The 72,089-nt window shown below is 36.0% G+C and overlaps 7 protein-coding genes, 1 non-coding gene and 1 pseudogene across 8 annotated transcripts; 3 read left to right on the top strand and 6 right to left on the bottom strand.

Annotated features, from left to right (window-relative positions):
* Positions 1–5,940: 5,940 nt before the first annotated feature.
* On the bottom strand, positions 5,941–7,116 carry LOC113689372 (F-box protein CPR1-like). The gene has a single exon (XM_027207153.2). It carries the CDS (start codon positions 7,063–7,065, stop codon positions 5,962–5,964), a length of 1,104 nt encoding a protein of 367 aa, XP_027062954.1. The 5' UTR covers positions 7,066–7,116; the 3' UTR covers positions 5,941–5,961.
* A 2,997-nt stretch (positions 7,117–10,113) lies between these two features.
* Positions 10,114–12,370, top strand: LOC113689371 (subtilisin-like protease; annotated as a pseudogene).
* Positions 12,371–14,434: 2,064 nt separating this feature from the next.
* Positions 14,435–15,256, top strand: LOC140007301 (uncharacterized). The gene has a single exon (XM_072050027.1). The coding sequence runs from the start codon at positions 14,435–14,437 to the stop codon at positions 15,254–15,256; it is 822 nt and encodes a 273-aa protein (XP_071906128.1).
* A 17,021-nt stretch (positions 15,257–32,277) lies between these two features.
* LOC113690040 (uncharacterized) lies at positions 32,278–33,217 on the bottom strand. Its single transcript, XR_011814834.1, has 2 exons — positions 32,944–33,217; positions 32,278–32,875 (listed from the first exon to the last, which is right to left on the bottom strand). It is a non-coding gene; the product is annotated as an uncharacterized protein (transcript).
* Positions 33,218–33,798: 581 nt separating this feature from the next.
* LOC113689368 (F-box protein CPR1-like) lies at positions 33,799–34,902 on the bottom strand. Its single transcript, XM_027207151.2, has one exon. The coding sequence runs from the start codon at positions 34,900–34,902 to the stop codon at positions 33,799–33,801; it is 1,104 nt and encodes a 367-aa protein (XP_027062952.2).
* A 2,239-nt stretch (positions 34,903–37,141) lies between these two features.
* LOC113689367 (subtilisin-like protease) lies at positions 37,142–38,378 on the top strand. The gene is made up of 3 exons (XM_072050026.1): positions 37,142–37,189; positions 37,291–37,405; positions 37,540–38,378. Exons 1-3 carry the CDS (start codon positions 37,142–37,144, stop codon positions 38,376–38,378), a joined length of 1,002 nt encoding a protein of 333 aa, XP_071906127.1.
* Positions 38,379–54,988: 16,610 nt separating this feature from the next.
* On the bottom strand, positions 54,989–55,435 carry LOC140007300 (uncharacterized). The gene has a single exon (XM_072050025.1). It carries the CDS (start codon positions 55,433–55,435, stop codon positions 54,989–54,991), a length of 447 nt encoding a protein of 148 aa, XP_071906126.1.
* Positions 55,436–56,891: 1,456 nt separating this feature from the next.
* On the bottom strand, positions 56,892–65,178 carry LOC113690082 (ribonuclease S-2-like). The gene is made up of 3 exons (XM_027207898.2): positions 64,945–65,178; positions 64,609–64,860; positions 56,892–56,942 (listed from the first exon to the last, which is right to left on the bottom strand). Exons 1-3 carry the CDS (start codon positions 65,176–65,178, stop codon positions 56,892–56,894), a joined length of 537 nt encoding a protein of 178 aa, XP_027063699.2.
* A 473-nt stretch (positions 65,179–65,651) lies between these two features.
* Positions 65,652–66,979, bottom strand: LOC113689366 (F-box protein CPR1-like). The gene has a single exon (XM_027207150.2). The coding sequence runs from the start codon at positions 66,926–66,928 to the stop codon at positions 65,825–65,827; it is 1,104 nt and encodes a 367-aa protein (XP_027062951.1). The 5' UTR covers positions 66,929–66,979; the 3' UTR covers positions 65,652–65,824.
* Between the last annotated feature and the right edge of the window lie 5,110 nt (positions 66,980–72,089).

Below are 72,089 nucleotides of genomic sequence, written 5' to 3'. Positions count from 1 at the left end.
AAAACTTGGTACCTTTGGAAACCTCTTTGAAATTACTAAAAGTTCTTAGAAGACACTTTTTCATGAATCTAAATGGAAGGTATTCAAAAATGGGCTTAAAGTTGCTATTCCAGAACACTCAGAATTGAGCCGGGGTTGATTTTTCGCTAACTTTGAAAATTCGGCAGAATTCACACGTTGTGAGTTAGCTTCTGAAATTTGTAACTCAATTAGAGTTGCAAGTAAGATTTATAACAGAAAAAGTGGATCAAGGATTGGAGTTTCGAGCACCAAGATATGGTAGCTCAAAGTTGGGGAAAATTCAAGACTGTTGAACAATTTCCAGATGTGGGTTTCCGACTTTGGACCTTTAGTTAAGTATCGAAACGGACTTGGATTGGTACCAAATTTTGCAGTATAGTACTCCTATATGAAGGGTATCTCTCTATAAAATTTCATGGAAAAATACCTTCGGGAAGGTAGTTAACCAATCAACCAAAGTTTCAAAAATCACAAGGCAAAACTGCCTTGACCCTTTTGTTTTCCAGTCCAAACATTTGGTCAAGGAAAAATTCCTCAAACATGGCTCATCAATGTAGGCAAAGCCTAAGGAACATTCATGGTACATTTGGTAAGTGTTTAGCACCAAAATATTCAGTTAACAAGTCTATACCAAGTCTTGTATCAAATCTGTCCAAGAATCAGGGTTTTCAAGAGCAAGGCAGTCACCGTATTTCGATCACAAATCACTCGATTTAACTCGGAATTGTACATGCTTTATGGCGTTGGAAAACACATTCATAGGGCTATAATTTCACAGAAGAAATCATTTTAAGATTCAGCATGCAACTGGCTCGAAATTAAGCCTAAAGTTACAGCATCATCAAATTGTTCCAGCAGAACAGAGAAATAGGGCAGCCTTATTAAAATGATTGGTTTGGCTCACACACTTGGAACCAAAATGTGTATTTTATACCGTTGGAAAGGTGTGGATGTCTAGTTTCAAATGCCATTGAAAGCACTCAATTTCAACATCGGAGTACAGAGTTATGGACGAAATACAAACACTGGTCTGAGCATTACAGGAACAGTTTCCAGATTGCTAGCTTTGGGAAATAAATTCATTTGACCAACCAAAACTTAGTATTTTTCAATGAAAATTTTTATACAACTACTACAACATGTAAACAACACAATCAAACCATTAAATCCTCAAATTTTTGCATTAAAGTGGCCGAACAAAGCAGGGGCAAAATGGTCTGATTTGGCCTTTGCACCCATCATGAGTTTCCATCAATTTTCCACCAATAAACCACTAATTTAAACACTAATCCAACATTAAATCCATCATCAAACATTATATCAGCCATCAACACAGAGGTGGGAGTTCATAGAGCCCACCTTCCAATTTTTCCAACAACAACAACAACCCATATGAAATTAAGAGCTTAAAGGTATAATAGAACTTCCAAAAACTGAAATTAGAAAGCTTGATCATGACTTACTCTAGTTAATGTCCAAGCCAGAAATTTCGGCCCCTTTTTGCTCCAGAAAATCCGTGAGTTTCAGCTCCCTTTTGCAGCTCAAAGTAGTGTCCAAGTGTAGAGCTAAGTGTATGTAAAGTTGGGTGTGAATCTAGGAAGGTTTGGTGCAAGTATTTGGAGATGGAAAAATTTGAGAAGCCTTGGTTGTTTTTGCTGCTTGGGTGCCGGCTGCTCTAGTGAGGAAGAAAGAAATGTTTGGTCTAACTCTTTGGCGTACAAAGAAAGCTTAACAACTAAGAGTTTAGGTGCACAAAAGTCAACCGCAAATAGTGCGCATACGCGCGCGTTTTGTGCTCGATTTCTCTTAAGTTTGTTGCACTAGTGCACTAAACCTCTAAGGCACTTACATTCATATAAATATTATTCACTCTTAATTGTCCCAAAATAATGGTCTAAAATCCCTCAATTGATCGCACGTGTGAAAACGCGTATTTCCAATTTAGGCGCGATAAAGTGAAACTTTCGAGAAATTCTTATAACGATCGTACCATTAACTATCACTTGAGTACTTAAACCTAAATTTACCTATTTTAAGACCATTGTACATGTCTCCAAATTTTCGAACTTATTGTACTCTCAATCGGTTAAAATTTCCAAACACGTTTTCGCTATTTTCACTAAACGAGCTTCCAAAAAATTAATTTTTGAAACAAGTCACTTTAAAAATATAATGAAACTATAATTCCATATATTTAGGTCTAATAAGGATAGAAAATAATATTCGGGGCAAAAATCCAAATAGATAATTAATTGAGCCAAAATTAGGGGTTTAAAAATAATAATTTTACGAGTCCTCACGTGAATTGAGTATTAATTTCTCAATTAACCTTTCTTAATCTATTATTGATCATTCTTAATTCTACAATATTAATACACTTCCGATTCAAGTATAGCCTAGAAAAACGTGCACCCGTCGTTCCAGACTAAACAAATTTTCGAAAAGCGAATTTTCCAAAAAAACGCTTTAAAAATATAAAGAGGCGTCGTTCCATATAAATGGATTTAAAATGGTCGAAATAAATAATTTGGAGAAAATGAGTGAATAATCATTTAAATATTCCAGTAATAAAAATAAGAAAATGTTCGGGTCCTCACACAATTCAATTGTTTTCCTGGTCAAAAAGTCAAAATACAGAAACACATGTGCATGGTCGAGTGCTGGAACTGAGCTCTAACCAGGTGATGGTATTTTGATCATATCTTGGTCCATAGAGCTCCAAGTTGGATAATTCTTGAATCATTAGAAATCTAACTCAAAGGGCTACAACTTGCATGTTTTGCCCAAGAGTTAGTTCGGTCTCTATCATTGAGAGAATAGCAGTTGAAATGGAGTCAAATGCACATAATTGAATATGCTACTTGGCAATACGCGGGTTGTAGTCATGTATTCTCAAGTCGCGTATTGTAACCTGATTTTAGCAACTTGCTCAGCCACTTGCCTTGTTTTCACACTACTTTCCAGCTATAGTTGGAGAGAGAATTTCAGCTGCACATGCTTCTGATGCAAAAAGGAAGAGGAAAAGAGTTTAAAAGCCCATCTTTTTTACTCTCTTAACAATTAGATGTTAGAATCATTAGAAGAAGGGAGTAGAATATATTAGAAGGAGTTCATATCAGATTTTACCAGAAGTTTGTCTTGTCTTGTTCTCTCTACCTAGCAACTTTTGTGAGAACAATTGGAGATTTCATTGTACACCATTTTGTTGAAGAAATTGAAGATCATTGGGAGCTTCTTCATTAACCATGGCTAAGCTTTCTTTAATCTATCTTTCACCTGTAATTCATGATGTGTTTATGCAATGAAACTATGAGCTTACTTGTTATATCTTACATGAATAGCTAAATTTCTAGATTTAGGGAGTAGATGAAACTTACGACTACTTGATATGAAGTGGATATGATTTACACTTGTTACATCTTGAATTAACTTGTCTATTTGTGCATGCTTACCATTTGTTGTTGCTCGATCACCAATAGCAAGTTTTTAGTTGTTATTATTCAATGAAAGTTGGTAATAATGATGGAACAACATGAGTAGAGCTTGATATGCAGATTCATGAGAATAGAGGTACACTTAAGTGGATTAACTTGCATTTCATGAAGGAAACAAGAGTAGATCTAGTTATTCATCATGAGAATAGGGAAAACTAGACTACATCTAGGCCATTTCATCATCAGAATGAGATTTGGTAATATTAGAAATGAATCCCTAGTTAAACAAGGGTTGTATCAAGAGGTAAATCTATTCATTTGTGTTGTTTGTGTCATAAGTGGAATCTACATCCCTAGACTCAAGTATTTAGTGAATTTTCTCCATTTGTTATCTTGCAATTGTCTAGTTAAGATTTATAGGTAGTAGTAATTATAGATTCTTTTGCTTAAATTGATTGTAATATAAATAATGGCTCCGTTTGGATTAACTGTTTTTTAGGGTGTTTTTGAAATATTTTATTGTAGCAGTGTATATGAAAAATTTTTACTATAAATTTTTTTGAAATATTTGATATACTAATATGGATGGGATGTTTTTTGTGTTATTGTATATTACTGTAACATTGTATTTGAAAAACTTGTTTTTTGAAAAAATAGCCAATCCAAACGGAATCAGAGTAAGTAAGGATATAGTACTTGAAACATCGCTCTCCGTGGGATAGACCTGATATTTGCCCTAACCTACTAAATTGACATGTATACTTGCAGTCCAAACGGGTAAATTTCAAAATTAAACTTGTACTTATATCAAAAACCCATCAGTATAGTTAGTGTAATTTATTATTTTTGTACTTATAGTTAGATTTGGATGAAGAATTAAGGAGTAAAGATAGAGAGTTAGAGCTCATATGACAAGGGTGACCCCTCTCTTATCACTTTCTCTTTTGTATTTAATTTCATTCATGAGCACGGAGTATGCATATAACGATTATGCTCAATCTACAGTTAAGTTTTAAATTTATAAATTGCTAAATACCTCATACGCGATTTTCTGCAAGTATACAGGTCGTGATTGAGTATAGGGTATTAAGAGTTGAACCCACAGGAAAGATTGTTAATTACCGATGGTTTTCGCATTTCTTTACTATTTAGACTATCACAAGCGCAAGAAATTAAATTTACACTACAAATATGAGATAAAAGTAATACAAATAATAATAGAAAACTCCTAGAGATATGGAATTCTTTACTACTCTTGCAAATGAAATTACTGGTTAAGTGAATGCTCTTATCTTGGCTAGTTATGACATAATTTCCTAATGTATGTGAAATCTACTCTCGTAGTGAATCAACTATACTTGTAATTAAACCATACCTACTCTAGCGGTTATGAAATTAGTTACAAGCTTATTTTTTCTATGAAATTACATTAAACAAGTCATAAAGCCACAAAGGTGTATCTCCACTCTTGTGAGTGTACTCCATAGATTTAGCACTTCCTTAAACAAGTGTTACATTTCAATTTTAGCACCTTAAAATTATCATAATTATTAGTAGTTGGTTAAACATGATTAGAGAAGCAAAATTGATAAATAATATGCTCAAAATAATATCATCAAATAATCAAATAAATATCACTAATAAGATATAGAAAGTTAATTTATAACTCTAGGTATAAACTTTAGCAATAGATTTTGAAACACAAACAGGGTTCAGAGTTTAAACATTTCAGTCAGCATGGCCACTTTGTTAATTTGAATAATGCGTATTGTGAGTGAGCAATTAGAGGTGGAAGGGATGGATTTCAGTAAAGATATGCTAGACTATTTATAGAGTCTCTCAAAGTCCTGCTACACGGTAGATTTTTAGTGGCAGCGTTACACGGTTAGGCAGGCCACATGCGTGGGACATGTCACATTCATCATATGCATTTGTCACACAAAAAAGCAATTATTTTTTTTAAATCAAATTTGAAATTTATTCATAGGAAAAGATTCAACACTCCAACAGAGATGATATCCGATTTGTGGCATATAACTTGAATATATATAACTTTAGGTAAAGTTTCAGCAGGAACTTTTAGCAATTTGAGGTTGTTATGCAAAAACAAGTTAAATGTGTAACTAAACTAATATTATTTACTTGAGAATACTGCAGTTTAATTCTTGTTCAACAATTAAGTCTCAGTTCTCTTTTCATCTAATGATCTACATTCAAGAATGGGTGCCACCTTGCACCATTCGCAATCACAACAATTTTCGTTAAGAATCTCTAATGGATAAAAAAAAAAATTCGACTTAAAGTGCACACGAGTAAACTTTCTTCTCTAATGCACTTATACCGTATCATAGGAACAAAAGAAGACATGAATTGCATAAAACCAAAACTACTTGCATTATTGCAAAGCCGGGACATCGAGATGTACAAATGAGAAAAAACTAAAAAATGTAAGCTAATCAAGTCCTAAAATAGACTATAACTATCATAGACATTTGTGCCACTACATTCAATAGAGAGAAACCAAACTTTCCTTTAGAATTACGAGTTGTAGGTAAAATCCTTTAATATCATATTTCTTCAACTTGGAATCATTTTGGATACCAAATGAACCCAACTGCCTGCAACAATCTGCAAGGAGTTTGTCATTGCTCCAAAAAGATAATACGCACTGGATTCCTGAAAAAGGTCCCAAGAAAAACTTCTTTACCCAAGACTCCTCAACACCGTATTCCATCATTGCCCATATCTCAATGTACTGTTCTGATTTGTCATACAATTCACTATCTAACAATCTGCCTCTTGAAAATAAAATCAACGCCATGGAATCATCTAAAACAACAAGACTGTGCTCCACCGATCCCGGTTCTGCTTGTTCTCCTAGCCAGCCATTAGGATACTTGATCTCTTTGAATACCTCAGCTCCCATCTCAAACGAAAGAATATGCGGGCTAGATTCCGGGCCTGCGCTCCAATGGAAAAATCCGTTGAAAAGTAGGTCGAAACAATCGCGAAGTATAACTGGTGGCAGAATGGCATCCACTTGTCTCCAAGAATCAGTACTCAAGTTGTATATCTCAGCTCGAAAATCATAAAGGGAGGATTCAAAAATTCTGACGACCTTGTAGTCGTCAATAGTGCTGTCAAACCCCAACCCCACAACATGTGTCTGTCGGAGGAATCCTCCTGGGCTGCCAAAGGAACTCTGAGGAAGTGTTCGAAATTTTCGCGTCATTGGATTACACAAATGTATTCCTTCATGAAAATCCCTGAGGCAAACTATCCCATTGCAGGGGCCAATTAGCTGCAGAGGCCAATTAGCTTCATCAAGTTCAGGCAGCTCCAATTCAGGGGCTGCAGCTAGAAGAGATTCATCAGCTGGAGAATGGAATGACAGCACATTTTTGTTATCCTCGTCTCTTAAACGCTTGACGATTATGTACTCCGTGCTTTGCGCAAGGCAGAGATGCATATTGATGAAGTGACGACTATTGATCAAATCACGCCAACCTCTACAAACACAGTTGAATTTGATCAATGATTTGACGGGCAACCTCAGTAGGATCTCCATAACGATTTCTTCATTTAGATTTATCTCACTTGCGCCCTCCATTTTTATTCGCTTGGTGAATGGCACAAGTGATAAGACTAATAATCTGCTACCTTCCCGGTTTCTTTCTTCTAGTCACGTTGGTTTTTGCTTTTAGTAAGTGGTGGGTCTTATGGAAAGCTTTTCAAAAAGTCATGAGGGGCCTAGAATGGTTGTAGATTGTGCATTTATGATGAGTGTAGTAGATTTTGGCTCGGAGAGTTTGTTGATGTGATAAATGCTTGTTGCCGGATTAGCCTCTTCTCCGCTACATTCCCCCCTCCATATTTTTCAACCACATTTTTATTCTCTTATCTACCTTTTCTATGTCATATAGGTTTCATGTCAAAAAAAAAAAAAATTCTACAGAATTACTTTTTTATTTATAAAAATGTACATTGCAAAGCCACCGGAGAGAGGTGTGCGACCATGCTACTATCTGGACATAACAAGTGCTATTATACATCTAATAACAAAATTAAGCTATGTGGGTAATATCAAGTCAAAGAAATGTTGGTTGGAAACCTATTATTAAAAAGATTGAAGATTAGGGGCTTTCCCCTCAAAAAATATGTGAAGAAATAAAACCATCGTGGTCAATTGATTTATAATAAAATTCTTGATCCCAATCTATGGTTATCACAAACAAGTCCACACTTGGGAAGAAAATTAAAGACTAATTTCATTATGCACCCACAAATTTCCAATTCTCACTTTCCACCGGTAATTGTAGTGTTGCACCTAGGGCTGCAAACGAGCCGAATCGAGTCGAGTTCGACGAGTCGGCAATTTTCGAGCTCGAAAAAAATTTAAAAAATAATTATTTTATTTTTTAAAAAATAAATAAAATAATATATTTTTTAATAAATAATAAAAATATTAAGGATATATATGTAATTTTACTATTAAAATAAAAAATAAAAAATATACATATACTTAAAATAAAAAATATATATATACATATACTTAAAATAAAAAAAAATAAAAAATATTATATATATACTCGAGCACACGAGTCGGCTTGCGAGCTAACGAGTTTAATATTTTGAGCTCGAGTTCGAGCTCGATTTCGACTCGAGCCAGTTCGAGCTTGACTCAAGCTGCTCGCGAGGGGCTCTATTCGTTTGCAACCCTAGTTGCACCCAAGGCTTGGGAATTCGTCCGACTTTGAACCTTTAGTGAACCATTTGGATAATGCAGACTGCACATCATGATCTTTAGCAAGGAAATCAAATTCACCATCAACCCTTAAATTCTTCCTATATTATCTTTAAACCCCAAACTTTATATTTTTTGCCCTAATTCTGTTTTAATTTCCTTATATATTTCTTAAATGTGTAATAGGCATGCATAAATGTTTTCTTGGTATTTGACACAATTCAAGGCCTTCAAATTTATAATATTGATTTTCTAATAGTTGTATCTCTATAATGGCATGAATACTAAATTATAAAACGCTAATGCACATATATGTAAGTGAGCGATGGGCATGGGTTAGTATAGGTTTTATTAGAAAGCAGAAATTTGTCTACAAGCAAGCTATTTACCACAAGTATATACATTCAATTCATATTTCATAGTTCAATATTAAATGAAAACATACTAGTACTATTTTAACCAACATATTTTTTAAAATTTTCTTTAGAATTAAAGATGCGGGATTTTAAGAAGTTGAAAAGGTGAAGGACAATTAAACTCAAATCCTCTAATTCTTGAAATATCAACTTTAAATAAATACTGCGCCTAGGCCTCCTCGGCTCAACTAATATATATAATCCATTATGGCTCGCATAAGTTATATGTTGGTTAAAAGCACAATGACTATAATGGTCAAAGCCAAATCATGATTATATACAAGTTGTTTATTATTTATGCATTCTTTTCAATCTTGATCTAATCTAGGAGATATTTCTCCCTCATTTTATGATTTCGTTTAAAACCATATTCTTTTTTTTTTTCAAAGTAAAACCCTGTAAATAGGGGAGGGATGCTAGCCCTCCTTGTGTGAGAAATTTATTTCAGCAAGCTTCTATTTTGAACGAAGAATACCAAACTCAATATTATGGAAATATATTTAAAAATCGAAGATTAGGCATAAGGTTTCAATGTTGAACAAAGTTTTTAAATTTTTTAATGTTTTTTTTAAACCCTTCCACCCCTTTTCATTACCTATTCCTAGTATTTCATGGGTTGATCTTTTTATGGACTTTGTATTTGGGTTATCTAGGACTAGGTATGGACATGATTCTGTTTATGTGGTTATTGACCATTTCATTAAGATGACACATTTCATTTCATGTCATAAAATTGACGATACTAAACATGTAGTTGATTTGTTCCTTAGGAAAATTGTTAGATTGCATGGAATGCCACGCACCATTATTAGTGATAGAGATGTCAAGTTCCTCAGTTATTTTTGGAAATCTTTATGGAGTAAGTTAGGAACTAAACTCTTGTTCTCTACGTCTAGTCACCCTCAAATTGATGGTCAAATTAAAGTGGTTAATAAGACACTCTCTACTCTGTTGCATGCTATCATTCAAAGGAATCTTAAATCATGGGAAGATTGTTTGCCACATTTTGAATTTGCTTATAGTCGCACTGTCCATAGCACCACACAATACTTACCATTTGAAGTTGTTTATAGTTTTAACCCTTTCACACCTCTGGACTTATCTCCTTTACCTGTGTTTGAGAGAATTAATATGGATGGTTTGAAACGAGCTGAACAAGTGCATGCTTTGCACCAAAAGGTAAGAGATAATATTAAGAAAAGGAATTTCAATTTATTCACAATGCTAACAAGGGTCGTCGCAAGATGATTTTTGAGCCAGGTGATTGGGTGTGAATTCAAATGCGCAAAGAAAGATTCCCGGTACAACGATGCAATAAACTCTTGCCTAAAGGTGATGGACCTTTCTAAGTGGTGGAGCACATCAATGATAATACTTACAAGTTGGACCTACCAGGTGAGTATGGTGTACACGCTACCTTCAATGTGGTTGACTTAAGTCCTTATCTTGCAGATGATGAGCTTGATTTGAGACCAAGTTGAGCTAGGTGGTCCGATGACTACATTTTTTGGCAATCTCTGCCAATTTAGAGACTTACATTGTTCATGTTGAGACACCTGACTCTTTTACTCAGCTGCCCACAGAAAGTTTTTCAAGCCCAAATGAAGATTTATATAGCTGGTACAATTCCTTTCTGCCAACAACAATCGCAAGTACCAATGAAGCACCACGAATGGTGTGTAGGTACCACAATGTTTTCAAAGGATTTTCTGCCAAATTATCCGGTGAAGATGTCAAAGAAATGGAGAAGAGGTCTGGTTTTCTTTCTGCTCGGCCCCAAAGGATGCTGTCTTTGCATACAACACGCACTCTTAATTTGCTTGGATTGCATCAAAATTCGGGATTTTGGAGAGAGTCCATTTATGGAAAGGGCGTCATCATTGGAGTCCTGGACACAGGAATTAAGCTGGACCACCCTTCATTTAGTGATGAAGGAATGCCTCCACCACCTGCTAAATGGAAGGGAAAGTGCGAATTCAGCACCCCAGTATGCAATAACAAATTGATTGGAGCAAGATTCTTCAGCGATGGGAATGGATCTCCAGCTGATGACAGTGGCCATGGTACTCATACAGCAGGCACAGCTGCAGGAAAATTTGTCAAGGGCGCCAACGTGTTTGGAAATGCTAATGGCACTGCTGTCGGTGTTGCACCTCTTGCTCACTTGGCAATCTACAAACTATGCGGTACAGATGATTGTTCCGAAAGCAATATATTGGCTGCAATGGATGTTGTTATTGACGATGATGATATTCTCTCCATCTCCCTTGGTGGAAGTTGGGTACCATTTCATGAAGACAACATTGCTCTTGGTGCATATAGTGCAATGGAAAAAGGCATCTTCCCGAGTTACTCAGCAGGAAATAATGGTCCTTATCTGTTCCCTCTGTCCAACGACGTGCCATGGATTCTCACCATTGGTGCAAGCACTATTGACAGAGAAATAAAGGGCAACTGCTGTGCTTCGAAACAAAGAGGAGCTAAATGGCCAGTCGCTGTATCAGCCCAATGATTTTCCTCCAACACCATATCCTCTGTTTTACCCTGGCCTAAACCAGAGTGATATTGATGCTGATCGGTACTGCACTGAAGCACTCCAGAACATCACAGAAGTTAAAGGAAAAATAGTAGTATGTGAACTTGGTGCCATACCACCAATAAGTAAGGGAACAAACGTCAAGGCTGCTAGTGGTGTAAGCATGATCATCATCAATTCGGAGGCCGAAGGTTACACCACGCAGGCCGATGCTCATGTTCTTCCAGCAACAAACACAAATTACGTTGATCAAGTTAAACTCATTGCATACATAAATTCAACTACTTCATCTGTGGCTACAATCTCATTCAAAGGAACTATCATTGGAGACAGTCAGGCTCCAGCAGTTGCTTACTTTTCTTCCAGAGGTCCAAGCTTTGGAAGTCCTGGAATCTTGAAACCTGACATAATTGGCCCTGGTGTAAACGTTCTCGCAGCCTATCATCAATCTGTTGAGAACAAAACCAACACGAAATCCATCTTCAATGTAGTCTCGGGCACTTCAATGTCTTGCCCTCATCTCAGCGGTGTCGCGGCATTACTCAAAAGTGCACATCCCAATTGGTCTCCAGCTGCAATCAACTCTGCGATGATGACCACTACTGATCTCGTCAACCTTGCCAAGATCCCATTCTAGATTATAAGCACATTCCAGCCGACCTTTTAGCCACGGGTTCAGGCCATGTTAATCCAGCGAGAGCCAACAATCCGGGACTCATTTATGACATTGAGCCAAAAGATTACACAACTTTTCTATGTGGCTTGAATTATACAGACAGGCAACTTGGCAGAATTCTACAGCGCAAGGCAAATTGCTCGGCTGAATCAAGAATACGCGACACACAATTGAACTCCTTCATTCTCAATTATAGTTGGATCCGAAGTTCAGAGTATACAAGGAATGTCACTAACGTTGGTGATGCTAATTCAGTCTACACAGTTAAGATTGTTCAGCCAGGAGGCGTCAATGTGACAGTTCAACCGAGTAAACTGAGTTTCTCAGAGGTGAACCAGAAGACCTATGAAATCACATTTACCCCATTAGCACCTGATGTACCCCTGTCTCATGGATCTCTTACTGCATGGACATCAGCAAAGTTCTCTGTCAGAAGCCAATTGCAGTCCAACCGGAGGTTATGACATCAGCATAGAATTCTATATTGATTTTTTTTTCTTTTTCGTTTTTCAGCAATAAACATTCTTTATGTTGAAAGTTTAATTCATGCATGTTCGCTATAAGTCATTCATGGAAGTGTATTCTTTTTGTACCTTATGATGAGTGTGTATCATCATAACATTGGGTGGTAGCAATAATGGTACAAAATCAACTGCAGCACTTCGGCAATAAATTAAGAAGAAATTAGATTAGACAGATTATGATTTGGAGATTTTCTGGTAATCAACAGATGACACAGTGATATTGCATAGCAAATCTGAGTAGACCAACTCAGCTGACACTGCATAATATGTAACAATCATCTAACGTGAAAAACTGATTACTAGTCAACAGAAAAAGGTACTTAATTTCTAGTGACATCTTCAAGAATTCAAAGATACAAATTTATTGGGAAAAAAAATAAGAAAAAGAGAAACTATTCCCACATCAAATTAATCCTAGAGTAAAGAACTGAATCTGCTTTGCTCAAGTTTCCAACTTTTGAGCATCTGTAGAAGTTGTTGGACCCAAAATTGTACTCAAATATAAACCTACAGGAACAATAACGAGAATTTGATATATGAGGCAAAGCAAATTTTCTTCAATTAATCAAACAAGGCTGCAGCTACAATTCTTACAATGTTCAAACAAAAAAAAAAAAGAACCACCGGAGGCTACTGACTTTTATATCCAAGAGACACGAGACAAACTACTTCAGACTCCAACTACTGCTAATACTAACATAGGAATTAATCATCCGCTTCACACTACGAAACACAATCATCCACCTATATAGTCAATCAATTAAAATAAATTAACAAATACACGTGGCCACTAATTAATGATGCTTGGCTTAAAATTTCTACAGAAGTTTATGGCACAAAACTTTTCCTTCAATTAAGCTCAAGCTCACATTTTCTGGTGCACCTTGAGAAATTGATCAACTTTTCGGTGACCGAATAAGGCCATCCTTCTGCCATTCCATCTGGCGCAGCAGTCAGAGACACCGACTTTAGCATAGCACTCTGCTGTAATATACGTCGTACAAACTCTAGATCAGATTCACTGCCGCTAAATTGATGTACTTTAATTTCCCTAATCTGTGCAGAATAAACGAAACTTCCCCCGCCGACCCGATGAAAGTCACACTCAAGATAACGAAGATTTGGGGCGTCAAATCCAACAACGTCGGCCAGACCTGTGGCTTTGATATTAGTCAATGTCAATTTTATCAGTGCAGTAAGTCTAATACTAAAGTATACAAGCTGATCAATAAACGTTGTAGTAATCTGTAAATCCTCAAGCAATGGGTAGCCATTTTCAGAGATTTCCAACCTTCATCATTGCCAGCCAATACGTTCATGTTATCCAGATGAAAGACCTTGAGATTTGGCTAGAAATTCAGCTCACGTAGTTTGATTCTTTGTCCAGATAATTTCAAGACCACAAAAGTTTTCTTATGAATATTTGATTGGGCAAAATTTGACTACCGACGAACTGCTGGCACCTTATGTCAAGAACTTTAACATCCCAAGAAAGCATGGCAATCATCCAGGAATTAAGCATTTGATCGGGGTTAAAGAACTAATCCGAAATTTACTCACTGAATTCGCTCTGGATTGCAGTAAAATTGTGTTGACAAAATCCATGAAATTATCATTGTAAATAAATCCATTTTAATTTGCTTTGAAAGGCATCGGATCGTCGAAATCAAAGCTGTTAAAATCGTGGTAGATATGCCCCCACCTGGTGGACAGAATTGAGGTGGCGACTGCAAATTTTGTGGGAAGAAAAGAGAGAATGTGACTGATGTTAGGATCTGGTAATCTGCTCAGTCTGTCTCCATATACATCATCTGGGCGCCTTCCTCCTCCGGAGGCCTTGACTCCTTTCGCCATGAAGGAGAGAAAGGGCGGGAAGATTTGGTGGCAGGATTTATAAACTTGATGTAGATGACAAGGATTCTTTTCTCTACTGGAAATCGATACTCCCAGAGCCTTTTCAGTTTTTATAAAGCAAAGGAAAAGAACCGCACTGCGTTTGGATTTGGATAGTCACGTTTTTGGAAAAAAATTTTGAGTATTACCTAAATAGGTTTTTCAACTACTTTCTTGTTTCTTCTGCAAAATGGCGGAACCTATATGGAAGTTGGCCCCAATACAGTGGGACGGCTTATTACAATGGCGGGCAAATTTCTGGAGGTGGTGGGAAGGGTTACTACAGGCAAGGAAAAGAACAAGAGGAGAAGATCACATTACACTCACAGCAAACATCATCTGGCAATTGTGGAAAGCACGAAATGCTCGACAGTATGAAGGGAAGTATAGAGATCATCTGTCTGTAATAGAAACAGCAAACAATGAATGTCTGGAATTTCAAGAGGAGCAGATGGAACAGGAGGCAAAGCACAGAACAGGAACAAGACACCAACTGCTCAACCACCAATGGAGGCCACCAGATACAGGTATAATGAGAATCAACACTGATGCTGCCGTTCCTATTAAGTTAGCAGGAGCGGGGCTAGGAATGGTAGCGAGGGACAGTCATGGGAACCTTGTAGAAGCTAGAGGTATCAGGAAGTATAGCAGAGGTGGTGCTGAACTAGAAGAGGCAGATGCAATCCGACAGGGGCTGGTGATGGCTAAGGAAGCTGGATGGCGAGAAATAGAGGTGCAATCTGATTGCAAAGCTGTCATTGAGAGAATCCATGCGAATGGTAGGGAGGAAGCCCCAATTGGTACAATAATGGAAGATATCAAACAACTATGTGGTGTGTTCCAATACTGTACCTTTTTGTTTATTAATAGAGATGGAAATAGATGTGCTCATCAAATGGCACAATTTGCAACCAAGCTTGTTTCCAATGTGGTATGGAAGCAAAGCTTCCCCCTGTGGCTCAAAGAGAGCATACAGGAGGACAATAGGATGAATATCCACTTTTGTACTTAACAACTTGTTTTATCAAGTTCACTAAATATATAAAGAGACTATCGTTTGACAAAAAAAAAAAAAACTACTTTCTTGTTTCTAATTTACCTTTTCTTTCTCTTGAGTTGTCACATATCCATTGAACTTTATTTATTTATTTTATATCAGTTTGCCCATTAAACTTCTGAAGGTAAATTATTTTGGGGTAAGGGATAAAAAAGGTTTTCATAACAACTGTCATGAATGGTGTAATGCTATTTCAACAAACTGTAAAATATGTTTAACTACTTGTACAATTTTACAATAATTGTGTGATACTCCATCACTATTCATATGGACTCTATATATAATAACTGCATTTCTGTTATGAAGTTTTATAAATAGTTAGACATATCTTACAACCTGTTATTAAGTTATTACAATGTTTAAGAATGGAAGTAGAGGCATATGATGTGCAAACCTTACCCTCGTGGGCAGGGGTGGAGCTAAGACCCCACAGTAAGTAGGGTCAAATTTTAGTATAGTAAAATTTATTTAAAAAAAAAACTACTAACATTATATAGAGGTTATAATTATACTCTATGAGTACTCTTTTGTTAAAATGTTGCAAAATCAATTTATTATCAATTTTGTTAAATATGTCTTTTTCAATGTAAGCAACTGAACCTCTTGAATTTTTTTTAAAACAATCTGTGAATCACCATCAACTTGATCTTCTACAGGTTTCTTTTATAAAATTTATCTTTACTCTATTATAAATAAAAATCATAATAACTTAATTTCTTATTATAAATAAAAAGTTCACCATCCACTTGAATAATTCTTGTTTTTGAAGACTTTGAAGCTTGAAAAAATAATAATTTGAAAAATTGGTTTTCTTACTCCACTCAAGAAAGTTCACCCTTTGTGTTTGAAAATTTTAGATAAATTTATTCTTGAACTAAGTTCCATAGATAATTTGAAATAAATTCAAAATTATTGTGATGGTAAGAATTATGAATTTTCAATTTTTTGTGGTCAATGTTAATAGGAAAGAGAATTTGATAAAATATAGTGGAGTCAAATAAGATGCAGCTTTGAAATTTTCTAAATTTCCTAAATCTAAGAACTAATTTTTCAAATTGACCCCACTTGCTTGTATGTGGCTCTGCCACTGCTCATGGGGCATTTTTGTCTTGACAATAATAGCGCATCTTTACAAGTTTAATGAGAGAATTGATATTAACAAAGTTCAGTGGGCAAATTGAAACTTTAAGTCCTCATACTAGTATTATGGTTGTAATTATTCGATGCTGGTTATATTAGTCTAGCTAACGTTAGTGTGGCAAGAAAGCTTGAAAGTTTGAACAGAAATTAATAGATAGTAGTAGCATGGAATCAGTGGTATGTTTATAGGCAACTAATTGAACGGTGTCTTGGCTTTTATGAGCCCTTGTGATTTTCAACGAGCTGTCATTGAAAGGACAGCGCAGAAGTTGGCTCAGAAGAGGAGACAAACATGAGTGCCTTAGAAATCAAGAGGGCGATGTTTAGTTTAGTTCAGTCCAATTCAACATTATTAATTCCCCGAATATCCCAAAAGAAAATTGTAAGCACGCTAAACATAGCCATAAATAATCAGCCAAGAAAATTGATATGAACTGCCCTGTCTACTTGTCATCATTATACAGTACTGATCAATATAATATAAAACTAGAAGGGAATGCCCGCGCATCGCGCGGATGTTTAGTGCCTGTAATTAAAGAAGATTTTACGGTAGTTCAAGCGAATATCAAAAAACTCACGCACATTGAATAACAATATGAAATAACAAAATATCTAATGTATACTGGGAGATGGAGAAGGAAATTATGCATGCTAGCTTGCTTGGTTCATATATTTTGAAACAAACACTTGTATATGAGCTTTTCATTAACAAGACTGAATGAACTTTAAATAGATACCCAAATGATTCAGAGAATGTCAATAAACAAAGTGATTATTCACTTAAAGATGCATCTACACAACATTCTTGTTTATGAAGGTAGCCAACTTTTTTAGCAACGACAAAACCTAGCTTCGAAAGGTTTGGTTCCATCAGAGAATTCAACAATGGATCATCAACCCCCGTAGATTTTGGGTGAACATAATGCCAAATGCCCTTAACATAGGCCTTCGCCTGTAATTTTGTTAACTCAATACTGATTAGATTTTTTCCCCGAAAATAAGGACAATTGAGAAAAATCACATCAAGATCGAAGTCGTCTAGCATCTCTAGCCAAACCCTTGATGCCATGTTATGTGCTAAATTGCCACCAACACGATCCCCACCAAAAAACACCCTATCAAAACCTGCATAATCCCTAATCCATACCTCGGGACCCTCGCCATTTGAATGAGGGGCAACCCATTTGACTGCAATCTAAGAATCTTCATAAGCAATAGGCAAAGGATGCTCAGGGACGAGCCGATAGTTAATTGAAACTACTACAACACTAGCTTCTGCAACTACTACATTAAGGTATGCGTGATATGTAGGAGAGAAGGCAGGTTTGATCAAAAAGACTCCACCATGTAAGTAGACCAAAAGAGGAAGTTTTGTATCTGCAAACCTATTCCAACAAAACCACACCATTTAAATTGTATAGAACAACCAACTTTGTGGAGAAACAATAATATCAACATTAAACTGTTCTAACAAAGTATCCAATTTTGGAATGAAAGCATTTAGCTAACAATAGAAATTACGATTTTACAAAGCCAATCATACCATTAAAAAAAAAAAGAATGAAACCTCACCTCAAGTTGAACCACCAAGAATAGCTTCACCAGAGAACCATATTGAAATCCAGAGTACAATGATAATACAAATACGTATTTACCAGAAGACGGAAGGAACATAACAGAAGAATGTGAAGGGGCAGACATTTGAAGAATTGAAGTTGAAACTAATGCTCAATCATAAATTCCTTAATAAACCACATTGTCCTTGCTTTAATTGAGATGAAAATGACGTTTGAAGTTCTTCAAGTTATAATAGCAAAGTAACAGTAATAATTGGTACAAACCAAAATGAATGTCTCTGCAAGGACATTTAAGTAATTACACCAATAAAAAAGCTATTATGGGTTGTACCCATTGTAGAAAAGATGACCAAATAATCTCACATTCCCAAACTACTCAAACCTTTGAACAAATTATCACTACATCTTTTAGAATACAAGGACATTTCAGTTAACACAATAATACACATGTTATTTAAAGTAGTACCCAATACTATAACTACACTCAAAACAATCTCACAATCTCAAAATACCCCTACTCTTGCGGTTGAAATTCAAAACCATTCTTTGACCCAAACTCATTCTTATATAGTATAAGGATATTTCAATTTGTTTAATAAAACGTATAAGTAAATGTACTTAAACAAGTTTTGAAGTGGGACGTGCTTTGGTGGGCCGTTTATTTATTTATTTATGTATGAATTGTTGATAAGAAAGATATTTCATACTGTCTAAAATTATGTAAACTATAATTAACTTTAAAATCTCAAACATATTTTAAAAAAAGTAGCTACACTTATCTATCCAATATGCTTTAACAAAAAAAAAAAAAGAAAGAAAACTCTATCAATGCAATTAGACTAATATATATATCTGTGTTGTGTGTCTGCATGCATGCATGCATGTATGAAAGTAGCAAATGCAATTGGGTTGTTTTTCATTCCTAAGTGGCGTCCTTAAGTAAAAAGAATTAACGAATCATGGGCCTCATTCAACCCGCTTAATTTTTATTGGTATTTGATTATTAGAAAACACATGTTCTAACCAATAAACAAGCTATAAGGTTTATTTAAACTAGATAGTATGCCTCACATACACAAATCCAATCGCGTCAGTTACCATAATTTAACGTAATTAAACAATTAACAAATTTAATTGTCTTACTTGGTCTAATTTAAGGTAATTAAATAATTACAAATTTAATTATCTTAATTGGTATTAGATTGTTAGATTAATTCAAATACCAGATCTTCCATTATCCTTTGACTAGAAAAAGGAAATGAGTTACTCCTCGTGGAGGAAATCCCATGCAAGAAGACAAAAGAAATGCAAAAGTCGACACAAGAATTGCAAAAGTCGTCTTCTCTAGAAAAGGAAAAGAAACAGTAGTGTTTTTGTCGCTAGGAAGAAAAGAAAAGGCGAAGAGGAAAACGTTCTTCCCTTTTCGTTCGATGTCTCTCCCTTCTTGTTTTGGTTCTTCCCAATAACAAAACTAATTCTCGCTTAACGGAGGAGCCCAAAAAAAAAATACTAAATACTAGTAAAAGTAATTGTTTCCTAATTCAATAAAAGGAACTGATAAAAGTAACTAGTAGTCTCCTATCTTGAGATGGAAACATGCTCTAGAGACAAGTGTCGGAGAAAATCAGTAGCGAATTAGGAAGTATCTATGTGCAGGAAAATCCCAAACTTTTCGGACTTGACAGTAGGACTTTGGCACATCCACGCCAAACTGCATCGAAGTCTTCTGAATATTTTTTACATTCCTACAGTTAATACTAACTACTCCCTCCGTCCCGAAATAATTGTCGCACTTCGGATGTTGTGCTTATTTTCAACAGTGTCAAGATTTCAAATGATCTTGGCGTAACTTCCAGCAATACCCCTATTCGGTTTCTATGGAGTATAACTTATTGACTAGTGGAAAGATATTGGAGTGGTGACAAGACTTGTGGGACCTAAAGAGAACAGAGATATTGGGATCAAAGAAACCTTGATCTTCTCATTGACCTCAAAGGTGTATTTATATACAGAGATAAGGAACCTACCTATATAATTTCTATATTTGTACAAAGAAAGATTTCCTATACAATTAGTAAACTACAGAGATAAGGAACCTACTACCAAAAAATTACATACCGTAAATTGCTGCACTAATTTTTTGCAATTTCCTAAAGCATTATTCCATAAATTGCTGCACTAATTTCTGCAATTTCCTCAATACTCCCCCTCAAGTTGAAGCATGAAGAGTGGAGATGCCAAACTTGCTAAGAAGAAATTGAAACTGATCAGTACCCAAAGCTTTAGTGAAAATATCAGCAAGTTGTAGAGTCGTACGTACATGAGCAGTTTCAATGTTCCCATTTTGTATCTCATCTCGAATGAAATGACAATCAACCTCGATGTGTTTCGTACGCTCATGATATACAGGATTTGCCGCAATATGTAAAGCTGATTGACTATTACAGTACAAGCGCATGGAACTAGAATGATCAACACCAAGAAATAGTAGCAAACCCTTTAACCACTTAAGTTCACAAGCTGCTGTAGTCATTGACCGATATTCTGCCTCAGCAGAGGAGCGTGAAACAGTCTGTTGTTTCTTAGTTTTCCATGAGACAGGTGATCTGCCCAAGCAAATAAAATAACCTGTCAAGGAGCGTCTTGTCAAGGGACAACTTGCCCAATCGGAGTCACAGTATGAATACAATTTAAGATCAGAGTTGGCCCGCAAAAGGATTGCCTGTCCAGGATTACCCTTCAAATATTGGACTACTCGTAATGCAGCTTCCCAATGGGCCTTCTTTGGTTGCTACATAAATTGACTGCCATTATCACTCCTAATAGTCTTCACATCCTTCTCAAATTGTTGTTTAACCATAGCAATAAAATTCTTAAGAACACAAGCAGCTTCATGTTTTCCTTTCAGCAAATAAATCCACACAGCACGAGAACAGTCATCAACAATAGTCAAGAAATAAGCAGCTCCACAAGAAGCCAAAGCTTTATAAGGCCCCCATAAGTCACAATGCATTAAATCAAAACAATTCTTAGCCTTATTGTCACTAGAATTAAACATCTCCCTAGTCTGTTTTGCTCTAAAACAAACATCGCAACTTAAATTATCACTGTCTTTACTAAATTGATTTGCTGCAGAAATCAACTCTAGCGCCTTACTCGATGGATGATCCATTCTCCTATGCCAAAGATTGAAGTCTGAAAGTCCAGAAGTTTTACAAGCATTTGCCAAACCCACTGCCTTCAAAAAATACAGCCCCTCGTGTTGTTCACCCGCTCCAATCAGCCTCCTCGTATTTTGGTCCTGTATAGCACAAATTTTGTTAGTGATTTGCAGTACCAGATTTGAGTCACTGAGAAGTTGTGAAATAGAGATCAAGTTATATTTTAAATTAGGCACAAAAAGAACATGTTGCAATTTCAATCCTCCTCCAAGATGCACCGTTCCTTCTTTCAGTGCCACAGTTGCTTCACCATTTGGCATTCCGACTAAACGTGGAACAATGTCAGACATATCTCTCTGGCTGACCCTTGTCCCAGTCATATGATGGGAAGCCTCTGAATCTATTATCCAAGACTAAATTTCTTTCTTACCAATCAATCTTTCATTGGATACAGTCTTTTGCGAACTCAAAAGTCCCAGCAAAGTGCTCCATTGTTCATCATTCAACCCACTAAGCCCCTTTCGGTCAGTTTCTGTGACTCCTCCGTGATCACCTTCTGTTGCAAATGTTTGAGTGACATTTGCTCGTGGTACACCATCCCTGTCACGGCCTCCACCACCATTGCGCTTACGCCCACTTCCTCATCTTGGAGTACTGGAGCGAGGTCTATTTCCCCACCAATCTGGATACCCTATCAGCTAAAAGCAGGTACCTGAATCGTGTCCCTCATGATTGCAATATGAGCATACTGCAGTTTTGTCCTCCCTTGAATTTCGTCCACCAACCTGAACTGCAAAGCTCATGGGGTTGCCTTTCTCTTCCATTGTTCATGACATTGTCCTTACTCGTTCTTGCTGAACGACCATTGCATATACCCTATTCAGATTGGGTAATGGCTTTGTGCTCAAAATATTAGCACGCACAGTACCATAGCGTTCTTCATCCAAACCCATCAAAAATTGATGAACTGTTTCTTCTTCCCTATTCTTTTCCAATTCAGTTGTGAGATTGCACTTGCATCCACCACAACTGCACAATGGTGTTTTGTTGTAATTATTCAGTTCATCCCATATGGTTTTAAGCTGTCCATAGTAATTGACTATGGTTTGTCCCTCCAGCTTGCAGTTCGTCAAGTCCCATCGCAATTGCTGGACTCTTGGTCCATTCCCAATTGAGAAGCGCTGCCTTATGTCCTCCCATAAATCTCCAATATTGTCCACAAGAGAAATAGTTGAACGTAAAGAAGGTTCAATGGTGTTAAATACCCATGAAACCAGCATGGAATTAACTGTCCACCAATCTTCAATTTCCGGCGAATCATCTGCCAGTTGTTCCATAGTTCCATCAATGAAACCATACTTCTTTTTGGCCCTCAATGCAGTCCGCACTGCCTGTGCCCACTCTTCATAATTTTCTCCCTTCAACTGCACCTGGGTAATTATGTTGCCTGGATTGTCGTTGGGGCTTAGAGCGTAAGGGCTGGAAGTTTTCTTATCTAAACCAGAATTTCCTTCGTCTTTGGGAGGCATTGCTCTGATACCATGAAGAGAACAGAGATACTGGGATCAAAGAAACTTTGATCTTCTCATTGACCTCAAAGGTGTATTTATATACAGAGATAAGGAACCTACCTATATAATTTCTATATCTGTACAAAGAAAGATTTCCTATACAATTAGTAAACTACAGAGATAAGAAACCTACGGTCTACCTATATAATTTCTATATCTGTACAAAGAAAGATTTCCTATACAATTAGTAAACTACAGAGATAAGGAACCTACTACCAAAAAATTACATACCGTAAATTGCTGCACTAATTTCTGCAATTTCCTAAAGCATCATTCCATAAATTGCTGCAATAATTTTTGCAATTTCCTCAATAGGACCCGTGAATCAAGAATGTCTCAGCCATTTTTTGGGAAAGTTCCTTGCACGACCATTGTTTGCATTTGCTGTGGAACTCACGAGTATCAAGTGCAATTCTTGTAATTTTTTGGGGCCCATCAAAAGTTTAAAAGAATCTGGTATATTTAAGGGCATGAGATGGAAATGGGGGAAGGTTTTTATTGCCAGTTGTGATAAGTGATATTAATTTTGGGACAGATCAAAAAGGAAAGTATGACACTTTCAATGAGATGAGGTGAGTATAAAATATAAGTAGAATCTATCAAATAACTCATTTTTTGGATCAAAATAAAAGGAAAAAATATTTACTAATTTACAAATAAAAATACACCCTATCAAGGGTTGTGAATAGATAAAAAATACTGGTCAAAAAAAGGGGTTCAATTGTCACTAGGAGAAAATGGGATGAACCTGTTATGGTCTCAGATCCGATTGATCGGAATTTTGGTCAATGGAAGGAAGATTTTGTAGATTCTGTTTTTTGGAGTGATGAAGCTGAGATTATAAAGTCTTCGAGTCGGGATAAGTTTGTCTGGCATTATACTAAGTCGGGACACTTTAATGTACGGAGTGCTTACCATTTGGCCATGAATCAGAATCTTATTGATGATTCAAGTATCCCGATGTTGGTGGAATCTAGCTCTAATCACAATTCAGTTTGGCTGAAATTTGGAACCTGAAATTACCAAATAAAATTAAAGTCTTTCTTTGGAGGGCTTGCAAAGATTTTCTGCCTTCCTGTTACTCGCCTTCATCAGAGGCAAATTCAACTTGAAGATATTTGCCCTCTTATGTAGAGCTCAATAGGGGTGGGCGTGGGTCGGATACCCGCCCCATTCACCATTTGATTGACCCGACCCGCATTTTGCGGGCCAACCATTATCTGACCTTTATCCGCCCCGCATATCAGCGGGTACCCTATAACGGGTACCCACTGAGATAGGGTCAGATCAGCGGGTACCCGCCCCGCCCCGCCCCGCTTATCATTTAATTTTAAAAAAAAAATGATTTATACAAATTTAATTTTATATTTTACACATTCATCTAAGATTTAATAATTTTTTTTTCTAAAAAAAGGTTTACCACCAAGAAACAAGCATATGAAGAGAATATAAGATAAAGGAAAAAAATTAAAAGAATTCAAAATCAATAAAAGTTTGAAATAAGTAGCACAATTTTTAATATATATATTCCACATTAATTAAACTTTTTTCTATAAAATATAAGATCATGGCCTTTACAAATGAATCTTGTAAATGAATTATAGTCTCTCATATTTGTAATACAATTTATTCAATAAAATTACTTATTTAGTTCTAACTTATTATTTTATAGTGTGTGTATAAAAATAAATAAATAATAAAATATATATATGCGGGACGGATTGGGTACCCGCGGGTTTTTAATTATGTGATCCTAACCCACCTCCCATCTTAGCGGATACCTGACATTCTTTTGACCCGATCAAATAATAAAAATCAGATATTCTAATTTTTGGATCGAATCGGATATGACGGATTTTCGGGTTAGCAGATAATTTTGCCCACCCCTAGAGCTCAAGGGGAAGACCTTATGCACATTTTTACGTAATCAATCAAAGCAAGCTAGAGTGTTAGGAAAATTTACGTGGAATTTCCCTCCTCACATTTTGTATCCTGCCATAATAGTAGATTCCTTCAATTAATGAAATCTTTGTCTTGTTTTATGTAAAAAAAGAGAGAAAAAGAAGAAGAATAAGAACTCTCTAGTTTCTTAGATGACGCTAAAAATCTCATAGCCCATGAGTAATGGCAAAAAATATTTTTCTATTTCATATTACACCTTATGCCATACCACCAGGATCAGGTGGCAGCAATAATGGATATAGAACCACCTGCAATTAATTAAAAAGAAATTAAATAAAATAAATTATGATTCGGAGGTTTTCTGGGGTAATCAACAGATGACATAGTGATGTTGCATGCTAAATTTGAATGGACCAACTCAGCTAACACTATATTATATATAAAAGTCATCTAACGTAAAACACCTGGTACTATTTCAACATATAAAGGTACTCAGTTTCTAGTGACATCTCCAAGAAATGAAAGATGCACATTTATCTGAGAGTCAGGAACTGAACCTGTTTCAATCGAGTTTCTGAAAAAACAAAGAAAATAGAGTTTCCAACTTTTGAACATCTGTAGAGGTTTATGACCTAAACTTTTTCCCTTCAATTGAGCACAAGCTCACATTTTTTGGAGCACCTTGAGAACTGGATCAACTTTTTGGTGATTGAAAAAGTGTTAGAACTTACAAGATCCCAATATCAGATATTTGAATACAACTGTAATATAAACGCAGAAATTTTCTTTCCTTGTTCAAACGCCGCGCTTGTCCGATCGTCCAATGGTTACATGAAACGTTCACCAAAGCCATAGAAGCATAACATCTCAAATAAATACACTTAATAGACAAGGTTAAACACGTATACATATATTTACATCGGAGTCTTGAACCAATTAACTAAAGTACAAGCCAAAGTATTCATACTATTCAAAATACAATTAGGATTTCGGTTGCAAAAGAGCTTAACAAAATAACATATACACTAGCTCGACCCTTTCTTCCAAAACCATGATTTCAAAGTTTGTCCCCTATAAGGAAAACAAAGATAACGGAAAGGGGGTGAGCTTACATTCAATGAGGTACCAAAATAATAGCAGTCAAGAATCATGGAACTTCATATTCAATTAGTCACATATACATATCAAATAAGGAAATGAACAAACGCCTTAGAGAGAAAGGATACCGGTGGCTTTCAGGAGCCCAAAATTCCTATTGTAGTACTTGATCCAAACCCATTAACTCTCCGTCAACGTATGAAGAACAATCATGTCCATAGACCCCACTTTACACCAAATTCCGTCTACCAAACATACCCCTTACCGGGCCCGAACACCTCAACAAAAATAGAAGTGGTAATACTCGAGTATACCAAAAATCCACAATCTCCAATACCCAAAAATTTTCTAGAACAGACTACTGTGGTTCGTTATCTAATCGACCAGGCTCTTGCTGGCTCGACTCGAGTAACTAGCCATAGGTTTTGAGCTCAGAGGTCATAGAAAGGTCGTTGGATGCAACGTCCAAACAACATCAGATTAAGCACAGATAACAGATTCAAATTTTCACAATAAATGGGCATACAGACAAGAGAACGAGTGTGATAAAGTACACCCTCATCTCAAACAGAATAAACAGATAGTACAGTCATTCAAATCACAGATTGCATGTACAGAAATCAAGTTAAGCAACAAATGAGGAGAGTGGTACACTCACCAGCTCACGCAAAGATAACTTCAAAAGTTTTTCACCCAAAGTAGAGCTTTGATCACCATGAAACCCTAAGAATAACCAAGGTAAAACAATTGAGGTTTCCACATCCAAAATCAAGCAAACAGAACGCACAAGTGAGGCTCGACTATGAGTCGTATGCCTATTCAAATGAACTACAAATGCAAAGAGATAAAAATGTAACTTTTGAGTAAAAAGGTGGTAGTTGGACCTAGGGACATGAACGACCTCAAAGCCCTTCACCTCTCCCCAAAACCCTACCTACAATGGTTTACCATTTCCAAATTTGAAGTGGGAAATGAAAGTAAGACCAGTTCTAGGAAAATCGAATTTTCTAGTTTTGTGCAACACTATTTGAAAAATCATATCTCAAGCTTCTTAAGTCCAAAATTGATAAAATTTATACCATTGGAAAATAGATTCAAAGAGTTACAACTTTCCAGAAGACACTATGGTAAGATTCAGAACACAAGTCAGTCAAATTCAAGCCTCAAGTTGTCGCTTCATCCAGCAAAAGACAGAACAGGTATGCAATTTCAGTTAACTTTGAAAAATCATAGATATTCCTAGGAATTAAGAAAAATCATGAAATTTGGACGGTAGAAACTAATCTGAATCTAGTTTCCAACACAATAAACAGAACTTGATTCTGACTTTTCTACCTCAAGATATAGCAGTTTTTCCAAGACTGCTCAAGGGTTCCTGCAGAAAATTCAACAGCACCTCCCTCTAAATTCTCTATTTTTCCTTCCTACAAACAACCACCAATTCATCTCAATTGCACATGCAAATTACAAGTCATTAAAGATACTCTTTTAGGGCCATAACACCCTTAATATAAAGCCAATTAATAGCTCCAATATCAACCATCTTCAAGGCCAAATTCGAAACCCTAAATCTGAAATTTAAGTACATAAGCTGGAAATTTCTTTTGGCACAGTTAACTAGCACCTAAACATAAGGTTTTCCATACATCAAAGCTAATAAATCATGGCCAACCCTTAAGCTTCACATGAGAGCAGAAATTTCACCACAAAACTGGAATTTTACATAACTCTACCTCAAACTATGAAATATTCTCACAAAACTACATATTTAACAACTCTAAACCACTATGATGCAATTATTAAGAGCAAAAAGGAATTTTCTAGGAAATTTACCTTGGAAGCATAGGAAAGATGATAGCTTAGAGTTTCTTCTACAATAATCACTCCACCAAGACCTTTATTCCTCCTTAGATAACACTTTTATGGAAGGGTTTGCAATTTCATCGGTTGAAACTCCAAATTTGGACAAGAAATTGAAGAACAAAGTGAAGTCTCTCTCTTGTTTTTTTCTCTCAATGGCCGACCAAGCAAGAAGGGAAATGAAAGGAATTTTGGTCAAAATTCTTGATTTAGTAAAGGTGAAGGAAGTTGGTCAAAGTCCAACTCCAATCAGGTCGCGACACTTGACACCTTTTAGGGTTTAAGCTTATCTTCTTTCTCCCAATGGTTAATCTATCTAGCTAACCTCTAATTATCTCCTAACACCTTATAAAATAATATCCCTTAGTACAAAACTTCAACTAGTGGTCAAAATTTTATCGCACTAACTGCACTTGCGGGTCCCACGTCCTTAATACAATTCAAAATTAATATAAGCTAACTTATACCAGAAAAATGATTTTATAAACTATATTCACTCATAAAAATCTCTGAAAAATGAATATAATAGGGTATAGTGAAGAAAAATGCATGCGAGAAAATAATATAAAATACGGGAAATTTACGGGTTCTCACAAGATGAGTGTCTGTATATAAATTGAATATTCACTTTAGAATCATAAACTTGTTTCAGGGGGCAGCAGTGAGCCAGAAAGCAACTCCGAGGATCAAGAATAACTTGTTTTGATTAGGGTGAGTGTTCTTAAGTTGCTTGTGCATGATTATTTGATGGTATTGCTTACTTTTGAAATTTTATTGATAAAAGGATTAAAGCGTACATAATCACTTCTGCCTTAATGATTTGAAATGGATATCATGGTGAATGAACATTGCATTGTGCATGAATGATTGTAGACCGTAGTGTACTTTATCACTTCGGCCGAATTGGGCCCTAAGCCTTGGCAAGCTATCTAGTCGAGCCAGTAAAGGACTTGGTCGATTAGGTTGGCTACCTTGAGCAATTGAATGGTATACTCGAGTATTACTGGGAAAAGTGGAGATTATTGAACTGCTAATTGATTGACGGGGATTGTTTATTGTTTTAGAGGTTATAAGGGGAAAGAATGATGGAGTGAGAAGAAGTTGTATCCTTTTAAATGAATGTCTACTCTACTGAATTGCTCTCCTGGTCAGTTATGCTCAAGAAATGTTTTGTAATGTTATTGATCGTATACTTTTGAACCTCACTGAGTTTTAGCTCAATCATGTAGCTTTGTTTTCCTTATAGGGGTTGAAGTTTGGAGAATGGACAAGTGTCATTATAAAGATTATGAAAGATCCAACTTAGAGTATATATTGTTATTAAGAATTGTTTTGTATCTTGTAATGACTGAAACTTTTGTTTGGAGTTGATAATGTAGTATTAAGTATGGATATTTGGATGATTAGTGTGAAATGTTATCTCTAAAGTTAATGTTAAAAAATTAGCCTTGGCGAGAGCCAAGCATGCGGTCCGCTAATTTCTAGGATACGCCCTAGGAGAAGGTGGGGTCATCACACTCAAATGACTTATAGGGGAAGTAAGTGATATTTCCAAAACTTTAGGAGAGGGAAGTGAAATTATTAGAAATGTCAAGGGAGGATTTTGAAATTATCCCTTAGAGATTTATTAAAACAGAGTAGTTTGAAACTTTAGAATTATAAAGTAAATAAAAGGTTTTGATATATAAAAATTTGCATTTACTTAAACTTAGCCCATTCAAACACTTAAAAATAAATTTTGACCAAGTTTTTGAACCAAAATTTGAAATTCAATTAAAAATAGGCCGAGTTTTGGCTAAATTAAAGTTAAATTGATTAAAACCTAACCCATTTAAGAGATTTATATGAACCGAACTCAAGCTAATATAGAAGATTTTTCTTCAAACTGAGCTTGAGCTTATTGAAGCTCTCATTTACAAAGCCCAATTGATAAGGTTATGTATATATATAGAATTTGGTTTAGACAATAAGCTTAGTAAGGGTAATATAGTTCAAGGGCAATATAGTCCTTCTATTATGATATTAGTATGGCAAATTAGTCAACATATTTAAATTAATTAATAGGGGTAAATTAGTCAAAATTTTAAAATAATGAATAGGGACAAATTAGTCAAAAATTTTAATATAATTAGTAGGGGCTCATTAGTCCATTTATTATCATATTATTGTGTGAGAGTATGGTTATATAATAGTCAGTTGAATTTGAATTATTTATAAGGGCAAATTAGTCCAAATATTATTATGCTTGTAGTAGGGGCAAATTAGTCAAAAACTTTAAAATTAATTAGGAGGGGCAAATTAGTCCATTCATATTATATTGTGTGGGAGTAGGGTTATATAATTATAAGAGTATAATTTTTTTTATAAGGATAAATTAGTTTAAAATTGTATTATCCTATCTATTAGTCATCCTAAGATAACTAATATTGCCTCCCCCATGGGATTATTTTATCCCATGAATAGAGTATTAATTTGGTTGGGTAGAATGTGTCATCCTATCTATAAAATGCAATCAAACATGAGATGACACAATATGACTAATCCAATCATGTGTCATCCCATCAACCAAACGGACCCTTATTGAATTATGTATCCAAACAATATACTGAAAAGCACTTAACCACTTAATAAGTACTTTTATCAAATACTCAATTGGTGAAGTACATTTTAATAAGTTACTACAACCCCAAACATGCCCTTAGACACATAGACATTAAGGAATGAGAAAGCCAACAGGAGCTATCTATTCGTCGGCTTCCTTTTTCCTTTTTGGTCATTAGTTAGAAATAAATTTTCCATTAATCCTTTGCTTCATTTTCTCTAAAATAATAAATCCTAATCATATTTTTGGCTGCGAATCAATCATGAGGAGTGGCTAAATTTTTTTTCTAGTCAGAGGATAATCGAAACTTTGGTTCATCGAAAACTATGAGATCTAATTGTTTTTATTGTTTCATTTATTTATAAGTATTTGCATATTTCCTGTTCGTTCATGAGAATGATTATTTTGTGCGATCAAATAATTAATCACTATTTAATTGTTGAAATAGTCTATTGTGATCTAAAATACCAAATCCGTAATCATTTGGTAGTTTTAGTATTTGTGGTGAGTGGTATGATTTGATTGTAGTAGAAACTTTCGAATTTATGTCACGGGAGTATATAATCTAACCTAAACTGAGTTTGTATGTTTTTGGTTAGAATTGATAGCCATTCTAATAATTAACATTGTCAATAAATTAAATCCTAAGTGCTTGTTTAAGGTTGTTTAATTAATTGGCAAGGAAAATAATCACACAGATTATTGTCGTTATCAAGACAGTAAAGAGACATAGATTGTCAGAGTTTATTGACAATCATAACCAATCTATTTATTAATAAATCATTTTTATTATTGCATCAATGATAAGTTAAGATAAACCAAAAGTGAAGATTAGCCTTCTAACTAGATAATTGTCTTTTATTGATCTAGCTCTATTTAATTTTGCATTAGTATCTTTATTTGATTGAGTTATTTAGCTATATTTCACCAATCTGTCATTTTTATTCATTGTTACTTTGCAAGAAAATAAATCATCTAGTCCTTAAGGATACGATCTTATTCACTGCTATATTCGAATTTATATTTTTAAAGTAGAAATTTTATTTTTGCTGGTATGACAATCCAACAAGCTTGATTGAAATTGAGGTTCTTAAAGGTTAAACGAAAAAAAAAGGAAGAAATTAAAAATTCTGATCTTGCATGTTCCCATCTCTTTTATAACTTTCATCACTTAAGAGAGTTGTAAAGACTGTAGTGACTTCTCTCTCCCTTCATTTTTTTAGTGGCAAGACTTTTTTGCTTCGTATAAGTTCAATCAAGGGTGAAAGCAAGGTGGGGCTCGGGAGGGTCAGCTGTCCCCAAAGACCTTCCAAAATCTCATATGTCTCCTTATACTTTTAATTATCTTATATTTATGAGTAAATTTTATATACACTAACAGTATGTATACTATCGTGGTTGGATGTATGATATATATACAAAGTTTGGATTTCAAATTCAAATTTAGATTATATATCATACATTTAATAGTGAAAGTGTATACATTATCAGTGTATAGAAGATTAATCCTATATTTATTATGAATATTCACATTATAACACTATTCCAATATTAGATACTTGCCCCTCCAAACTTGAGAATATTTTATAAAGTAGACATTATTTTCATGACTCTCTTTTGCTCTAAAAGAAATGTCAAAATTAATATTTGCACAAAAAAATTTATGATATTATGTCCTTGCTCTCCAAATTTTAAAACTTAAGTATTTAAAGACTGTATTGTCAAAAATTTCATTTTTTACTTCTGGAAGTCGAAATCTTGGCTTCACCGCTGACTCAAACTATGATTTTGATGACAATTCATAGGACACCAACAATTTAAGTCTCATAAGCATAGTGTATAACCTGTTAGAAATTGTGTTTGAAATTTGCCCGACCTAAGTGATCATCGAATCCCAGTAGTTACTAGTAAAAGTTTTTTAATTTGTTTTTTCACCATAAGATGGAGAATATACTGCTTGCTTAGCTTAGTGTATCCAACTATCAATTAAATCCCCCCAAGTACCTAAAAAAGTAAAATATACGAGCCAATCTTCCCCACTATGAAACATAATCATCAAGTGTACTTTAACCAAACATGCTTCAAGCATATATATAAGTAACTTTCCACAACATTTCTTGACAGTCTCTTATCAGACTAGGATCAGTTGAAAAAAAAAATGCAGTGGAACAAGCGTATTATGGAAATACAATCTTGCCGTTTCCTAGCCCTCGATAACACGTCCTGGTACGGCTATGAGGGCAGTTAATGACGGAAAAAGAAACTTGCCCACTTCGGTTTTTGCTAGGTCGGTAGCAGATTCCTATCTCTTGCAGTACTGGCACATTGCGGTGAACTCGAGCGTCGTTCAGGCATTTTAGATCCGGAGTCCCATGAGTTGTACGCCAAATCGTAGAGTTAACGTCACTTAATTCATGACTGTGGCCCCGGGATAATCCGCCCTGTTCTAAAATGCTTAAAAGATTATATCGATTCTTCAGTTTAATAGCAAGATCGAAGTACTGAGTCTGGTTGTACATGTTCTCGGAACACGTCCCATGCTTCTTCCATTCATGTCCCCAAAATGATTGGGCTAGGACACGACTTCCTAATCTGTCATATTCTGGTCTTGGTTGGTCAAGGTTAGGCCAGATTGAGTCCAGTTGTTTAAATTTGTTTTCATCCTGGAAATAATCCTTTGAAGTTAAGAGTAAACAAGACCTGTATTGGAGCAATAAGTAGTAAAAGTTACCTGTATTGGAGCAAATTCGGTTTTTTTGCAATTTTCCACTGTGCCAGTGTGGTTTGCTGGCCACAGGCCATGGATAGTGAAATCATTTGGCCAAGGAACTCTTCGGCATCTGTGGAACTGGCAATAACCACCCGGCCACTGTTCAACCATATTGAAGTATTGAAAAGAAGAATCAATAGCTGAAGGACAAAGTGCAAGTATCAGGATTAAGAGTTTAAACATTTCAGCCAGCATGGCCACTTTGTTAATGTGAACAATGCGTATTGCAAGTGAGCAATTGGAGGTGGAAGGGATGGATTTCGGTAAAGATATGTGAAACTAATTTATAGAGTCTCTCAAAGTCATGCTACACGGTTAGGCAGGCCACATGCATGGGACATGTCACATTCATCAAATGCATTTGTCACACAAAAAAGCAATTACTTGAATAGTTATAACTTTTGATAAAGTTTCAGCAAGAATTTTTAACAATTTGAGGTTGTTATGCAAAAATAAGTTAAATTTGTAACTAAACTAGTACTATTATTTACTTGAGAATACTGCAGTTTAATCCTTGTTCAACAATTAAGCCTCAGTTCTCTTTTCATCTAATGATCTATGCTCAAGAATGAGTGCCACCTTGTTAAAGAGCACACGAGTAAACTTTCTTCTCCAATGTCATAGGAACAAAAGAAGACACGAATTGCATAAAACCAAAACCCTGTATTAATGATGCTAGAGAACGTATGAACCAGAGCTACTTGCATTATTGCAAAGCCGGGACATCGAGACATACAGATGAGAAAAACTAAAAAATGTAATCTAATCAAGGCCTAAAATAGACTATAACTATCATAGGCATTTGTGCCACTACATTCAATAGAGAGAAACCAAACTTTCCTTTAGAATTACGAGTTGTAGGTAAAATCCTTTAATATCATATTTCTTCAACTTGGAATCATTTTGGATACCAAATGAAACCAACTGCTTGCAACAATCTGCAAGGAGTTTGTCATTGCTCCAAAAAGATAATACGCACTGGATTCCTGAAAAAGGTCCCAAGAAAAACTTCTTTACCCAAGACTCCTCAACACCGTATTCCATCATTGCCCATATCTCAATGTACTGTTCTGATTTGTCATACAATTCACTATCTAACAATCTGCCTCTTGAAAATAAAATCAACGCCATGGAATCATCTAAAACAACAAGACTGTGCTCCACCGATCGCGGTTCTGCTTGTTCTCCTAGCCAGCCATTAGGATACTTGATCTCTTTGAATACCTCAGCTCCCATCTCAAACGAAAGAATATGCGGGCTAGATTCCGGGCCTGCGCTCCAATGGAAAAATCCGTTGAAAAGTAGGTCGAAACAATCGCGAAGTATAACTGGTGGCAGAATGGCATCCACTTGTCTCCAAGAATCAGTACTCAAGTTGTATATCTCAGCTCGAAAATCATAAAGGGAGGATTCAAAAATTCTGACGACCTTGTAGTCGTCAATAGTGCTGTCAAACCCCAACCCCACAACATGTGTCTGTCGGAGGAATCCTCCTGGGCTGCCAAAGGAACTCTGAGGAAGTGTTCGAAATTTTCGCGTCATTGGATTACACAAATGTATTCCTTCATGAAAATCCCTGAGGCAAACTATCCCATTGCAGGGGCCAATTAGCTGCAGGGGCCAATTAGCTTCATCAAGTTCAGGCAGCTCCAATTCAGGGGCTGCCGCTATAAGAGATTCATCAGCTGGAGAATGGAATGACAACACATTTTTGTTATCTTCGTCTCTTAAACGCTTGACGATTATGTACTCCGTGCTTTGCGCAAGGCAGAGATGCATATTGATGAAGTGACGACTATTGATCAAATCACGCCAACCTCTACAAACACAGTTGAATTTGATCAATGATTTGACGGGCAACCTCAGTAGGATCTCCATAACGATTTCTTCATTTACATTTATCTCACTTGCGCCCTCCATTTTTATTCGCTTGGTGAACGGCACAAGTGATAAGACTAATAATCTGCTACCTTCCCGGTTTCTTTCTTCTAGTCACGTTGGTTTTTGCTTTTAGTAAGTGGTGGGTCTTATGGAAAGCCATTCAAAAAGTCATGAGGGGCCTAGAATGGTTGTAGATTGTGCATTTATGATGAGTGTAGTAGATTTTGGCTCGGAGAGTTTGTTGATGTGATAAATGCTTGTTGCCGGATTAGCCTCTTCTCCGCTACATTCCCCCCTCCATATTTTTCAACCACATTTTTATTCTCTTAACTACTTTTTCTATGTCATATAGGTCTCATGTCAAAAACAAAACCAAAAAAAAAAAAAAAATTCTACAGAAATACTTTTTTATTTATAAAAATGTACATTGCAAAGCCACCGGAGAGAGGTGTGCGACCATGCTACGATCTGGACATAACAAGTACATCTAATAACAAAATTAAGCTATGTGGGTAATATCAAGTCAAAGAAATGTTGGTTGGAAACCTATTATTAAAAAGATTGAAGATTAGGGGCTTTCCCCTCAAAAAAATATGTGAAGAAATAAAACCATCTATGGTTATCACAAACAAGTCCACACTTGGGAAGAAAATTAAAGACTAATTTCATTATGCACCCACAAATTTCCAACTCTCACTTTCCACCGGTAATTGTAGTGTTGCACCCAAGGCTTGGGAATTCGTCCGACTTTGAACCTTCAGTGAACCATTTTGATAATGCAGACTGCACATCATGATCTTTAGCAAGGAAATCAAATTCACCTTCAACCCTTAAATTCTTCCTATTTTATCTTTAAACCCCAAACTCTATATTTTTTTACCCTAATTCTGTTTTAATTTCCTTATATATTTCTTAAATGTGTAATAGGCATGCATAAATGTTTACTTGGTATTTGACACAATTCAAGGCCTTCAAATTTATAATATTGATTTTCTAATAGTTGTATCTCTATAATGGCATGAATACTAAATTATAAAACGCTAATGCAGATATATGTAAGTGAGCGATGGGCATGGGTTAGCATAGTTTTTATTAGAAAGCAGAAATTTGTCTACAAGCAAGCTATTTACCACAAGTATATACATTCAATTCATATTTCATAGTTCAATATTAAATGAAAACATACTAGTACTATTTTAACCAACATATTTTTTAAAATTTTCTTTAGAAGTAAAGGTGCGGGATTTTAAGAAGTTGAAAAGGTGAAGGACAATAAACTCAAATCCTCTAATTCTTGAAATATCAACTTTAAATAAATACTGCGCCTAGGCCTCCTCGGCTCAACTAATATATATAATCCATTATGGCTCGCATAAGTTATATGTTGGTTAAAAGTACAATGACTATAAAGCCAAATCATGATTATATACAAGTTGTTTATTATTTATGCATTCTTTTCAATCTTGATCTAATCTAGGAGATATTCCTCCCTCATTTTATGATTTCATTCAAAACCATATTCTTTTTTTTTTTCAAAGTAAAACCCTGTAAATAGGGGAGGGATGCTAGCCCTCGTGTGAGAAATTTATTTCGGCAAGCTTCTATTTTGAACGAAGAATACCAAACTCAATATTATGGAAATATATTTAAAAATCGAAGATTAGGCGTAAGGTTTCAATGTTGAACAAAGTTTTTAAATTTTTTAATGCTTTTTTTTAAACCCTTCCACCCCTTTCCATTACCTATTCCTAGTATTCCATGGGTTGATCTTTCTATGGACTTTGTACTTGGGTTACCTAGGACTAGGTATGGACATGATTCTGTTTATGTGGTTATTGACCATTTCATTAAGATGGCACATTTCATTTCATGTCATAAAACTGACGATACTAAACATGTAGTTGATTTGTTCTTTAGGAAAATTGTTAAATTGCATGGAATGCCACGTACCATTATTAGTGATAGAGATGTCAAGTTCCTTAGTTATTTTTGGAAATATTTATCGAGTAAGTTAGGAACTAAACTTTTGTTTTCTACGTCTAGTCACCCTCAAACTGATGGTCAAATTAAAGTGGTTAATAGGACACTCTCTACTTTGTTGCATGCTATCATTCAAAGGAATCTTAAATCATGGGAAGATTGTTTGCCACATGTTGAATTTGCTTAAAGTTGCACAGTCCATAGCACCACACAATACTTATCATTTGAAGTTGTTTATGATTTTAATCCTTTCACACCTCTAGACTTATCTCCTTTACCTATGTTTGAGAGAGTTAATATGGATGGTTTGAAACGAGCTGAACAAGTGCATGCTTTGCACCAAAAGGTAAGAGATAATATTAAGAAAAGGAATTTCGATTTATTCACAATGCTAACAAGGGTCGTCGCAAGATGATTTTTAAGCCAAGTGATTGGGTATGGATTCAGATGCGCAAAGAAAGATTCCCAGTACAACGATGCAATAAACTCTTGCCTAAAGGTGATGGACCTTTCCAAGTGGTGGAGCACATCAATGATAATGCTTACAAGTTGGACCTACCAGGTGAGTACGGTGTACACGCTACCTTCAATGTGGTTGACTTAAGTCCTTATCTTGCAAATGATGAGCTTGATTTGAGACCAAGTTGAGCTAGGTGGTCCGATGACTACATTTTCTGGCAATCTCTGCCAATTTAGAGACTTACATTGTTCATGTTGAGACACCTGAATCTTTTACTCAGCTGTCCACAGAAAGTTTTTCAAGCCCAAATGAAGATTTATATAGCTGGTACAATTCCTTTCTGCCAACAACAATCGCAAGTACCAATGAAGCACCACGAATGGTGTGTAGGTACCACAATGTTTTCAAAGGATTTTCTGCCAAATTATCCGGTGAAGATGTCAAAGAAATGGAGAAGAGGTCTGGTTTTCTTTCTGCTCGGCCCCAAAGGATGCTGTCTTTGCATACAACACGCATTCTTAATTTGCTTGGATTGCATCAAAATTCGGGATTTTGGAGAGAGTCCATTTATGGAAAGGGCGTCATCATTGGAGTCCTGGACACAGGAATTAAGCCGGACCACCCTTCATTTAGTGATGAAGGAATGCCTCCACCACCTGCTAAATGGAAGGGAAAGTGCGAATTCAGCACCCCAGTATGCAATAACAAATTGATTGGAGCAAGATTCTTCAGCGATGGGAATGGATCTCCAGCTGATGAGAGTGGCCATGGTACTCATACAGCAGGCACAGCTGCAGGAAAATTTGTCAAGGGCGCCAACGTGTTTGGAAATGCTAATGGCACCGCTGTCGGTGTTGCACCTCTGGCTCACTTGGCAATCTACAAACTATGTGGTACAGATGATTGTTCCGAAAGCAATATATGGGCTGCAATGGATGTTGTTATTGACGATGATGATATTCTCTCCATCTCCCTTGGTGGAAGTTGGGTACTATTTCATGAAGACAACATTGCTCTTGGTGCATATAGTGCAAATGGAAAAAGGCATCTTCCTGAGTTACTCAGCAGGAAATAATGGTCCTTATCTGTTCCCTCTGTCCAACGACTTGCCATGGATTCTCACCGTTGGTGCAAGCACTATTGACAGAGAAATAAAGGGCAACTGCTGTGCTTCGAAACAACTGCTGTTCATGTTGAGACACCTGAATCTTTTCCTCAACTGTCCACAGAAAGTTTTGTTAGGACCGGGCCAGGTAATAGACAAACTCAAGTTAGAACAAAGTAGGCGGTATAACCGACCATATAATAGATAGGCGGTAGATACCGGCCATATAATAATTAGGCGGTAAAACCGACCATATAAAGACGGATAACAAAGCAAATAAAAGACACAGAAGATTTACGTGGTTCGGTCAAATTGACCTACGTCCACGGGCGAGGGAGGAACAATATTTCTATTATGAAGAAGAAATACAAAAGCCATAGGAAAGTGGTTCCTAGGCCAATAGGCACTTACAAAATAGTTTAGAAAATATTCCTAAACTCAAAACAAGAGAGCCTAAAATATTTGACTGAATGGGCTAGATGACTCAAGAAGCTAATAGCCCATATAACTCTCTTGAGTGGTGCGATTGAAACCTTCATATGAGCCCCCTATTTATAGTTGTATTTGGGAGGCTTTCCTTCTGCTTCAGGCGATGTGGGATGAGGAAATTCTGCCACAGTCAAGGATTGCGGCTGAAGAATTGCGGTTCAACAAATCTCCACCTTGGCATAATTTTGAGTCCCACCATCGTCAATAGTAAAATCGCTCCACCTTCTCCACATAAGACCCAATGGGTCTAAATCACAAATAACGAACACCAACCAAGTCCAAGCACTGCTTGAACTTGTAATTTGGAAGAGGCTTCGTAAACATATCGGCTGGATTGTCCTTAGTATTCATTTTCTGAATAAGGACTTTTCCCTCAGCAATGATATCCCGAATGAAGTGATACTTCACATCAATATGCTTCGTTCTCTCGTGATACATCTGATCTTTAGTCAAGTGTATGGCACTTTGACTATCACAGTGAATATCAGTAACACCTTGATATAGACTTAACTCGCTAAATAAACTCTTCAACCACAAGGCTTCTTTGATTGCCTCGGTCACAGCCATATATTCTGCTTCAGTAGTAGACAAAGCTACGACAGGTTGTAGAGTAGCTTTCCAACTAACAGCACAACTGCCAATGCAAAATACATAGCCTGAAAGTGATCTTCTCCTGTCAAGATCCCCAGCGTAGTCTGAGTCTACAAAACCAACCAAAGTGTTATTATTTCTTCCAAACTCCAAACATACATTTGAAGTACCTCGCAAGTATCTGAGAATCCACTTCACAGCCTGCCAATGTGTTTTACCAGGGCAAGACATATATCTGCTAACAACACTGACTGCTTGTGCAATATCTGGACGAGTACAAACCATTGCATACATAATACTGCCGACTGCACTGGAATAAGGAACCCGTGCCATATAATCTTCCTCTTCATCTGATTTTGGTGATTGAGCAGCAGATAGCCGAAAATGGCTAGCAAGAGGAGTAGATACTGGTTTAGCATCTTTCATGCCAAAACGCTCCAAGACTTTCTCAAGGTAATTTTTCTGGGTCAAAAATAACTTTCCTACTCCTCGATCTCGATTGATATCCATGCCAAGAATTTTCTTAGCTGCTCCTAAATCTTTCATTTCAAATTCACTATTTAACTGCAGTTTCAAGGTGTGAATTTCTGACAAATTCTTGGCAGCAATGAGCATGTCATCAACATATAACAATAAGTAAATGAAAGAACCATCATTTAACTTCCGGAAGTAAACACAGCTATCATACATGCTCCTCAAATAACCATGACCCAACATAAAGGAATCAAACCTTTTATACCATTGTCTTGGAGACTGCTTCAATCCATATAAGGATTTCTTCAACAAGCAAACATGGTCTTCCTTACCTTCAATTTCAAAACCCTGGAGTTGTTTCATATAAATTTGTTCTTCAAGTTCGCCATGTAAGAAAGCTGTCTTAACGTCGAGCTGTTCTAACTCCAAATTATACATGGCAACTAAAGCAAGCAAAACACGAATAGAGCTATGTTTAACAACAGGTGAGAATATATCATTAAAATCAATACCTTGTACCTGACTATAGCCCTTTGCAACTAATCGTGCTTTATACCTTGCATCTTCAACCCCTGGAATACCTTCCTTTTTCTTGAAAACCCACTTGCAACCAACAATTTTCTTAGCTGACGGCGGCTTTACAAGAACCCAAGTTTCATTCTGATGAAGAGATTCAATTTCTTCATTCATTGCAATCAACCACTTTGCAGAATCATCACAAGAAACTGCTTCTGAATAGGTGGAAGGCTCACCAACTGCATCAGTTTCTTCTGCAACAGATAAAGCATATGCAACTAAATTTGCATATCTTTGTGGTGGTCGAATATCTCTCCTTTGTCTATCTCTGGCTATGGAATACTCCTCTTCTTCTGAACTATCTTCAATAGTAGATTCAAGTGCATCTACTGGCACTTGCTGAATAGAAGATTTGGATTGAGAAGGACCAGAACTGCCAATATCAAGCTCCACCTGCTTCTGTGTACTATCAGTAGTACAAGGACTAGAAGACTCCTTCTTGAAAGATAACATAGATAATTCATCAAAAGTAACATCTCTACTGATTACAAATTTTGGGGATTTGGGATCAGGATACCATAATCTGTATCCTTTCACCCCAGAAGCATACCCAAGAAAAATGCACTTTTTAGCCCTAGGCTCCAATTTTCCATCATTCACGTGCATGTATGCTGGACACCCAAAAACTTTTAAATTGGAGTAATCAGCAGGAGTACCTGACCAAACTTCCTCAGGAGTTTTGAAATCAAGAGATGCAGAAGGAGAACGGTTGACAATATAACAGGCCATATTGATCGCCTCTGCCCAAAAGTCGTTTGTCAACCCTGCATTGGAGATCATACATCTTGCTCTCTCCAAAAGCGTTCTGTTCATACGTTCGGCCACACCATTTTGTTGAGGCGTCATTCTGACGGTGTGATGTCGAACAATTCCTTCATTTTTGCAAAATTCATTAAATTCACCTCCACAAAATTCCATGCCATTATCTGTTCTCAACCGCTTAACATGTTTTCCTGCTTGTTTCTCAATCAAAACTTTCCATTGCTTGAAAGTTAGGAAAACATCATTTTTATGCTTAAGAAAATAGACCCAAACTTTCCTTGAGTAATCATCAATGAAAGTCAACATGTACCTGGCACCACCTTTAGAAGGAGCACGAGAAGGACCCCATAGATCTGAATGAATGTAATCAAGAGTACCTTTTGTCTTGTGAATTGCTGGTGAACTGAAGCTGACTCTTTTCTGCTTCCCAAAAATACAATGTTCACAGAATTCCAATGGACCGGTACTTTGTCCACACAGAAGTCCTCTTTTGCTTAGTATGCCCAAGCCTTTTTCGCTCATGTGCCCCAAACGCATATGCCATAATTTGGTGATGTCTGTATCTGACAACGATGATGTTGAAACAGCAGCAGCACCTGTCACAGTAGATCCCTGCAAAATATACAACGTACCAGATCTGTGTGCCTTCATAACAACAAGAGCTCCTCGAGTGATTTTGAGAACTCCATCTCCACCTGAATACCTGCACCCGATAGACTCAAGAGTGCCCAAAGAGATGAGATTTTTCTTCAAATCTGGAACATGTCTAACATTTGTGAGCGTCCTCACAATACCATCGTACATTTTAATCCGGATTGTGCCTTTGCCAACAACTTTACAAACAGCGTTGTTGCCCATTAAGACAACTCCACCTTCAGTTGATTCATATGTTGAAAACCAGTCCTTATTGGGACACATATGATATGAACAACCCGAATCTAAAATCCACTCATTGTTAGACCTAAAATTATTTTCCGTTGCACAGAAAATGGTTCCATCATTCTCATCAGCTGCTATACTAGCTTCAGCGGATTCAGTATTTCTCTCAACAAATTTCCCCTTTTGCTTTTCTTTATTTTTCAATTTAAAGCAATCAGAAATAACATGACCCTTCTTTTTACAATAATTGCACACCACATTTTTATGTCTGGACTTAGATCTACTTCTATTTTCTGTGTTTCTCCTTTCAGATCTACCCCGAACAAACAAGCCATCGGCTTGACTCCCACTAGTTTCCCCAGTAATATCCCTATCTATCTGCTCTTTAGATTTTAACGCAGATTTAATTTCCCGATACGAAATTGTTTCCTTTCCATATATCATAGTATCACGGAAATGCTTAAAGGATTGGGGAAGGGAACATAAAAGTAATAGGCCCTGATCTTCATCATCAATTTTCGAATCTATATTCTCCAAATCCATAATAATGGAATCAAATTTATCAAGATGGGAGAGTATAGATGTACCTTCAGACATCCGAAGCATATACAAACTCTGCTTCAAATATAGCCGATTCTCGACTGTGTTCTTCATATACAAGGCTTTCAATTTATCCCACATAGCCTTGGCCGAAGTCTCCGTTGCTACCTCACGCAATACCTCATCGGAGAGATTCAAAATTATGCTGGATCTAGCCTTCTTATCCATATCAGCGAAATCCGCATCCTTTACATCTTCTGGTTTATTCTCGATTCCATGAATCGCTAGATCAACTCCGTCTTGAACAAGAATGGCCTCCATCTTGAGCTGCCACATGCCGAAGTTGACATTTCTGTCGAATTTCTCGACAACCGTCTTTGTTATTGTCATTGTTGCCACAATTTCTGTAACTTGAAGTTTGTCTCAAAAAACTGGCCAAACAAATATGCAAGTCTCGTGAGCGGGCCCCACAGGGTGAGAGGACCCCACGAGATAAGCGGGCCCCACGGGGATGAACGGACCCCACAAGGTGAGTGGGCCCCACGGATAAACGGACCCCACAGGATGAGTGGGCCCCACAGGATGGACGGACCCCACCAGATGAACGGGCCCCACCAGATGAACCTGTCTTGCAAAATATAACAACCAGCTCTGATACCAGTTTGTTAGGACCGGGCCAGGTAATAGACAAACTCAAGTTAGAACAAAGTAGGCGGTATAACCGACCATATAATAGATAGGCGGTAGATACCGGCCATATAATAATTAGGCGGTAAAACCGACCATATAAAGACGGATAACAAAGCAAATAAAAGACACAGAAGATTTACGTGGTTCGGTCAAATTGACCTACGTCCACGGGCGATGGAGGAGCAATATTTCTACTATGAAGAAGAAATACAAAAGCCATAGGAAAGTGGTTCCTAGGCCAATAGGCACTTACAAAAGAGTTTAGAAAATATTCCTAAACTCAAAACAAGAGAGCCTAAAATATTTGAGTGAATGGGCTAGATGACTCAAGAAGCTAATAGCCCATATAACTCTCTTGAGTGGTGCGATTGAAACCTTCATATGAGCCCCCTATTTATAGTTGTATTTGGGAGGCTTTCCTTCTGCTTCAGGCGATGTGGGATGAGGAAATTCTGCCACAGTCAAGGATTGCGGCTGAAGAATTGCGGCTCAAAAAAGTTTTTCAAGCCAAAAAATTGAATTTCAAAGTCAAATTTTGCATAGTTGTCATTTATCCAACGCTAATAGTGTATACACTGAAGTGTAGGAAATATTGGTTATCAGGATATCTTCACAAAATAAGTCAATAATGTGTTTTTTTTTGTATAGATTTGTTTAGATCGAGTACAACTAAAACATTGGTTAGCAGGATATCTTCACAAAATCACTGAATGGTAAAAAAGTAACAAGAGAGCCTACAAGAAGTTTATTATGGAATACTTAGCTCTAATACCTTACATCCTAGAATTCCAATCATGGAAACAACTAGAATTCTTTAGTCTCTTCAATGAAGCTAAAAATCTCATTGTCTACAAGCAATGGCAGAAAATCTTTTTTGCTTTTTGATATGTAGCTTATGCCACACCCCCAATATCAGGTGGCAGCAATAATGGTACAAAATCAACTGCAGCACTTCGGCAATAAATTAAGAAGAAATTAGATTAGAAAGATTATGATTTGGAGATTTTCTGGTAATCAACAGATGACACAGTGATATTGCATAGCAAATCTGAGTGGACCAACTCAGCTGACACTGCATAATATGTAACAATCATCTAACGTGAAAAACTGATAACTAATCAACGGAAAAAGGTACTTAATTTCTAGTGACATCTTCAAGAATTCAAAGATACAAATTTATTGGGAAAAAAAAAAGAAAAAGAGAAACTATTCCCACATCAAATTAACCCTAGAGTGAAGAACCGAATCTGCTTTGCTCAAGTTTGCAACTTTTGAGCATCTGTAGAAGTTGTTGGACCCAAACTTATACTCAAATATAAACCTACAGGAACAATAACGAGAATTTGATATATGTGGCAAAGCAAATTTTCTTCAATTAATCAAACAAGGCTGCAGCTACAATTCTTACAATGTACCAAAAAAAAAAACAGAACCACCGGAGGCTACTGACTTTTATATCCAAGAGACACGAGACAAACTACTTCAGACTCCAACTACTGCTAATACTAGCATAGGAATTAATCATCCGCTTCACACTACCAAACACAATCATCCACCTATATAGTCAATCAATTAAACAAAATTAACAAATACACGAGGCCACTAATTAATGATGCTTGGCTTAAAATTTCTACAGAAGTTTATGGCACAAAACTTTTCCTTCAATTAAGCTCAACCTCACATTTTCTGGTGCACCTTGAGAAATTGATCAACTTTTTGGTGACCGAATAAGGCCATCCTTCTGCCATTCCATCTGGCGCAGCAGTCAGAGACACCGACTTTAGCATAGCACTCTGCTGTAATATATGTCGTACAAACTCTAGATCAGATTCACTGCCGCTAAATTGATGTACTTTAATTTCCCTAATCTGTGCAGAATAAACGAAACTTCCCCCGCCGACCCGATGAAAGTCACACTCAAGATAACGAAGATTTGGGGCGTCAAATCCAACAACGTCGGCCAGACCTGTGGCTTTGATATTAGTCAATGTCAATTTTATCAGTGCAGTAAGTCTAATACTAAAGTATACAAGCTGATCAATAAACGTTGTAGTAATCTGTAAATCCTCAAGCAATGGGTAGCCATTTTCAGAGATTTCCCAACCTTCATCATTGCCAGCCAATACGTTCATGTTATCCAGATGAAAGACCTTGAGATTTGGCTAGAAATTCAGCTCACGTAGTTTGATTCTTTGTCCAGATTATTTCAAGACCACAAAAGTTTTCTTATGAATATTTGATTGGGCAAAATTTGACTACCGACGAACTGCTGGCACCTTATGTCAAGAACTTTAACATCCCGAGAAAGCATGGCAATCATCCAGGAATTAAGCATTTGATCGGGGTTAAAGAACTAATCCGAAATTTACTCACTGAATTCGCTCTGGATTGCAGTAAAATTGTGTTGACAAAATCCATGAAATTATCATTGTAAATAAATCCATTTTAATTTGCTATGAAAGGCGTCGGATCGTCGAAATCAAAGCTGTTAAAATCGTGGTAGATATGCCCCCACCTGGTGGACAGAATTGAGGTGGCGACTGCAAATCTTGTGGGAAGAAAAGAGAGAATGTGACTGATGTTAGAATCTGGTAATCTGCTCAGTCTGTCTCCATATACATCATCTGGGCGCCTTCCTCCTCCGGAAGCCTTGACTCCTTTCGCCATGAAGGAGAGAAAGGGCGGGAAGATTTGAGGTGGCAGGATTTATAAACTTGATGTAGATGACAAGGATTCTTTTCTCTACTGAAAATTGATACTCCCAGAGCCTTTTCAGTTTTTATAAAGCAAGGGAAAAGAACTGCACTGCGTTTGGATTTGGATAGTCACGTTTTTGGAAAAATTTTTTGAGTATTACCTAAATAGGTTTTTCAACTACTTTCTTGTTTCTAATTTACCTTTTTTCTTTCTCTTGAGTGGGTCACATATCCATTGAACTTTATTTATTTATTTTATATCAGTTAGCCCATTAAACTTCTGAAGGTAAATTATTTTGGGGTAAGGGATAAGAAAGGTTTTCATAACAACTGTCATGAATGGTGTAATGCTATTTCAACAAACTGTAAAATATGCTTAACTACTTGTACAATTTTACAATAATTGTGTGATACTCCATCACTATTCATATGGACTCTATATATAATAACTGCATTTCTGTTATGAAGTTTTATAAATAGTTAGACATATCTTACAACCTGTTATTAAGTTATTACAATGTTTAAGAATGGAAGTAGAGGCATATGATGTGCAAACCTTACCCTCATGGGCAGGGGTGGAGCTAAGACGCCACAGTAAGTAGGGTCAAATTTTAGTATAGTAAAATTTATTTAAAAAAAATAAAAACTACTAACATTATATACAGGTTATAATTATACTCTATGAGTACTCTTTTTTTAAAATGTTGCAAAATCAATTCATTATCAATTTTGTTAAATGTGTCTTTTTCAATGTAAGCAACTGAACCTCTTGAATTTTTTTAAAACAATCTGTGAATCACCATCAACTTGATCTTCTACAGGTTTCTTTTATAAAATTTATCTTTACCCTATTATAAATAAAAATCATAATAACTTAATTTCTTATTATAAATAAAAAGTTCACCATCCACTTGAATAATTCTTGTTTTTGAAGACTTTGAAGCTTGAAAAAATAATAATTTGAAAAATTGGTTTTCTCACTCCACTCAAGAAAGTTCACCCTTTGTGTTTGAAAATTTTAGATAAATTTATTCGTGAACTAAGTTCCATAGACAATTTGAAATAAATTCAAAATTATTGTGATGGTAAGAATTATGAATTTTTAACTTTTTGTGGTCAATGTTAATAGGAAAGAGAATTTGATAAAATATAGTGGAGTCAAATAAGATGCAACTTTGAAATTTTCTAAATTTCCTAAATCTAAGAACTAATTTTTCAAATTGACCCCACTTGCTTGTATGTGGCTCTGCCACTGCTCATGGGGCATTTTTGTCTTGACAATAATAGCGCATCTTTACAAGTTTAATGAGAGAATTGATACTAACAAAGTTCAGTGGGCAAATTGAAACTTTAAGTCCTCATACTAGTATTATGGTTGTAATTATTCGATGCTGGTTAGATTAGTTTAGCTAACGTTAGTGTGGCAAAAAAGCTTGAAAGTTTGAACAGAAATTAATAGATAGTACTAGCATGGAATCAGTGCTATGTTTATAGGCAACTAATTGAACGGTGTCTTGGAGCCCTTGTGATTTTCAACGAGCTGTCATTGAAAGGACAGCGCAGAAGTTGGCTCAGAAGACGATGTTTAGTTTAGTTCAGTCCAATTCAACATTATTAGTTCCCCGAATATCCCAAAAGAAAATTGTAAGCACGCTAAACATAGCCATAAATAATCAGCCAAGAAAATTGATATGAACTGTCCTGTCTACTTGTCATCATTATACAGTACTGATCAATATAATATAAAACTAGAAGGGAATGCCCGCGCATCGCGCGGATGTTTGGTGCCTGTGGTTAAAAAAGATTTTATAGTAGTTCAAGCGAATATCAAAAAACTCACGCACATTAAGTAACAATATGAAATAACAAAATATTTAATATATACTGGGAGATGGAGAAGGAAATTATGCATGCTATCTTGCTTGGTTCATATACCCAAACGAATACTTGTATATGAGTTTTTCATTAACAAGACTAAATGAATTTTAAACAGATACCCAAACGATTCAGAGAATGTCAATAAACAAAGTGATTATCCACTTAAAGATGCATCTATACAACATTCTTGTTTATGAAAGTAGCCAACTTTTTTAGCAACGACAAAGCCTAGCTTCGGAAGGTTTAGTTCCATCAGAGAATTCAACAATGGATCATCAACCCCCGTAGATTTTGGGTGAACATAATGCCAAATGCCCTTAACATAGGCCTTCGCCTGTAATTTTGTTAACTCAATATTGATTAGATCTTTTCCCCGAAAATAAGGACAATTGAGAAAAATCACATCAAGATCGAAGTCATCTAGTATCTCCAACCAAACCCTTGATGACATGTTATGTGCTAAATTGCCACCAGCACGACCCCCACCAAAAAACACCCTATCAAAGCCTGCATAATCCCTAAGCCATACCTCAGGACCCTCGCCATTTGAATGAGGGGCAACCCATTTGACTGCAATCTAAGAATCTTCATAAGCAATAGGCAAAGAATGCTCAGGGACGAGCCGATAGTTAATTGAAACTGCTACAACACTAGCTTCTGCAACTACTACATTAAGGTACGCATGATATGTAGGAGAAAAGGCAGATTTGATCAAAAAGACTCCATCATGTAAGTAGACCAAAAGAGGAAGTTTTGTATCTGCAAACCTATTCCAACAAAACCACACCATTTAAATTGTATAGAACAACCAACTTTGTGGGGAAACAATAATATCAACATTAAATTGTGCTAACAAAGTATCCAATTTTGGAATGAAAGCATTTAGCTAACAATAGAAATTACGATTTTACAAAGCAAATCATACCATTAAAAAAAAGAATGAAACCTCACCTCAAGTTGAACCACCAAGAATAGCTTCACCAGAGAACCATATTGAAATCCAGAGTACAATGACAATACAAATAAGTATTTACCGGAAGACGGAAGGAACATAACGGAAGAATGTGAAGGGGCAGACATTTGAAGAATTAAAGTTGAAACTAATGCTCAATCATAAATTCCTTAATAAACCACATTGTCCTTGCTTTAATTGAGATGAAAATGACGTTTGAAGTTCTTCAAGTTATAATAACAAAGTAACAGTAATAATTGGTACAAACCAAAATGAATGTCTCTGCAAGGACATTTAAGTAATTACACCAATAAAGAAGCTATTATAGGCTGTACCCATTGTAGAAAAGATGACCAAATAATCTCACATTCCCAAACTACTCAAACCTTTGAACAAATCATCACTGCATCTTTTAGAATACAAGGACATTTCAGTTAACATAATAATACATATGCTATTTAAAGTAGTACCCCATACTATAATTACACTTAAAACAATCTCACAATCTCAAAATACCTCTACTCTTGCGGTTGAAATTCAAAACCATTCTTTGACCCAAACTCATTCTTATATAGTATAAGGATATTTCAATTTGTTTAATAAAACGTATAAGTAAATGTAGTTAAATTAGTTTTGAAGTGGGGCGTGCTTTGGTGGGCCGTTTATTTATTTATTTACGTATGAATTGTTGATAAGAAAGATATTTCATACTGTCTAAAATTATGTAAACTATAATTAACTTTAAAATCTCAAACATATTTTAAAAAAAGTAGCTCCACTTATCTATCCAATATGCTTTAACCAAAGAAAAAAGAAAGAAAACTTGATCAATGCAATTAGACTAATATATATATCTGTGTTATGTGTCTGTATGCATGCATACATGTATGAAAGTAGCAAATGCAATTGGGTTGTTTTTCATTCCTAAGTGGCGTCCTTAATTAAAAAGAATTAATGAATGGGCCTCATTCAACCCGCTTAATTTTTATTGGTATTTTATTATTAGAAAACACATGTTCTAACCAATAAACAAGCTATGAGGTTTATTTAAACTAGATAGTATGCCTCATTGACACAAATCCAATCGCGTCAGTTACCATAATTTAACGTAATTAAACAATTAACGAATTTAATTGTCTTAATTAGTCTAATTTAAGGTAATTAAATAATTACAAATTTAATTATCGTAATTGGTATTAGATTGTTAGATTAATTCAAATACCAGATCTTCCATTATCCTTTGACTAGAAAAAGGAAATGAGTTACTCCTCGCGGAGGAAATCCCATGCAAGAAGACAAAAGAAATGCAAAAGTCGACACAAGAATTGCAAAAGTCGTCTTCTCCAGAAAAGGAAAAGAAACAGTAGTGTTTTTGTCGCTAGGAAGAAAAGAAAAGGCGAAGAGGAAGACGTTCTTCCCTTTTCGTTCGATGTCTCTCCCTTCTTATTTTGGTTCTTCCCAATAACAAAACTAATTCTCGCTTAACGAAGGAGCCCAAAAAAAAATACTAAATACTAGTAAAAGTAACTGTTTCCTAATTCAATAAAAGGAACTGATAAAAGTAACTAGTAGTCTCCTATCTTGAGGTGGAAACATGCTCTAGAGACAAGTGTCGGAGAAAATCAGTAGCGAATTAGGAAGTATCTATGTGTAGGAAAATCCCAAACTTTTTGGACTTGACAGTAGGACTTTGGCACGTCCACGCCAAACTGCATCGAAGTCTTCTGAATATTTTTTACATTCCTACAGTTAATACTAACTACTCCCTCCGTCCCAAAATAATTGTCGCACTTCGGGTATTGTGCTTATTTTCAACAGTGTCAAAATTTCAAATGATTTTGGTGTAACTTCCAGCAATACCCCTATTCGGTTTTTATGGAGTACAACTTATTGACTAATAGAAAGATATTGGAGTGGTGACAAGACCTGTGGGACCTGAAGAGAACAGAGATACTGGGATCAAAGAAACCTTGATCTTCTCATTGACCTCAAAGGTGTATTTATATACAGAGATAAGGAACCTACCTATATAATTTCTATATCTGTACAAAGAAAGATTTCCTATACAATTAGTAAACTACAGAGATAAGGAACCTACTACCAAAAAATTACATACCGTAAATTGCTGCACTAATTTCTGCAATTTCCTAAAGCATATTCCATAAATTGCTGCACTAATTTCTGTAATTTCCTCAATACCCCCCCTCAAGTTGGAGCATGAAGATTGGAGATGCCCAACTTGCTAAGAAGAAATTGAAACTGATCAGTACCCAAAGCTTTAGTGAAAATATCAGCAAGTTGTAGAGTCGTACGTACATGAGCTGTTTCAATGTTCCCATTTTGTATCTCATCTCGAATGAAATGACAATCAATCTCGATGTGTTTCGTACGCTTATGATATACAGGATTCGCCGCAATATGTAAAGCTGATTGACTATTACAGTACAAGCGCATGGAACTAGAATGATCAACACCAAGAAATAGCAGCAAACCCTTTAACCACTTAAGTTCACAAGCTGCTGTAGTCATTGACCGATATTCTACCTCAGCAGAGAAGCATGAAATAGTCTGTTGTTTCTTGGTTTTCCATGAGACAGGTGATCTGCCCAAGCAAATAAAATAACCTGTCAAGGAGCATCTTGTCAAGGGACAACTTGCCCAATCGGAGTCACAGTATGAATACAATTTAAGATCAGAGTTGGCCCGCAAAAGGATTCCCTGTCCAAGATTACCCTTCAAATATCGAACTACTCGTAATGCAGCTTCCCAATGGGCCTTCTTTGGTTGCTGCATAAATTGAGCAAGAATATGGACACAGTAGCTCAATTCAAGCCGTGTAATAGTTAAGTAAATTAGTCTGCCTACTAGCCGACGATATTGAGCAGGGTCACTAGCATCATCCCCTTCAACAAGTGCAAGTTTATGATTATGCTCCAGTGGAGTTTTTGCTGGCTTAGCTCCCAGTAAACCAACCTCAGAGATGACATCCAAGGCGTATTTTCGCTGACAAAGAAAAATTTCTTCAGCATTTCTTGCTACCTCTATACCCAAAAAATATTTCAACTGTCCCAAATCCTTCATATGAAAACAACTGCTCAAATAGTTCTTAACTCGCTGCACAGTCGTGGCATCATTACCTGAAATAATGAGATCATCTACATAGACCAGAACAAGTATTTGCACATGTTGCTCACGAAAAGCAAATAGTGAATAGTTTGAGTAAGATTGATAAAAGCCACACGTCTTCAAAGAATCTGCCAGCTTAGCAAACCAACAACGGGGTGCCTGACACAAGCCATACAAAGATCTTCGTAGTCTACACACTTTCCCAGGACTTTTAGAGGCAAAACCTGGTGGCATTTTCATGAAAACATCCTCAGTCAAGTCGCCATGCAAGAAAGCATTCTGCACATCCATCTGATGTAGTTCCCAGTTCTTTGCAGCAGCTATTGCAAGAAAAGTACGTATAGTGGCCATCTTTGCAATGGGAGCAAAAGTTTCATGATAGTCAATACCCTTTTTTTGATTATTGCCAAGAATTACCAATCGAGCCTTGCATCGTTTCATGCTTCCATCAGAATTATATTTTATTTCGTACACCCACTTACTGCCAATAGCCTTCTTCCCAACGGGTAAGTCTTCCACCATCCAAGTTCCATTCTCCTCCAAAGCTTGAATTTCTTTTCTCATAGTTTCACGCCATCGTTCATCTCTCATTGCCTCATTATAAGAAACTGGTTCTGAACCTGCAATAATGCTTGCCAAGAAGGACCGATGTTGTGAAGAAAACCAATCATAGCCAACAAAATTGGCTATGGGATAAGACATACCTGAGGAATGTGGTTGAAGCGGTGAACTCTGCGAGGGGCTGAATTGCACATTATTTGTCACATAGTCCTTCAGACGAGTGGATGACTGTTTAATCCTATGTCCATGAACAAGCTGATCTCCCACTAGTACCTTCTCTCTTGAATTTTTCTCCCTATTTTCAACTGCACTGATTTCTGCAATTTTCCCAGTAGGTGGACAGCCTTCAGGAGATTTCTCTAATATCTCCCCATCTTCCTCAATAATTTCCCAATCTTTATGCTCATGAGCTCCATCTACATTTTTAGTGGAATTTTCACCTGCAAACATTGTTGCAGAGTATGGAAAATTTGTTTCTACAAACACCACATCCCTTGAGACAAGATACTCAGAAGTTTCAAAATCATACATTTTCCATCCTTTCTTGTCAAAAGGGTACCCCACAAAAACACATCTACGGCTTCGACTGGCAAATTTATTCTTATCTCTAAGTTGTCTATGCACATAATACAAACACCCAAAAGTCCTAATATGATTATAGGAAGGAAGTTGTCCAAAGAGAATTTTATAAGGAGTTTTTCCCTTCAGGACCGCGGATGGTGTCCTATTGATTAAGTATCGAGCGGTAAGAATGCATTCACCCCAAAAATCAATTGGCAAGTGTGCCTGAAGCATCAAAACTCTCACCACATTAAGGAAGTGACGATGTTTTCTCTCAACTCGTCCATTCTGTTGGGGAGTTCCTACACAAGAAGTTTGGTGCAATATACCATTTTCATCAAAACATTTTCGTAGACACACAAATTCAGTGCTATTATCACTCCTAATAGTCTTCACATCCTTCTCAAATTGTCGTTTAACCATAGCAATAAAATTCTTAAGAACACAAGCAACTTCATGTTTTCTTTTCAGCAAATAAATCCACACAGCACGAGAACAATCATCAACAATTGTCAAGAAATAAGTAGCTCCACAAGAAGCCAAAGCTTTATAAGGCCCCCATAAGTCACAATGCATTAAATCAAAACAATTCTTAGCCTTATTGTCACTAGAATAAAACATCTCCCTAGTCTGTTTTGCTCTAAAACAAACATCACAACTTAAATTATCACTATCTTTACTAAATTTATTTGCTGCAGAAATCAACTCTAGAGCCTTACTCGACGGATGATCCATTCTCCTATGCTAAAGATTGAAGTCTGAAAGTCCAGAAGTTTTACAAGCATTTGCCAAACCCACTACCTTCAAAAAATACAGCCCCTCGTGTTGTTCACCCACTCCAATCAGCCTCCTCGTATTTCGGTCTTGTATAGCACAAATTTTGTTAGTGATTTGCAGTACCAGATTTGAGTCACTGAGAAGTTGTGAAACAGAGGTCAAGTTATATTTTGAATTAGACACAAAAAGAACATGTTGCAATTTCAATCCTCCTCCAAGATGCACCGTACCTTCTTTCAGTGCCACAGTTGCTTCACCATTTGGCATTCCGACTAAACATGGAACAATGTCAGACATAACTCTCAGGTAGGCCTTGTCCCAGTCATATGATGGGAAGCCCCTGAATCTATTATCCAAGACAAAATTTCTTGCTTACCAATCAATCTTTCATTGGATACAGTCTTTTGCGAACTCAAAAGTCCCAGGAAAGTGCTCCATTGTTCATCATTCAACCCACTAACCCCCTTTCGGTCAGTTTCTGTGACTCCTCCGTGATCAGCTTCTGTTGCAAATGTTTGAGTGACATTTGCTCGTGGTACACCACCCCTGCCACGGCCTCCACCACCATTGCGCTTACGCCCACTTCCTCGTCCTGGAGTACTGGAGCGAGGACTATTTCCCCACCAATCTGGATACCCAATTAGCTGAAAGCACGTACCTGAATCGTGCCCCTCATGATTGCAATGTAAGCATACTGCAGTTTTGTCCTCCCCTGAATTTCGTCCACCAACCTGAACTACAAAGCTCATGGGGTTGCCATTCTCTTCCCTTGTTCGTGACATTGTCCTTACTCGTTCTTGCTGAACGACCATTGCATATAACCTATTCAGATTGGGTAATCGCTCTGTGCTCAAAATATTAGCACGCACAGTACCATAGCGTTCTTCATCCAAACCCATCAAAAATTGATGAACTCTTTCTTCCTCCCTTTTCTTTTCCAGTTCAATTGTGAGATTGCACTTGCATCCACCACAACTGCACAATGGTGTTTTGTCGTAATTATTCAGTTCATCCCATATGGTTTTAAGCTATCCATAGTAATTGACTATGGTTTGTCCCTCCAGCTTGCAGTTCGTCAAGTCCGATCGCAATTGCTGGACTCTTGGTCCATTCCCAATTGAGAAGCGTTGCCTTATGTCCTCCCATAAATCTCCAATATTGTCCACAAGAGAAATAGTTGAACGTAAAGAGGGTTCAATGGTGTTAAATACCCATGAAACTAGCATGGAATTAACTGTCCACCAATCTTCAATTTTCGGCGAATCATCTGCCGGTTGTTCCACAGTTCCATCAATGAAACCATACTTCTTTTTGGCCCTCAATGCAGTCCGCACTGCCCGTGCCCACTCTTCATAATTTTTTCCCTTCAACTGCACCTGGGTAATTATGTTGCCTGGATTGTCGTTGGGGCTTAAAGCGTAAGGGCTGGAAGTTTTCTTATCTGAACCAGAATTTCCTTCGTCTTTGGGAGGCATTGCTCTAATACCATGAAGAGAACAGTGATACTAGGATCAAAGAAACCTTGATCTTCTCATTGACCTCAAAGGTGTATTTATATACAGAGATAAGGAGCCTACCTATATAATTTCTATATCTGTACAAAGAAAGATTTCCTATACAATTAGTAAACTACAGAGATAAGGAACCTACCGATATAATTTCTATATTGTACAAAGAAAGATTTCCTATACAATTAGTAAACTAAAGAGATAAGGAACCTACTACCAAAAAATTACATACCGTAAATTGCTGCACTAATTTCTACAATTTCCTAAAGCATCATTCCATAAATTGTTGCACTAATTTCTGCAATTTCCTCAATAGGACCCATGAATCAAGAATGTCTCAGCCGTTTTTTGGGAAAGTTCCTTGCACGACCATTGTTTGCATTTGCTGTGGAACTCACGGGTATCAAGTGCAATTCTTGTAATTTTTGGGGCCCATCAAAAGTTTAAAAAAATCTGGTATATTCAAGGGCAGGAGATGGAAATGAGGGAAAGTTTTTATTGCCAGTTGTGGTAAGTGATATTAATTTTGGGACAGACCAAAAAGGAAAGTATGACACTTTCAATAAGACGGAGGGAGTATAAAATATAAGTAGAATCTATCAAATAACGCATTTTTTGGATCAAAATAAAAGGAAAAAATATTTACTAATTTACAAATAAAAATACACCCTATCAAGGGTTGTGAATAGATAAAAAAACTGGTAAAAAAAAAAAGGGGTTCAATTGTCACTAGGAGAAAATGGGATGAACCTGTTATGGTCTCAGATCTGATTGATTGGAATTTTGGTCAATGGAAGGAAGATTTGGTAGATTCTGTTTTTTGGAGTGATGAAGTTGAGATTATAAAGTCCATTCCTTTGGCGTATTCTAAGAGTCGGGATAAGTTTGTCTGGCATTATACTAAGTTGGGACACTTTAATGTACGGAGTGCTTACCATTTGGCCATGAATCAGAATCTTATTGATGATTCAAGTATCCCGATGTTGGTGGAATCTAGCTCTAATCACAATTCAGTTTGGCTGAAATTTGGAACCTGAAATTACCAAATAAAATTAAAGTCTTTCTTTGGAGGGCTTGCAAAGATTTTCTGCCTTCCTATTACTCGCCTTCATCAGAGGCAAATTCAACTTGAAGATATTTGCCCTCTTATGTAGAGCTCAAGGGGAAGACCTTATGCACATTTTTACGTAATCAATCAAAGCAAGCTAGATTGTTAGGAAAATTTACGTGGAATTTCCCTCCTCACATTTTGTATCCTGCCATAATAGTAGATTCCTTCAATTAATGAAATCTTTGTCTTGTTTTATGAAAAAAAAGAGAGAAAAAGAAGAAGAATAAGAACTCTCTAGTTTCTTAGATGACGCTAAAAATCTCATAGTCCATGAGTAATGGCAAAAAATATTTTTCTATTTCATATTACACCTTATGCCACACCACCAGGATCAGGTGGCAGCAATAATGGATATAGAACCACCTGCAATTAATTAAGAAGAAATTAAATAAAAAAATTATGATTCGGAGGTTTTCTGGGGTAATCAACAGATGACATAGTGATGTTGCATTCTAAATTTGAATGGACCAACTCAGCTAACACTATATTATATATACAAGTCATCTAACGTAAAACACCTGGTACTATTTCAACAGATAATGGTACTCAGTTTCTAGTGATATCTCCAAGAAATAGAAGATGCACATTTATCTGAGAGTCAGGAGCTGAATCTGTTTCAATCGAGTTTCTGAAAAAACAAAGAAAAATAGAGTTTCCAACTTTTGAACATCTGTAGAGGTTTATGACCTAAACTTTTTCCCTTCAATTGAGCACAAGCTCACATTTTTTGGAGCACCTTGAGAACTAGATCAACTTTTTGGTGATTGAAAAAGTGTTAGAACTTACAAGATCCCAATATCAGATATTTGAATACAACTGTAATATAAACGCAGAAATTTTCTTTCCTTGTTCAAATGCCGCGCTCATCCGCTTGTCCAATGGTTGCATGAAACGTTCACCAAAGCCATAGAAGCGTAACATCTCAAATAAATACACTTAATAGACAAGGTTAAACACTTATACATATATTTACATAGGAGTCTTGAACCAATTAACTAAAGTACAAGCCAAAGTATTCATACTATTCAAAATACAATTGGGGTTTCGGTTGCAAAAGAGCTTAACAAAATAACATATACACTAGCTCGACCCTTTCTTCCAAACCATGATTTCAAAGTTTGTCCCCTATAAGGAAAACAAAGATAACGGGAAGGGGGTGAGCTTACGCTCAATGAGGTACCAAAATAATAGCAGTCAAGAATCATAGAACTTCATATTCAATTAGTCACATATGCATATCAAATAAGGAATGAACAAACACCTTAGAGAGAAAGGATACCGGTAGCTCTCAGGAGCCCAAAATTCCTATTGCAGTACTTGATCCAAATCCACCGTCAATGTATGAAGAACAACCATGTCTGTAGATCTCACTTTACACCAAATTCCATCCACCAAACATACCCCTTACCGGGCCCGAACACCTCAACAAAAACAGAAGTGGTAATACTCGAGTATACCGGAAATCCAGAGTCTCCAATACCCAAAGATTTCCTAGAACAAACTACTGTGGTTCGTTATCTAATCGACCAGGGCCTTGCCGGCTCAACTCGAGTAACTAGCCATAGGTTTTGAGCTCAGAGGTCACAGAAAGGTCATTGGATGCAACGTCCAAACAACATCAGATTAAGCACAGATAACAGATTCAAATTTTCACAGTAAATGGGCATACAGACAAGGGAACGAGTGTGATAAAGTACACCCTCGTCTCAAATAGAATAAACAGATAGTACAGTCATTCAAATCACAGATTGCATGTACAGAAACCAAGTTAAGCAACAAATGAGGAGAGTGGTACACTCACCAGCTCACGCAAAGATAACTTCAAAAGTTTTTCACCCAAAGTAGAGCTTTGATCACCATGAAACCTTAAGAATAACATAGGTAAAACAATTGAGGTTTCCACATCCAAAATCTAGCAAATGGAACGCACAAGTGAGGCTCGACTACGAGTCGTATGCCTATTCAAATGAACTACAAATGCAAAGAGATAAAAATGTAACTTTTGAGTAAAAAGGTAGTAGTTGGTCCTAGGGACATGAACGACCTCAAAGCCCTTCACCTCTCCCCAAAACCCTACCTACAATGGTTTACTATTTCCAAATTTGAAGTGGGAAATGATAGTAAGACCAGTTCTAGGAAAATCGAATTTTCCAGTTTTGCGCAACACTTATTTGAAAAATCATATCTCAAGCTTCTTAATTCCAAAATTGATAAAATTTATACCATTGGAAAATAGATTCAAAGAGTTACAACTTTCCAGAATACACTATGGTAAGATTCAGAACACAAGTCAGTCAAATTCGAGCCTCAAGTTGTCGCTTCATCCAGCAAAAGACAGAACAGGTATGCAATTTCAGTTAATTTTGAAAAATCACAGATATTCCTAGGAATTAAGAAAAATCATGAAATTTGGATGGTAGAAACTACTCTGAATCTAGTTTCAAAACAAACGGAACTCAATTCTGACTTTTCTATCTCAAGATATAGTAGTTTTCCCAAGACTGCTCAAGGGTTCCTGCAGAAAATTCAACAGCACCTCCCTCTAAATTCTCTATTTTTCCTTCGTACAAACAACCACCAATTCATCTCAATTGCACATACAAATTACCAGTCATTAAACATTAAACATACTCTTTTAGGGCCATAACACCCTTAATATAAAGCCAATTGATAGCTCCAATATCAACCATCTTCAAGGCCAAATTCGAAACCCTAAATCTGAAATTTAAGTACATAAGCTGGAAATTTCTTTAGGCAAAGTTAACTAGCACCTAAACATAAGGTTTTCCATACATCAAAGCTAATAAATCATGGCCAACCCTTAAGCTTCACATGAGAGCAGAAATTTCACCACAAAACTGGAATTTTACATAACTCTACCTCAAACTATGAAATATTCTCACAAAACTACATATTTAACAACTCTAAACCACTATGATGCAATTATTAAGAGCAAAAAGGAATTTTCTAGGAAATTTACCTTGGAAAGTTGATAGCTTAGGGTTTCTTCTACAAGAATCACTCCACCAAGACCTGTATTCCTCCTTAGATAACACTTTTATGGAAGGGTTTGCAATTTAATCGGTTGAAACTCCAAATTTGGACAAGAAATTGAAGAACAAAGTGAAGTCTCTCTCTTGTTTTTTTCTCTCAATGGCCGGCCAAGCAAGAAGGGAAACGAAAGGAATTTTGGTCAAAATTCTTGATTTAGTAAAGGTGAAGGAAGTTGGTCAAAGTCCAACTCTAATCGGGTCGCGACACTTGGCACCTTTTAGGGTTTAAGCTTATCTTCTTTCTCCCAATGATTAATCTATCTAGCTAACCTCTAATTATCTCCTAACACCTTATAAAATAATATTCCTTAGTACAAAACTTCAATTAGTGGTCAAAATTTTATCGCACTAACTGCACTAGCGGGTCCCACGTCCTTATTACAATTCAAAATTAATATAAACTAACTTATACCAGAAAAATGATTTTATAAACTATATTCACTCATAAAAATCTCTAGAAAATTAATATAATAGGGTATAGCGAAGAAAAATGCATGCGAGGAAATAAAATAAAATAATATAAAATACGGGAAATTTACGGGTCCTCACAAGATGAGTGGCTGTATATAAATTGAATATTCACTTTAGAATCTTAAACTTGTCTCAGGGGGCAGCAGTGAGCTAGAAAGCAACTCTGAGGTTCAAGAATAACTTGGTTTTGATTAGGGTGAGTGTTTCTTAAGTTGCATGTGCATGATTATTTGATGGTGTTGCTTACTTTTGAAATTTTATTGATAAAAGGATTAAAGCGTACATAATCGCTTCTGCCTTAATGATTTGAAATGGATATCATGGTGAATGAACATTGCATTGTGCATGAATGATTGTAGACTGTAGTGTACTTTATCACTTCGGCCGAATTGGGCCCTAGGCCTTGGCAAGCTAATCTAGTCGAGCCAGTAAAGGACTTGGTCGATTCGGTTGGCTACCTTGAGCAATTGAATGGTATACTCGAGTATTACTGAGAAGAGTGGAGATTATTGAACTGTTAATTGATTGACGGGGACTGTTTATTGTTTTAGAGGTTATAAGGGGAAAGAATGATGGAGTGAGAAGAAGTTGTATCCTTTTAAATGAATGTCTACTCTATTGAATTGCTCTCCTGGTCGGCTATGCTCAAGAAATGTTTTGTAATGTTATTGATCGTATACCTTTGAACCTCATTGAGTTTTAGCTCAATCATGTAGCTTTGTTTTCCTTATAGGGGTCGAAGTTTGGAGAATGGACAAATGTCATTAGAAAGATTATGAAAGATCCAACTTAGAGTATATATTGTTATTAAGAATTGTTTTGTATCTTGTAATGACTAAAACTTTTGTTTGGAATTGATAGTATAGTAGTAAGTATGGATATTTGGATGATTAGTGTGAAATGTTATCTCTAAAGTTAATGTTAATAAATGAGCCTTGGCGAGAGCCAAGCATGCGGTCCGCTAATTTCTAGGATACACCCTAAGAGAAGGTGGGGTCATCACACCCAAATGACTTATAGGGGAAGTAAGTGATATTTCCAAAACTTCGGGAGAGGGCAGTGAAATTATTAGAAATGTCAAGGGAGGATTTTGAAATTATCCCTTAGAGCTTTATTAAAACAGAGTGGTTTGAAACTTTAGAATTATAAAGTAAATCAAAGGTTTTGATATATAAAAATTTGCATTTACTTAAACTTAGCCCATTCAAACACTTAAAAATAAATTTTGACCAAGTTTTTGAACCAAAATTTGAAATTCAATTAAATAATAGGCCGAGTTTTGGCCAAAGTAAAGTTAAATTGATTAAAACCTAACCCATTTAAGAGATTTATATGAATCGAACTCAAGCTAATATAGAAGATTTTCCTTCAAACCGAGCTTGAGCTTATTGAAGCTCTCATTTTCAAAGCCCAATTGATAAGGTTATGTATATATATAGAATTTGGTTTAGACAATAAGCTTAGTAAGGGTAATTTAGTTCAAGGGCAATATAGTCCTTCTATTATGATATTAGTATGGCAAATTAGCCAGCATATTTAAATTAATTAATAGGGGTAAATTAGTCAAAAATTTAAAATAATGAATAGGGACAAATTAGTCAAAAATCTTAATATAATTAGTAGGGGCTCATTGGTCCATTTATTATCATATTATTGTGTGAGAGTATGGTTATATAATAGTTAGTTGAATTTGAATTATTTATAAGGGCAAATTAGTCCAAATATTATTATGCTTGTAGTAGGGGCAAATTAGTCAAAAACTTTAAAATTAATTAGGAGGGGCAAATTAGTCCATTCATATTATATTGTGTGGGAGTAGGGTTATATAATTATAAGAGTATAAATTTTTATTTTTTATAAGGATAAATTAGTTTAAAATTGTATTATCCTATCTATTAGTCATCCTAAGATAACTAATATTGCCTCCCCCATGGGATTATTTTATCCCATGAATAGAGTATTAATTTGGTTGGGTAGAATGTGTCATCCTATCTATAAAATGCAATCAAACATGAGATAACACAATATGACTAATCCAATCATGTGTCATCCCATCAACCAAACGGACCCTTATTGAATTATGTATCCAAACAATATACTTAAAAGCACTTAACCACTTAATAAGTACTTTTATTAAATGCTCAATTGGTGAAGCACATTTTAATAAGATACTACAACCCCAAACATGCCCTTAGACACACAGACATTAAGGAATGAGAAAGCCAAGAGGAGCTATCTATTCCTCGGCTTCCTTTTTCCTTTTTGGTCATTAGTTAGAAACAAATTTTCCATTAATCCTTTGCTTCATTTTCTCTAAAATAATAAATGCTAATCATATTTTTGGCTGCGAATCAATCATGAGGAGTGGCTAATTTTTTTTTTTCTAGTCTGAGGATAATCGAAACTTTGGTTTATCGAAAACTATGAGATCTAATTGTTTTTATTGTTTCATTTATTTATAAGTATTTGCATATTTCCTGTTCGTTCATGAAAATGATTATTTTGTGCGATTAAATAATTAATCACTATTTAATTGTTGAAATAGTCTACTGTGATCTAAAATACCAAATCCGTAATCATTTGGTAGTTTTAGTATTTGTGGTGAGTGGTATGATTTGATTGTAGTAGAAACTTTCGAATTTATGTCACGGGAGTATATAATCTAACCTAAACCGAGTTTGTATGTTTTTGGTTAGAATTGATAGCCATTCTAATAATTAACATTGTCAATAAATTAAATCCTAAGTGCTTGTTTAAGGTTGTTTAATTAATTGGCAAGGAAAATAATCACACAGATTATTGTCATTATCAAGATAGTAAAGAGACATAGATTGTCAGAGTTTATTGACAATCATAACCAATCTATTTATTAATAAATCATTTTTATTATTGCATCAATGATAAGTTAAGATAAACCAAAAGTGAAGATTAGCCTTCTAACTAGATAATTGTCGTTTACTGATCTAGCTCTATTTAATTTTGCATTATTATCTTTATTTGATTGAGTTATTTAGCTATATTTCACCAATCCTTCATTTTTATTCATTGTTACTTTACAAGAAAATAAATCATCAAGTCCTTAAGGATACGATCTTATTCACTGCTATATTCGAATTTATATTTTTGAAGTAGAAATTTTATTTTTGCTGGTATGACAATCCAACAAGCTTGATTGAAATTGAGGTTCTTAAAGGTTAAACGAAAAAAAAAGGAAGAAATTAAAATTTCTGATCTTGCATGTTCCCATCTCTTTTATAACTTTCATCACTTAAGAGAGTTGTAAAGATTGTAGTGACTTCTCTCTCCCTTAATTTTTTAGTGGCAAGACTTTTTTGCTTCGTATAATTTCAATCAAGGGTGAAAGCAAGGTGGGGCTCGGGAGGGTCAGCTGTCCCCAAAGACCTTCCAAAATCTCATATGCCTCCTTATACTTTTAATTATCTTATATTTATGAGTAAATTTTATATACACTAACAGTATGTATACTATCGTGGTTGGATGTATGATATATATACAAAGTTTGGATTTCAAATTCAAACTTAGATTATATATCATACATTTAATAGTGAAAGTGTATACATTATCAGTGTATAGAAGATTAATCCTATATTTATTATGAATATTCACATTATAACACTATTCCAATATTAGATACTTGCCCCTCCAAACTTGAGAATATTTTATAAAGTAGACATTATTTTCATGACTCTCTTTTGCTCTAAAAGAAATGTCAAAATTAATATTTGCACAAAAAAATTTATGATATTATGTCCTTGCTCTCCAAATTTTAAAACTTAAGTATTTAAAGACTGTATTGTCAAAAATTTCATTTTTTACTTCTGGAAGTCGAAATCTTGGCTTCACCGCTGACTCAAACTATGATTTTGATGACAATTCATAGGACACCAACAATTTAAGTCTCATAAGCATAGTGTATAACCTGTTAGAAATTTTGTTTGAAATTTGCCCGACCTAAGTGATCATCGAATCCCAGTAGTTACTAGTAAAAGTTTTTTAATTTGTTTTTTCACCATAAGATGGAGAATATACTGCTTGCTTAGCTTAGTGTATCCAACTATCAATTAAATCCCCCCAAGTACCTAAAAAAGTAAAATATACGAGCCAATCTTCCCCACTATGAAACATAATCATCAAGTGTACTTTAACCAAACATGCTTCAAGCATATATATAAGTAACTTTCCACAACATTTCTTGACAGTCTCTTATCAGACTAGGATCAGTTGGAAAAAAATGCAGTGGAACAAGCGTATTACGGAAATACAATCTTGCCGTTTCCTAGCCCTCGATAACACGTCCTGGTACGTCTATGAGGGCAGTTAATGACGGAAAAAGAAACTTGCCCACTTCGGTTTTTGCTAGGTCGGTAGCAGATTCCTATCTCTTGCAGTACTGGCACATTGCGGTGAACTCGAGCGTCGTTCAGGCATTTTAGATCCGGAGTCCCATGAGTTGTACGCCAAATCGTAGAGTTAACGTCACTTACTTCATGACTGTGGCCCCGGGATAATCCGCCCTGTTCTAAAATGCTTAAAAGATTATATCGATTCTTCAGTTTAATAGCAAGATCGAAGTACTGAGTCTGGTTGTACATGTTCTCGGAACACGTCCCATGCTTCTTCCATTCATGTCCCCAAAATGATTGGGCTAGGACACGACTTCCTACTGTGTCATATTCTGGTCTTGGTTGGTCAAGGTCAGGCCAGATTGAGTCCAGTTGTTTAAATTTGTTTTCATCCTGGAAATAATCCTTTGAAGTTAAGAGTAAACAAGAATAAATCCACATCTCGTGTCTAAAGTTTCAATAAGTAGTAAAAGTTACCTGTATTGGAGCAAATCCGGTTTTTTTGCAATTTTCCACTGTGCCAGTGTGGTTTGCTGGCCACAGGCCATGGATAGTGAAATCATTTGGCCAAGGAACTCTTCGGCATCTGTGGAACTGGCAATAACCACCCGGCCACTGTTCAACCATATTGAAGTATTGAAAAGAAGAATCAATAGCTGAAGGACAAAGTGCAAGTATCAGGATTAAGAGTTTAAACATTTCAGCCAGCATGGCCACTTTGTTAATGTGAATAATGCGTATTGCAAGTGAGCAATTAGAGGTGGAAGGGATGGATTTCAGTAAAATATGGGAGACTATTTATAGAGTCTCTCAAAGTCATGCTACAGGGTAGATTTTTAGTGGCATTGTTACACGGTTAGGCAGGGCACATGCATGGGACATGTCACATTCATCATATGCATTTGTCACACAAAAAAGCAATTACTTGAATAGTTATAACTTTTGATAAAGTTTCAGCAAGAATTTTTAACAATTTGAGGTTGTTATGCAAAAATAAGTTAAATTTGTAACTAAACTAGTACTATTATTTACTTGAGAATACTGCAGTTTAATCCTTGTTCAACAATTAAGCCTCAGTTCTCTTTTCATCTAATGATCTATGCTCAAGAATGAGTGCCACCTTGTTAAAGAGCACACGAGTAAACTTTCTTCTCCAATGTCATAGGAACAAAAGAAGACACGAATTGCATAAAACCAAAACCCTGTATTAATGATGCTAGAGAACGTATGAACCAGAGCTACTTGCATTATTGCAAAGCCGGGACATCGAGACATACAGATGAGAAAAACTAAAAAATGTAATCTAATCAAGGCCTAAAATAGACTATAACTATCATAGGCATTTGTGCCACTACATTCAATAGAGAGAAACCAAACTTTCCTTTAGAATTACGAGTTGTAGGTAAAATCCTTTAATATCATATTTCTTCAACTTGGAATCATTTTGGATACCAAATGAAACCAACTGCTTGCAACAATCTGCAAGGAGTTTGTCATTGCTCCAAAAAGATAATACGCACTGGATTCCTGAAAAAGGTCCCAAGAAAAACTTCTTTACCCAAGACTCCTCAACACCGTATTCCATCATTGCCCATATCTCAATGTACTGTTCTGATTTGTCATACAATTCACTATCTAACAATCTGCCTCTTGAAAATAAAATCAACGCCATGGAATCATCTAAAACAACAAGACTGTGCTCCACCGATCGCGGTTCTGCTTGTTCTCCTAGCCAGCCATTAGGATACTTGATCTCTTTGAATACCTCAGCTCCCATCTCAAACGAAAGAATATGCGGGCTAGATTCCGGGCCTGCGCTCCAATGGAAAAATCCGTTGAAAAGTAGGTCGAAACAATCGCGAAGTATAACTGGTGGCAGAATGGCATCCACTTGTCTCCAAGAATCAGTACTCAAGTTGTATATCTCAGCTCGAAAATCATAAAGGGAGGATTCAAAAATTCTGACGACCTTGTAGTCGTCAATAGTGCTGTCAAACCCCAACCCCACAACATGTGTCTGTCGGAGGAATCCTCCTGGGCTGCCAAAGGAACTCTGAGGAAGTGTTCGAAATTTTCGCGTCATTGGATTACACAAATGTATTCCTTCATGAAAATCCCTGAGGCAAACTATCCCATTGCAGGGGCCAATTAGCTGCAGAGGCCAATTAGCTTCATCAAGTTCAGGCAGCTCCAATTCAGGGGCTGCAGCTAGAAGAGATTCATCAGCTGGAGAATGGAATGACAGCACATTTTTGTTATCCTCGTCTCTTAAACGCTTGACGATTATGTACTCCGTGCTTTGCGCAAGGCAGAGATGCATATTGATGAAGTGACGACTATTGATCAAATCACGCCAACCTCTACAAACACAGTTGAATTTGATCAATGATTTGACGGGCAACCTCAGTAGGATCTCCATAACGATTTCTTCATTTAGATTTATCTCACTTGCGCCCTCCATTTTTATTCGCTTGGTGAATGGCACAAGTGATAAGACTAATAATCTGCTACCTTCCCGGTTTCTTTCTTCTAGTCACGTTGGTTTTTGCTTTTAGTAAGTGGTGGGTCTTATGGAAAGCTTTTCAAAAAGTCATGAGGGGCCTAGAATGGTTGTAGATTGTGCATTTATGATGAGTGTAGTAGATTTTGGCTCGGAGAGTTTGTTGATGTGATAAATGCTTGTTGCCGGATTAGCCTCTTCTCCGCTACATTCCCCCCTCCATATTTTTCAACCACATTTTTATTCTCTTATCTACCTTTTCTATGTCATATAGGTCTCATGTCAAAAAAAAAAAAAAAATCTACAGAATTACTTTTTTATTTATAAAAATGTACATTGCAAAGCCACCGGAGAGAGGTGTGCGACCATGCTACGATCTGGACATAACAAGTGCTATTATACATCTAATAACAAAATTAAGCTATGTGGGTAATATCAAGTCAAAGAAATGTTGGTTGGAAACCTTTTATTAAAAAGATTGAAGATTAGGGGCATTCCCCTCAAAAAATATGTGAAGAAATAAAACCATCTATGCTTATCACAAACAAGTCCACACTTGGGAAGAAAATTAAAGACTAATTTCATTATGCACCCACAAATTTCCAATTCTCACTTTCCACCGGTAATTGTAGTGTTGCACCCAAGGCTTGGGAATTCGTCCGACTTTGAACCTTCAGTGAACCATTATGATAATGCAGACTGCACATCATGATCTTTAGCAAGGAAATCAAATTCACCTTCAACCCTTAAATTCTTCCTATTTTATCTTTAAACCCCAAACTCTATATTTTTTTACCCTAATTCTGTTTTAATTTCCTTATATATTTCTTAAATGTGTAATAGGCATGCATAAATGTTTACTTGGTATTTGACACAATTCAAGGCCTTCAAATTTATAATATTGATTTTCTAATAGTTGTATCTCTATAATGGCATGAATACTAAATTATAAAACGCTAATGCACATATATGTAAGTGAGCGATGGGCATGGGTTAGCATAGTTTTTATTAGAAAGCAGAAATTTGTCTACAAGCAAGCTATTTACCACAAGTATATACATTCAATTCATATTTCATAATTCAATATTAAATGAAAACATACTAGTACTATTTTAACCAACATATTTTTTAAAATTTTCTTTAGAAGTAAAGGTGCGGGATTTTAAGAAGTTGAAAAGGTGAAGGACAATTAAACTCAAATCCTTTAATTCTTGAAATATCAACTTTAAATAAATACTGCGCCTAGGCCTCCTCGGCTCAACTAATATATATAATCCATTATGGCTCGCATAAGTTATATGTTGGTTAAAAGTACAATGACTATAAAGCCAAATCATGATTATATACAAGTTGTTTATTATTTATGCATTCTTTTCAATCTTGATCTAATCTAGGAGATATTCCTCCCTCATTTTATGATTTCATTCAAAACCATATTCTTTTTTTTTTTTCAAAGTAAAACCCTGTAAATAGGGGAGGGATGCTAGCCCTCCTTGTGTGAGAAATTTATTTCAACAAGCTTCTATTTTGAAAGAAAAATACCAAACTCAATATTATGGAAATATATTTAAAAATCGAAGATTAGGCATAAGGTTTCAATGTTGAACAAAGTTTTAAAATTTGTTAATGCTTTTTTTTTTTAAACCCTTCCACCCCTTTCCATTACTTATTCCTAGTATTCCAAGGGTTGAATATTTTTCTATGGACTTTGTACTTGAGTTACCTAGGACTAGGTATGGATATGACTCTGTTTATGTGGTTATTAACCATTTCTTTAAGATGGCACATTTTATTTCATGTCATAAAACTGACAATGCTAAGCAAGTAGCTGATTTGTTCTTTAGGGAAATTGTTAGATTGTATGGAATGCCATGTACCATTATTAGTGATAGAGATGTCAAATTCCTTAATTATTTTTGGAAATCTTTATGGAGTAAGTTAGGAACTAAACTCTTGTTTTCTACGTCTAGTCACCCTCAAACTGATGGTCAAACTGAAGTGGTTAATAGGACACTCTCTACTTTGTTGCATGCTATCATTCAAAGGAATCTTAAATCATGGGAAGATTGTTTGCCACATGTTGAATTTGCTTATAGCCGCACAGTCCATAGCATCACACAATACTCACCATTTGAAGTTGTTTATGGTTTTAACCCTCTCACACCTCTAGACTTATCTCCTTTACCTATGTCTGAGAGAGTTAATATGGATGGTTTGAAACAAGCTGAACAAGTGCATGCTTGTACCAAAAGGTAAGAGATAATATTAAGAAAAGGAATTTCAATTTATTCTAACAAGGGTTGTCGCAAGATGATTTTTGAGTCAGGTGATTGGGTGTGGATTCACATCCACAAAGAAAGATTCCCGGTAAGACGATGCAATAAACTCTTGCCTAGAGGTGATGGACCTTTCCAAGTAGTGGAGCACATCAATGATAATGCTTACAAGTTAGACCTACCAGGTCAGTATGGTGTACACGCTACTTTCAATGTGGTTGACTTAAGTCCTTATCTTGCAGATGATGAGCTTGATTTGAGACCAAGTTGAGCTAGGTGGTCCGATGACTACATTTTTTGGCAATCTCTGCCAATTTAGAGACTTACATTGTTCATGTTGAGACACCTGAATCTTTTCCTCAGCTGTCCACAGAAAGTTTTTCAAGCCAAAAAGTTGAATTTCAAAGTAAATTTTGCATAGTTGTCATTCATCCAACGCTGATAGTGTATATACTGTCAGTATAGGAAATATTGGTTATCAGGATATCTTCACAAAATAAGTTAATAATGTGTTTTTTTTTTTTTTGTATAGATTTGTTTAGATCGAGTACAACTAAAACATTGGTTAGCAGGATATCTTCACAAAATCACTGAATGGTAAAAAAGTAACAAGAGAGCCTACAAGAAGTTTATTATGGAATACTTAGCTCTAATACCTTACATCCTAGAATTCCAATCATGGAAACAACTAGAATTCTTTAGTCTCTTCAATGAAGCTAAAAATCTCATTGTCTACAAGCAATGGCTCAAAATCTTTTTTGCTTTTTGATATGTACCTTATGCCACACCCCCAATATCAAGTGGCAGCAATAATGGTACAAAATCAACTGCAGCACTTCGGCAATAAATTAAGAAGAAATTAGATTAGACAGATTATGATTTGGAGATTTTCTGGTAATCAACAGATGACACAGTGATATTGCATAGCAAATCTGAGTAGACCAACTCAGCTGACACCGCATAATATGTAACAATCATCTAACGTGAAAAACTGATAACTAATCAACGGAAAAAGGTACTTAATTTCTAGTGACATCTTCAAGAATTCAAAGATACAAATTTATTGGGAAAAAAAAAAGAAAAAGAGAAACTATTCCCACATCAAATTAACCCTAGAGTGAAGAACCGAATCTGCTTTGCTCAAGTTTGCAACTTTTGAGCATCTGTAGAAGTTGTTGGACCCAAACTTATACTCAAATATAAACCTACAGGAACAATAACGAGAATTTGATATATGAGGCAAAGCAAATTTTCTTCAATTAATCAAACAAGGCTGCAGCTACAATTCTTACAATGTACAAAAAAAAAAAAAAGAACCACCGGAGGCTACTGACTTTTATATCCAAGAGACACGAGACAAACTACTTCAGACTTCAACTACTGCTAATACTAACATAGGAATTAATCATCCGCTTCACACTACGAAACACAATCATGCACCCATATAGTCAATCAATTAAAATAAATTAACAAATACACGTGGCCACTAATTAATGATGCTTGGCTTAATATTTCTACAGAAGTTTATGGCACAAAACTTTTCCTTCAATTAGGCTCAAGCTCACATTTTCTGGTGCACCTTGAGAAATTGATCAACTTTTTGGTGACCGAATAAGGCCATCCTTTTGCTATTCCATCTGGCGCAGCAGTAAGAGACACCAACTTTAGCATAGCACTCTGCTGTAATATACGTCGTACAAACTCTAGATCAGATTCACTGCTGCTAAATTGATGTACTTTAATTTCCTTAATCTGTGCAGAATAAAACGAAACTTCCCCCGCCGACCCGATGAAAGTCACACTCAAGATAACGAAGATTTGGGGCGTCAAATCCAACGACGTCGGCCAGACCTGTGGCTTTGATATTAGTCAATGTCAATTTTATCGGTGCAGTAAGTCTAATTCTAAAGTATACAAGCTGATCAATAGACGTTGTAGTAATCTGTAAATCCTCAAGCAATGGGTAGCCATTTTCAGAGATTTCCCAACCTTTATCATTGCCAGCCAATACGTTCATGTTATCCAGATGCAAGACCTTGAGATTTGGCTAGAAATTCAGCTCACGTAGTTTGATTCTTTGTCCAGATAATTTCAAGACCACAAAAGTTTTTTTATGAATATTTGATTGGGCAAAATTTGACTACCGACGAACTGCTGGTACCTTATGTCAAGAACTTTAACATCCCGAGAAAGCATGGCAATCATCCAGGAATTAAGCATTTGATCGGGGTTAAAGAACTAATCCGAAATTTACTCACTGAATTCGCTCTGGATTGCAGTAAAATTGTGTTGACAAAATCCATGAAATTATCATTGTAAATAAATGCATTTTAATTTGCTTTGAAGTTTGAAAGGCGTCGGATCGTCGAAATCAAAGCTGTTAAAATCGTGTTAGATATACCTCCACCTGGTGAACAGAATTGAGGTGGCGACTGCAAATTTTGTGGGAAGAAAAGAGAGAATGTGACTTATGATAGAATCTAGTAATCTGCTCAGTCTGTCTCCATATACATCATCTGGGCGCCTTCCTCCTCCGGAAGCCTTGACTCCTTTTGCCATGAAGGAGAGAAAGGACGGGAAGATTTGAGGTGGCAGGATTTATGAACTTGATGTAGATGACAAGGATTCTTTTCTCTACCGAAAATCGATACTCCCAGAAAGAACCGCACTGCGTTTGGATTTGGATTGTCACGTTTTTGGAAAAAAATTTTTGAGTATTACCTAAATAGGTTTTTCAACTACTTTCTTGTTTCTAATTTACCTTTTTTCTTTGTCTTGGGTGGGTCACATATCCATTGAACTTTACTTATTTATTTTATATGAGTTTGCCCATTAAACTTCTGAAG

This window comes from Coffea arabica, chromosome 5c (genome assembly GCF_036785885.1).
Source record: "Coffea arabica cultivar ET-39 chromosome 5c, Coffea Arabica ET-39 HiFi, whole genome shotgun sequence".
NCBI lineage: Eukaryota > Viridiplantae > Streptophyta > Magnoliopsida > Gentianales > Rubiaceae > Coffea > Coffea arabica.
The sequence above is the reverse complement of the archived record's forward strand: the minus strand, read 5'-3'. Positions and strand labels throughout refer to the sequence as shown.

Excerpts from the sequence above, each read along its gene's own strand:
- LOC113689372 (XM_027207153.2), bottom strand. The coding sequence starts at position 7,065 with ATGGAGGGCGCAAGTGAGATAAATCTAAATGAAGAAATCGTTATGGAG.
- LOC140007301 (XM_072050027.1), top strand. The coding sequence starts at position 14,435 with ATGGCGGAACCTATATGGAAGTTGGCCCCAATACAGTGGGACGGCTTA.
- LOC113689368 (XM_027207151.2), bottom strand. The coding sequence starts at position 34,902 with ATGGAGGGCGCAAGTGAGATAAATGTAAATGAAGAAATCGTTATGGAG.
- LOC113689367 (XM_072050026.1), top strand. The coding sequence starts at position 37,142 with ATGGATGGTTTGAAACGAGCTGAACAAGTGCATGCTTTGCACCAAAAG. Across the intron at positions 37,190-37,290 it reads TGCATGCTTTGCACCAAAAG|ATGCGCAAAGAAAGATTCCC; the intron begins GTAAGAGATAAT and ends GTATGGATTCAG. Across the intron at positions 37,406-37,539 it reads TTACAAGTTGGACCTACCAG|AGACTTACATTGTTCATGTT; the intron begins GTGAGTACGGTG and ends CTGCCAATTTAG.
- LOC140007300 (XM_072050025.1), bottom strand. The coding sequence starts at position 55,435 with ATGCCTCCCAAAGACGAAGGAAATTCTGGTTCAGATAAGAAAACTTCC.
- LOC113690082 (XM_027207898.2), bottom strand. The coding sequence starts at position 65,178 with ATGCTGGCTGAAATGTTTAAACTCTTAATCCTGATACTTGCACTTTGT. Across the intron at positions 64,861-64,944 it reads CCGGATTTGCTCCAATACAG|GATGAAAACAAATTTAAACA; the intron begins GTAACTTTTACT and ends GATTATTTCCAG. Across the intron at positions 56,943-64,608 it reads CCCGGGGCCACAGTCATGAA|GTGGTTCTATATCCATTATT; the intron begins GTAAGTGACGTT and ends AATTAATTGCAG.
- LOC113689366 (XM_027207150.2), bottom strand. The coding sequence starts at position 66,928 with ATGGAGGGCGCAAGTGAGATAAATCTAAATGAAGAAATCGTTATGGAG.